The sequence below is a fragment of the Eulemur rufifrons genome, chromosome 5 (genome assembly GCF_041146395.1).
Source record: "Eulemur rufifrons isolate Redbay chromosome 5, OSU_ERuf_1, whole genome shotgun sequence".
In the NCBI taxonomy this organism is placed as follows: domain Eukaryota; kingdom Metazoa; phylum Chordata; class Mammalia; order Primates; family Lemuridae; genus Eulemur; species Eulemur rufifrons.
Genome location: NC_090987.1, coordinates 43252201 through 43324289, shown reverse-complemented (window position 1 = coordinate 43324289; position 72089 = coordinate 43252201).

The following is a 72089-nucleotide window of genomic DNA, read 5'->3' as shown; positions in this document are numbered from 1 at the left end:
GGCACCAGCCAGTCTCCTCAGCATGACATCCCACTGACCAAAGTGCAGAGCAGCTGCCAAGGTCCACATGCCATTTGCTGCAATCAGCACACCCACGTTTTGTCCCTCGATTCACCTGAGGTATTTCAGCTCTTCTGGCACTTCCAACGTTTCCCATGGGGTGGGACCAGAGGGAGCTTCCTGTGAATATTCCCTGACTGGTGGGGAGAGTGAATGCCCAACCCCAATTCCCTCCTCCCCCCTCAGACATCTTGGGTCTAGGGAAATTCTCTGTGAGTGGAATTGTGCTGACTTGGAGGAGGGGGTGGGGCAGTCTAAAATGACTGTTCCTCTTAACAGTTGTGACTTCTCTCAATTCTGTAGGCCCAAGGAATTTCTCAACTTCTCCCCCAAGTTCTGGTGAATTCAGGGTGGTATTCTTGTCTTTGAATGGTTTCTAGCTGTACTCTTGCTGGGGGCAGTGATGCCAGGGGATCTTCTATTCCGCCATTTTACTGACATCACTTTGAAAGGCTTTCAATGAGGCAGAATATGCTTAGTGGGAGCAACTACAGTTGATTATGTTGTAGGGCTCAAACCTACAACACAGTCAACTTTGAGAGGAAAAAAATTCTAAGGGGGTATGAATGAAAAAAGCCAAGCAGCCCAAAGTGCAGTTCTTCTCTGGCAGAGAGCATAGGCTCATCAGAGGAACTAACCTAGAATTAAGCAACTATCTTGGGACCCCACAACATACACCCTAATATTCCTTCATTCCAGAATGTTACCCCCAACCTGTGACCATTCCATATTACAACTCTCCTCCTACAAGGAACTTGTAGGAATGACCTGATTCAGTATTTCACTGCTCTGCAGTGTCCCCTAACCTTTACGAGCCAGTTTGTATCGCACTGAAAATTCACTATACCAGTGTCTTGAAAGCTCTTGCTAGTATCAGCTACACATCCCAGGGCTCTTAATGAAATTCTTCAGATAATTTGTTATCTGAACCATATTGAATGTGGCCTAAAACAGACACATTTTTACCAAACCCAGAGTAATAGTGGAAAGTTTCTGGATGTGTTTTCTGCATGCACTTACTCATAATTGCTGGTCTGTTTCTTCTCAGATGTTTCAATGGTGGTTTGAATTTTTCAGGGGTTGCTCTATGATTTTTCCTATATAGTCCTCTGTAGCATCACTGATTAGCCACTTTCAATAGTATAAATAATAGCAAACATCCTTCTTAAAATAGAGAATACATTAGTCTTCTAGACCTGCCATAACAAAATGCTACAGACTGGGCAACTTAAATAATATAAATTTACTTCCTCACAGTTTTGGAGTCCAAGATCAAAGTGCCAGGAGCATTGGTTTCTGGTGAGGCCTCTCCTTCTGATTTGTAGACACCTGCCTTCTCACTGTGTTATTACATAGCTTCTGTGCGCACAGAGAGAGAGAGAGAGCTCTGGTATCTCTTCCTCTTCTTATAAGGCCACTAGTGACTTCACTTAACCTTAATTACCTCCCTAGAGACCCTATCTCCAAATACAGTCACATGGGGGGGGGGTTAGGTTTTCAACATATGAATTCTGGGAGGACACAATTTCATCCATAACACATAAATTTGACAATATTAAGAAAGGTGTTCTAACAAAAATGTTCACTTAACACAAAATAATCCAATACAGCTGAACTATGAACTTACAATGTTGTCACCAATTGGTACCAGTGGGCCTGAAAGCTGAGCTGAACTATGTAAACAGCATCATAAATCTAGTCAATGCCAGTCAGAACAAAACAAATCACAAATTCGCTTTATTTTTATTCCTTGCAGCACAGAATGTCAAGCAAACAATTTCAGCTTTAAATAAAAGAACATGTCATTTTTTTAACAAAATCAACTCTGATCATAAATTAGGTCTAAATTAAGTTCACAAGGAGACAAAGTTTGGGTTTTGTTTTCCTAGAAAGAAGGGGGCCATTTAATTCACTGCAGGAGTAAGTTACTAAACAGTACTCCAGCATCTGATTAATTAAAGAGTGACTCTAGTGATGTATTTAAGTGCACAGAGCCCCAAATGTCTCATAAGTCAACAGCACTACATAAACAACACTGTTTTGTACTGAATTAGGCATGTTGAACATTGAAAAGTTCAAATTCTCTATAGAACAACTGCTGTGTAATCTACACCTCGTTCCAAGCAAGGCTAGGTGGCTTACATTTTTTCTTTGTTGATTCTGTGTTATAACACAACTGTTTAATCATACAATAATCTTGACAATGTCCAAAACTACCTTATTGAGTTTGTGAAAACACTAGAGATTTTCCAAGCCATGTCTCTTTACGTGGAGTCAAATAGCTATTTCTTTCACAGTAAGAGTTGCCCACCTACATTCTGTAACCTCATTTGTTTAAAGAATGAGAACAGTATATCATAGTAAATGGAATTTATCTGAAAATTAAAGCAGCAAATGTAACTGAATTTTCTTTCCTAGAGAGCATTACTTTGAAATCCATAAGGATTAAAAATTCGTTGATTATAAAGGAGGTAGTTTAGGTTTCATTAGGGCTTCCAGCATGTGTATTTTTGCATATACAAATGATAAGACCAATACACAAAGTTGGTGAGGAGGCTGTTCACTTGTTATGTAACTTCACTTTCACTCTCCAGGTAATGTTATAGCTGAAAACTGACATGTCTAAAAATGGCTACTAAAATAACCCAAGCACTGTCGTCCCAGCTACTCAGAAGGCTGAGGTGGGAGGATTGCTTGAGCCCAGGAGTTTGAAGTTACAGTGAACTATGAAGGCACCATGCACTCCAGCCTGGACGACAGAGACCTTGTCTCTAAAATAAATAAACAAATAAAATAAAATAACCCGAGCATCAGACAAGAATTTTGAGCTGAAGAGGGTGTAGGGTGTTCGTTTATAAAATAGAACACTAAGAATTTCTAAAAACTAGACAGTCATTTTTCAGTCAGCAGTTTGTTGAGGTTCCCTGGGGTATTTTGTAAGTAAAACTAGGCCTTAAGTGTCTGTGAAATTATGAACCTTTCCACACATTAATTTACAAGAGAATAAATAAGTTTCTGAATGTAGAGCAGGCTCTGTTGCTCTCCAGATTATGGTGTCAGCTTTACCTTACAGCAGAGCATTTCAACAGCCGCCAGTACAAACACTGAGGCCTCTTATGTACCCAATACGGCTCTAGGTGTTGGCATTGACAACCTAGTAAAGGAAATAGACAATAAGTCAGTCAAAAGTGGATTAAATCATTTCAGAGGGTGACTCATGCCATGAAAAAAATGAAAGGGAAAAATGAGTTAGCAAGTGATGGAGTAGAAGGAAACAGGATAAATAGGGTAGTCAGGAAAGCCCTCTCACTCCAGGACATTGAAACTGAGAACAGAAGGAACTCTTCATGCGAATACATAGGGGAAGAGTATTCCAGGCTCTTGAAAACAACATGACATTTTTGAGGAACAGCAAGAGGGCCAGTGTGGCTGGAGCTCAGAGAACAAGGTAATATTGATAGGAAAAGTTTTGAGTTTAGGAAGCTACTTCAATCACTTTGAGTGGCCTAACTCTAATGTTTATAGGTAGGAAGGACATTAGGGAAGGATGTAATTTTTAACTCCCTATCTAGCAATAGGAAGGAGCAAAAATAGAGCTTCAAGAAGACCCTCTGGTGTTGCCCTAATACTATGATTATTTTTCTTTCTAGAGCAGGAGTCAGCAAACTTTTTATTTCTAGAGCAGCAACCAATAAAAGGTCAAGTAATAAATATTTTAGGTTTTGCAGACCATAAATTCTCTGTTGCAACTATTTAACTCTGTTGTTTTTAACACAAAAGCAGCCATTCATATGTGAATAAGTGAAAGTGACTGTGTTCCAATAAAATTTTATTTACTAAAAGCAGGCAAAAGGCTGGATTTGGCCTACAGGGCACAGTTTGCTGGCCTGCTATTCTTGGGTCTCTGAAGAATTACACATTTGTGTAGTTCTCCTCTATATCAAAAATATTATCATTCTAATGTAGTGTCTCTTTAAGAATACTTGACTAGGTTATCTTTGTTCTACCTACGTTCTGTGCTAACTGAGAAAGAAATTGTCTTTGAAAGATTTTGTTTGGAAACATTTAATACTTAAGTTAATTTGCACATCCTTAACTGATAAATGATGTTAAGGAGGGTCCCACACTATGCTTTCATTATCTCACTTTCCCCATCATTCATATGGATGGCCCCTTGGTAATTTTACCCTTTATGTCAGAACTCTTGTTACTAGGCAATAGACCATTAATGCAGTACATACATCTTCCTGAAGCCTAGACAAGGAGACAAGGAGCTTAATGAAGCTACAGGACACAAAATAATTACCTGTAGAATACATTTTTCCTAAACCCATTATGACATTATCAACAATTTAATGGTAGAATATTTCCATATATGCTACATGCTGGGGAGGCATTAATAAAATTGTAGTGTTTAAATAATTCATTATATCAGGGAAAGATTATGTGTTTGTTGCAGTCAAAATATATAAAAAGGAATGAAACCTCATTTTTTAAAAATGATTGAGTCTTGAGCTGTGAATATAGAAAAGTGGGCCACTTCATGCATGAAAATTAGGCCACAATAGATCCATCAAGTGCTGATGTTTCTGGTTCCAACATGCCATTTCTATTCACCCTCTTGTTTTCATTTATCCAGCTCCTGACTTAGATAGGGTCCTCATCTCTAAATGCCTGGTCTACAGTTGTCTCTTGGTTTATCTCTAGGTCTCTTATGTCTAATTTAGCCCATATTACTCATAATCCTTAGGACAATCTCTAAGTGATATTTTATTTTTTTAAATAGCATTTATTTTTACTGAAATCATATTGGCTGAGTTATAGTCTATAAAATAATACATAAGAAATGAGAAATAGAAGAGAGCTATGTTTAAGAAATGCAATACCTCAATGGAAAACCTTTGACTGATTCTAATGGTTTAGCTCTGATTTTTTAGGAAAAATTTGTGATTATATTTTCTGTTTGATTCAAAGACCTCCTAAGCTATGTGTGCTCCAAATGGGTACAAAGGTTTTGTATAATTTTTAGTTATTAGAGTGCCCACAAGGGAGTTTGGATCCAGCTACTTGCTCCTTGTGATAATGGAGCATTGTTTTTTCTTCCATAGTTTGTTGGCATGCACTACAGCCAACTCCATATGGCAACTTCTAGGCAAAAATTGATTCCATCACTAGCAACTTTGGTCTCAAAAATTCATGCAATGTGGACAACTCAACTTCTTCCAACTGCCAATAGATTCACCGGCAGAAACCAGGATCTTCCAAAGGGAATCAGTGTTTTTTTATCTAGATCTAACTAAAGGACTAATTCACTGAAAGAATAAGGATCTATTGTACAGCATAGTGACTACAGTCAATAGTAATATATTGTATACCTGAAATTTGCTAAGAGAGTAAATATTACATGTTCCTACAACAAAAAAAAGTATGTGAGGTGATGGATATGTTAATTAGCTTGACTTAATCATTTCAAAGTGTATACATATATCAAAACATTATACATTATAAATATATATAATTTTAATTTGTGAATTATACCTTAATAAAAAATGTAAATATCAATGAGTTTATCAACAAATAATGTTTATAAAATTTTTACAGAGTGACTTAATGGACATTGGAGACTCAGAGTTGAGAGGGTAGCAGGGGTTATGGTATGAAATTACCCATTGAGTATAATGGACACTAATCAGGGGACAGGTATATTAAAAAGCCTAGACTTCTACACTATGCAATTCAACCATATAACAAAAAAACCACTTGTACTCCCTAAATCTATTTAGATAAAAATAAATATATAAATAAAAAATTTTAATAAAGATTATACCCTTTCTTTAAAAGAACAAAAATCAAGATTTTTAAGTATAAAATAAAGTTTCTGAAACATATACCTCATGGATTGATTACACTGGTGCTTCCCAAATATCAAGCTTAACATTTTTACTGGTTCAGAGGAAAATTAGAATAATAAAGCCCAAGAGAGGCAACAATTGCTTCCTATTCACAATATCGCATCTATAACAGAGCAAAACCCTAATCAAAAATCAACTCCCTTCTATCCCTGCAAAAGTCAAGTCTCATAACCACTTCTATAATTCTGCCTTTGCTGCTTATCTTAAGCCACTATAGGAATTGTTCTCCTGAAAATAATTAGCCCTAATTAGATCACAAGTACTCAATGTTGAAGTCTTTGGTCAGCATAGACTTAATTATAAGACCAAGAGTGTAGTTCTAATGCTGACACCTCAAGCTATCTGTCCCCGGGATCTCTGAAGATGTCTTCTTACCTGAGCAGCGCTTTAGGTGTGAGCAGTTCTCTCTGATTCCCGTTCCCAGCTGACTGTTTCAGGATCAGAAATTAACTCATGTCTTACACTGACTGTAGAAAAGACATCCAGAAAGAAAATTGCCTGTGGCATAGAAAATATCCACAGACCAATAGTGGTCTATTCATAAAGGACCAATTTATAGGGAAAATGCACAATTCGATGGTAGAATAAAAAAGAACTGAAAGATATTGTTATTATGATTTCATTATATTCCATCTTATTCCAAACCTGATTTAAAATAACCAGGAACTGACACTTGATGAATGCTTGCACTGGGTCTTGGTAGCTTGTATATTATCTCACTTATCCTAACAACTTATGTTTAATAATAACATCAAGGCTGACTGAGATTACCTTGAGTATTACACAGTAGCAATGTCAGGACTCAAACCCATGTCTCTTAGAACTCAATCCATTACCCAACAATACATTCAGTTTATCAGGAAACTCTGTGTGTGATAAAATCTTGGGTAAAATCTATTTCTGCTGGTCTGGATCTGATTCAGGCACCAGAAACATAAGAGACCAAAATGACTTGTTATGAACCTACTCTGGGCAAGGGGAACCTGCTCTGACAATCGTGCAATCCCTCCATTGAGTTGGAGTTGGAGCAGTTGTTTCCTTTTTTTCTTTTTCTGTATGCAAATACTTTCAAAGGCAGTGAATACACCACAAACTGAAAAGCTAATCTTACTACTTCACAGTCAAACTTAAGTTTTTTCCTTGTTTTAGTGCCAAGCAATCTAATTCAACTTGAACATACATTTTGCCCCCTAAAAGTTGTCTCTAAATGACTTCTAGCTATTTCAACCTATTCAAAAGAAAATTCTACAGGCTATGATGGAACTTACAAGAGAATAGCTCTGAAAATGAATAAAATAATAACTATCAATGGAATAAGTAATTAGCATTTTAATATGACTAATTTGAAGGATAACACTTATTTTAAAATAAAGGTTCTGGTGTATTTGAGTCTTTTAGAAAATATTGTAGTATGTTTAATAATATTGTTCTATTGATTCAATGACTTTAATGCAAACTTAAATTCAAATGCAAACAATATACTATCTCTTAAGTCTGATGAAATAATAGTACAGTTGTAAAGATGACTGGTGGGGCAGAGAGAGAGGGATTGATTTTTTTATTCAGTATAACAAGCATTATCCTGGATTTTACCTTTGAAATATTTTCTTCTATTCCTAACAAATCTTGACTGTTATTTTACTAAAAGCAAGTATCTGCTACTCATAGACCACAAATAATAACTAAGTATGCATTTATGCCATAATACTTGCAACTTTTGATCTTAATAATATAAGAATTTTAGCTAAAATAGTGGTAATGAAAATGGAGAAAAAGAGAAACCTGAGGTGCATATTGTGGTGCAGAGTCTGGACTCCAGAAATACTCGCCCTCTTCTGATTCCAAACAAAGTCATAATTGATCGTAGATTTTTTTTTTCTCACCTAGTCCACAAGTAGCCTCACAATTATTCTCAACATAGCAACCCCAGCTTGTGCTGTTAACAGATTAAAGTTAGCATTAAAGATGAAGGGCATCTTCTATTCCAAGAGATGGCATGTGGTTGTCATTTACCATAGAGAAAAAACAGATATCCCAAGGTAATTCAGTTACCAATTTGTACTCCATCTACCAATACTACATGTGAACCAATTCAGAGAGAAAACCTATTCTTAGAGGAAGGCCCAGGGCAGAGTGCCAGCATTTACTGAATGAGAAGAGCTCTTTGAGCTAGAGATTTTTTCTGCATTTTGGCAATGAGGAAAATGAAGTGCCATAATTTTAAGTAACTTATCTTAAATCACAGAGCTGGTGACTGCTATACTTTCATAAGATTCACCTTAGATCTATTACAAAGATGAAGCATACTGATATATTTTCTAATATAGAACCATCCTCACATTCTATAAATGACCTCTTTTAATTATTGATAACTAGTGAGTTGTCTTTACTAATAATTTATTTCATATTTTTACACCAGTATTGTGTTGCATATTGTGTTCTGTGCTTTTTGTTGGGTGTTGATAACAATGTTATGTGTACTACTTCATAAAATGGATTTAGAACTTTTCTTCATTTAGGCTCTGGAGCAAGTTAAATAGCATTGGATTTTATCCTCTGTGAAACTATCTGGATGGAGTCTGTTATAGAGAATCAGCCCCTTGACAACTTTATTTCTTCTACGTTAACTAGGCTTTCAAATTTTTCTCTCTTTTCTGAATCTGTTTTGATAAATTTTATTCTCCTAGAAAACTATCTTAAAATATTTCAGATATATTTACACGGAGGTTAGAAAACCAGGCTCCTATGATTCATTTAATTTCATCTGCAAGTGTGGTTATTTTCTCTCATTTCTTATTTCATATATGTATTTGTGTTTTTCCCTTTTTTCTTGTACAGTGAGCTGGAATTTATCTCCCACATTATTTATTTTTGGAGCCCCATCTCTTTGAAACACATATAGCTTTACCATTTTTCAGTTTTCTAATTTACTCATTTCTATTTTTACCTTTATTAATTTTTCATTTCTATTTTCCTTTTGGTCTTTTTCTATTTCCTTTAGTCATATATTTAAAATCATACTTTCTTATTCATTAATACAAGTACATAATGCTATGCTTTATCCTCTGACCTTGCTTTCACTGTAAACTCTACCTGCTGTATGTAGTGTTTTCATTAATAGTATGCTCTGTTATTTCATGTTTATGAGTTGTTTAACAAAAATTTTATAAATATCTATGTAGTGAGGCACAATAGGTACAAAGAAAATAAAATACCTACGAATATACTCAATCAAAAAGGTGAAATATCTCCACAAAGAGAACTACAAAAAACTGAGGAAAGAAATCACAGATGACACAAATGGAAAAACACATCATGCTCATGGGTTGGCAGAATCAACATTGTTAAAATGTCCATTCCACCTAAAGTGATTTACAGATTCAACACAATCTCCATCAAAATACCAATGTCATACTTCATAGATCTAGAAAAAATAATTCTATGCTTCATTTGGAACCAGAAAAGATCCCTAATAGCCAAAGAAATCTTAAGCAAAAACAACAAATCTGGAGATGTCACCTTACCAGACTTCAAACTATAGTACAAGGTTATAGTAACCAAAACAGCATGGCACTGGTACAAAAATAAAGACATTGACCAATGAATGGATCAGAGAACCCAGATATAAAATCATCTACCTACAACCAACTGATAGTCAACAAAGCAGGCAACATACACTGGGGAAAAGAGGCCCTATTCAGTAAATGGTGGTGAGAAAATTGGATAGCCACATGCAAAGAATGAAACAGGATCCATATTTCTCACCACTCAGAAAAATTAATTCAATATGAATAAAACACTTAAATGTAAGATATGAAACCATTAAAATTCTAGAAAAAAATGTAGCAAAACTCTTCTAGATATTGGCCTCAGCAAATAATTTATCACTAAGAGCGCAACGGCAATTATAGCAACAATAAAATAAATAAATGGGGCTTGATTAAATTAAAAAGCTTATGCATGCTAAGGAAATAATCAACAGCAAATATACAACCTTCAGAATGGGAGAAAATATTTGCAAGCTATATATCCAATAAAGGGCTAATAACCAGAATCTACAAAGAACTCAAGAAAATCAGCAAGAAAAAAATAAACAACCCAATTAAAAAGTGGGCAAAGGACATGAACAGTAGCTTTTCAAAAGAAGATAGACAAATGGCCAATAAACATATGAAAAAATGCTCAACATCACTAATTATCAGGGAAATGTGAATTAAAACCACAGTGAGATATCACCTTAACCCAGTTAGAATGGTTTTTATTTAAAAGTCCAAAAACAATAGATGCTGGTGTGGATGCACAGAGAAAGGAAACCTTATACACTGTTGGTAGGACTTCAAATTAGTACAGCCTTTATGGAAAACAATATGGAGATTCTTCAAAGAACTAAAAGTAGACCTACCATTTGATCTAGCAATCCCACTTCTGGGTATTTACCCAAAGGAAAATAAGTCATTTTGTCAAAAAGACACCTGCACTTGAATGTTTATTATAGCACAATTCACAACTGCAAATATGTGGAATCAACCCAAGTGCTCATTGATTCATGAATGGATTAACAAAATGTGTTATATATACCAAGGAATACTACTCAGCCATAAAAAGGATGAATTAATGCCCTTTGCAACAATTTGGATGGAACTGGAGACCATTATACTAAGCAAAGCATCTAAAGTATGCAGAAACAAACACCACATATACTCACTATTAAATTGGAACCTATGAGCACACATGTGTACAGAGGGAAGTAAAACTCAGTGGAAATTAAGTGGGGGGGGGGAGAAGGATGGGATGGGGGACAACTTACCTAATGGGTACAATGAACACTATTTGTATGATGGGCACCCTTATAGCCTTGACTCAAACATTATGAAAGTGATCCATGTTACCAAAAACATTTGTACTCTCATACTATTTTGAAATAAAAAAATAAAATAAAATAAACTGGGAGTACCAAAAAAAAAAAAAAAAAAAAGAACAGTATAGACAAATGTCATTATCGGGAACACATAATCAGGTGACAGCAGTAGGTAGAACCAAAGATTGACAGGAACAAATAAGGCCATATGTTCATCTAGAAAGAAAGAAAGAAAAGGAAGGAAGGAAGGAAGGAAGGAAGGAAGGGAGGGAAAGAGTAACACACAGAAGTGATAGCAATAATGAAATGCATTATTGTGAGGTCTTAGCAAGCATTGTGGGCAAGCATTGCAAGGTCTTAGCAAAGTTGGAAGTTTTGCAACTATACCTTGGATCTGCTCTGTATGAGGAATTGTTGTTTTCTGCAGCCTCTCACTCACTCTCCAGAAGATTCTTCCTTGCCCATCTTCATGGCCCTATCTGAAGTGAGCACTGGAAAATATGACATCCTTGGAAGCTGCACAGTGGAACAGATGTGTGTTATTTCCAGGCCCAGGCAATAGTACCTTCTTGATATACTGCTCCATGTTCCTTACCCCTTTCTGTGGGCTAGAATGGCAACTGTGCAGGCCAGGGCAAAGGGTTAATGATAGGGTTGATTGGGCATGTAGGTCAGTAGGCTTTGATGGAACAATACATGGGGAAGAGAGGTCCTCCTGCATCAGCCTGGAACATTTGACCTGGACCATTACCACAGCAAGCAATAAATTCATTTGTCTTTTGAGCTGCTTCATTTTAAATGTGCTTGTTATAGTAATCTAGCCTTCACTAATTAGTGTGGAAATAAGCGACAGAAATGGGATAATGCTATAACTCTGACTTAAAATATGTGGCATTGATTTAGTGACCAGATGGTGGGTGGCAAGGAAGTAGACATTACCAGGTGGAGACCCGAGTTATGCTGTGGCAAACCACTAGGAACGCTAAATTCCATCAGACAGAACTGTCACATAGCCACTCCCTAAGTAAGAGAGAAAGTGTCAGCCAGCTCCGTGCCCAGGAGTAGGTAGATGGGTTTTGGTAGACAGCAGTCTCTGCCATGCCCTTTCTGTATCAACTTGTCCTGAGATTTGGTGTACCCTTTAAGCTATAGTTTTAATGCTTTTGTTTATGAAGTGTTTTCATAAATCATTAACTGTTTGTTCTCTTCCAATATTTCAATTTTCTTCTTTAGGGACTCCATTTACCCTTATGCTTTATTTACTTTGAGTGTGCTCCACACCGACCTCACATTCAGCCCTACTACTCACTGACATCCTCTATGTCCCTTGTTGTATTTTTTTCTATCTTATTTGTCTAATGGAGTTTTGGATTTTAAAAAAACTTTTTCCTATGATCCATCCCTTCATATTTCATCTCCTGTTCTCTCTATGGTCTAGTTTGTCAAGGAAACATTTTATTAAATTTATTTTGTAATTCATTTAGCAGCATTTTTCTAGGCAGGTCCTATATTTTTCTGCTCATTTTCTCTTTTTTTCTGTTTTGTCTTTGTTTTGTTTATTTTTTGATCTCCCACTTTTTAATGAGATGTGTTTTTACTCAACCTGCTACTTCAAAGAGGTTCCTGGAGGAAGAGGGCCAGGACCACGGTGACATTTTGGCCTTTACCTCCTACAAATAGGGCTTACCTCTGTGGTTCTTCATTAGCCTCTGCTCCGCTGCTCCTCAGAACCAAATTAAATCTAACTTGTGAAGTTGGTACCCAATGCTGTGAATGTGGGAGGTTTTTTGGCGATTTAGGGTAACCTGATCATCTTGGATAAATACACTTTCAGGCCTTTTCTTAGATTTGAGAACCTGGGCATACTTTTATCAATTTCTCCTGCAAATTTGCTTCATTTGCATTGTTTTTTGAACTCTTTTTTTTTTTTAGCTGACTCCTAGTTTTGTGGAAAATAGAGTTTGTTTCTTTTCTCATTGTTCTTGCTGCTTTCACATGTTTTCCAGAGGATAAGGGGGAAATGTTGGCTTTACCCCATCATTGTCAAAGAGGCATTCTAATGAAAAGTTTATACTATCGAATGCCATTCTGGTGTCAGTTTTAACAGTTAAACATAAAAAAAAAAGTCATAAAGATAACCAATATTTCTGAATCCTGAAATGAATATTTCTGAAACATTACCTAAAAGAGTGGGGGGAAGATTGTTATTAGAGCCACATTGTAGAACTGTTTTATAAAATTGTTTTGTAACTGCCTGACCTGCAACTAATAGTTATTCCCAGTATGTATACATTTCTATTGCAATTCTGTTTAATATGGGGTAGGAACTCCCTAAGTGACTGAGTCCCATGTGATAAATACCCTTGGTAACACAGATTTTTCCTTTCCTTGCAACACACACACACACACACATATATATGCATGTACATATATGTGTGTGTATATTAATAGTTATTATCACAACCTATTTTGGTCTCCTCATTTGAAAAACCTGCTTAGATCTTGTGAATTTCTCTTTTTTAAAGCAAAGGGAAAGAATTGAAGACAACTTTTGGGAAAATTACTGTTTTTGATCTTTTCAAACTCAAATACAGAATGATACGATGTTAGAACATTAACCTCATTTAACATCCTCCATTTACAAGATAAGGAAGCTGAGGCTCACAACAGTTAAAAGTGCCTCCAAAGGCCAAATCTAGTTAGTAGCAGAGACAGAATTTAAACTCAGACTTCCTGATATAAGATATCTTCTATTATACCAAACTATATCACTAATAAAAAACATTTTAATTTGGCCAAATGGGTTTTAGAAACTTTCCTACAGAATTCTTTATTGTAACTGAATTTAGCCTGTGTGTGCAGTAGAATTTCCCGGAACAAAACACCAACCACTACCTAAGATATAGGAACATAAAGCGCCAGCTACATTCCAGCAGGCATGTCGACATGGAAGTCTTTTTCAATTACTCAGCTTCAGAAAAGCTGTACTTTGCAATTCTCACACTAACCTAGTAACTACATTATAATAACCTCGATGTCAATACATTTGTAAATGCCCTCACCAAAATGCATAGCTACAGTGATCTCTGGTAAATTTAGGTAAGCAGATGAAATCCTGACCCCTAATTAAAATGTCCCTTCTGCCAGTTAGGGAAGAAATTCACATCCATTCTGTTCCCTTCTCAGCACTTGCTTGTTCATACTGAAAGTGCTTAATCACCTCATTCTGTCTCTCTGTTCTATCCATTCTCCTTGGTCACTTTCTATCATTCATCCAATGATCTTAATTTTTTCATTCATTCGGTCACTCAATTTTTCCAATTAATAATTCTTGGGAATCTGATTTTATTATGAAGCTATGCTTGGTGCTGTGGGGAAATACGAAGATACATGACACACAATCCTTGCCCTCCAGTCTTTCACTCTAGTGTAGAAGGTGAGAACTGTTCAGAAGTACCAACGATATGCTGAAAGAAGGCGACTGGTACAGAAGATGAGCCATGAGGCAGATGCTACAACTTCCAAAGTGGATAATGGGATGGGAGGTGGGATTGCAGAAATCCAAGAAGGCTCTAGGAAATCTGCCACTGGGATTTGAGGAGTAGGACACACTGAGACCGTGATGGATGGGCTTGCAGAGAGGCCTTTTTCTTTGTTTAACACATACATGTGTATCTTATACATGTGTATACACACACATACACACACACATACATATACACTCCTTGGCCTTTACTCTCCAAAAGATCCACTCTATTGCAAACCCTGGTTTTTGTCCTGATACGTGCCTGCTATAGCCAAATGCACTATCTGTTTCCTACAACCAGAGACAGGAAGGAACGTAATCATCTGAGAAAAAGGCATGGGGCCATCACAAACAATCTGTGTCTACAAATTTCCCCAGCTGCTGATGGTTCTATACCTCTTGAGATGTGGTTCAACCGGTGGTTATCTGATATGGGTGGCTGAGTTGACCTTTTGGATGTATTTGCTCCTTTTGTCTAAATCCCTCTGAAGTCCTGTCAATAGTTGCCTTCACCTTCCTCTCTGGTTCTTAGTGACCAAAGGAATGCCCCCACACACTCAGGACACCCAGTGAATAAAAGCTCCCCATTCTGCAGGACTACCAAACAAGGAATTTTTCTTATAACCACTCCCCGTTAAGAAATTATCTGTAGGGTGGTCTGAGGTCCACGTTTTGCCTAACCAGATATCTGCCCCCAATCCCTTATCTGCCTGAACAATAGTGTTGCAGACCCAATGGACAGACACTAAGTACAAGGGTACACAAAGAGGAGTGGTCAGCTCCGTCAGGGACAAGAGGTCAGCAACAAAGATTCATAGAACAGAGAAAGAAGTAACACTCCAGGAAAGGGTGAAGATTGACCAAAGAACTTGGCCATGTCAGAAAACTGCCTGAAAGAAGGCTACACATAGTGAGAGACAAAGAAAATTGGAGCCTTGAATATTTTAGATTTTATCCAGTAGGCATTTAGGAGCAAGTAAAGGATTTTAATCAAGAGAGTTAGGTGATCAGATTTACTATTTAGCCATATTGTCCTTTAGCAAAATATTAATAGAATGTGTGTGGAAGGCGCATTAGAATGACAAGAGAAAATAACTTTGAAGGTTTTTGAAATCTTCATGCTTTGAATTTCTCTTCCTCTGAGAGAATGTCCATGGCTGAGCTAGGACAATAGCAGTAGGAAATGGAGAAGAGTGGCCAGAGACTAGAGATGCTAAGACTTACAGGGATGAGGCCTGGGTAACTGAGAACTCGAGAAAGTCGTTCACTGAGACAGGGCATACAGGAAAAGGGCCATGATAGAGTACATTCCAATATAAATGTCCAGGAGATAGCTGGTTATATGGGAGTGGTAGTTTTATTCCGTGTAAATTATATTTCCAGGAAGTCCCTCCCCTGCATGAGTCTGGGTTAGGATTGGCCACAGGAAAACTTTGTGTAAAGGTGATACAGCTAGAGGCAGTAAATGGCAGACACAGCGGTGCCAGTGGGTTCTAGTTTGTCCTTGTTTTCCCTGCTCCATGTTCATCTCTTCCTGACTGTTTGCTGTGCTGAACAACGGCAAGCCCAGACCCAACACACAGAAGCAGAAGCCATGAGAAGCCAGCAATCCTCCACTGACTTCTGCTCCAACCCCTCCATGGTTCCACTATAGAAGCTGGATGTGCCTTGCTTCCGTAGCCACTACATACAGTCAGCGCCAAAATATATAGATTGTCATTGCATCTGTTTATTTTTTCTTTTTTCCTTCTCACAACCTCTATGCTAGCCTATTACATCTCATCAAAAATACTGCAATAACTTCCCTACGTGTCATTTAACTGCTCTTTCTATTAATAATACACAATTGTTATAATGGTCTTTCTACAACATAAATCTGATGACATCCCTTCTGCTCAAAACCCCTCCATTGGATTCCACTGCCCATTAGAGGCATCTTCAATGACATACATGCCCACCATGACTTTTACCTTCCAGCCATCCACCCATGAAGTCTCCTTCATACTTTGCCCTCCAACAAGATTAAATACCCTTTTCTCCCTTCACTGTGCCTCTCACATGCTTGAAATGCCATTCATCTTTCTGGATATCCTCCCATCTTCTTCCCCTGCTGGTCCAACTTACAAATTTCTACACTTCCTTCAAGTCTCTTGTGACATATTTTTTGTTTATGAACTCCAATACAGATATAAGAGCTACTTTTCCTGAGTTTCCACTATACTTAATATATAGCTAAAATTATGCACTTGCTATTTTGCTTAAAATTTGCATGTCAGCCTCTACATAAGACTGTGAGTTTTTCTGAAGACAGGGACGATGTATTTCATTGTATTATTGTTAGAATTTAGCATGGTCTTGAGGCAGGTAGCTCTCAAACATGTGTTTAATTAAAATTATGACAGACATAAAATCACATAAATCACTATTTATCCTCTCAAGGGATTTATAACCTAGTAGAGAACTACTACATACCATGTTTTTTTTGATCAACAAAACATCAAAATTGAACAACACAAAAGGGTCACAGTGGGATAAGGAATTAACACTGGAAGAAGAGCATAGGCACAAATGTTATCAGTGCAGAAAATAAAAGAAGTCACTGTAGGTTTTGTGGATGAAGATAATGAGATTTGAACTTGACTTTGAAGATTAGGTAGACCTCAGGTAGACAGAGAGGGAAGGATGCCAGGGCAGCACGGAATCTCCAGTCATTCTCTCTGAGCAGTCTAGAGAAACCACATGCAGCAAGTGAGGTGTGCAAGTTCCAGGAGGTTCACAGGCAACGTGCAAAAAAAGGTTATTAAAGGAAAATGTAGCATGAGCCTGCAGCTTCCTCCTGTAGGTTAAAGACAGAAAACCAAGAACCTAGGAGATTTTTACACAACAGTGTTCTTTGAAGTGACATTCTTTACCAAAAATAAATATGAATTTTTTTAAAAAATGAGATACAAAAGGGAAAAAAACTTATTAGGTCAGAGCTCAAATGACCATTCTTGTTTTTTACTGTATTGCCATTTATTACTATCACTTGTCAAAGCCCCAGAGACTATATAGGTGGTAAACAGGCTTTGTTGTTCTCACATCTTTTCAAAGAGCACTGAGCGTGCCCAACCGGTGCAACTGTGTGCTGGGTGCTCAATCAGGCAAGTGAAACATGGCCCCTGCTCAGCGTGAGCTGATCTAACATTCTGGTAAGCATGCTCTTTATGTGATCCTTTATGCAAAGGAATAGAAACAAGGTTCAGTGACTAAGAAAAAGCTTTGAAATGCAAGGGTGTAGCTGCAACTTTGGAAATTGTTTCTAAAATCAGAAACTCGAATTTTAGTTGATCTTCACCTAAAGATGGATGTATTTTCTAAAGTGTTTTTTGTCAACTAAATGTCTTAACATAAATCTATATTTTCTTGTACCCCCATAATGGTCTGAAATAATATATATATATATATATATATATAAAATAAATAAATAATCTAGATTTTAGATTTTTCCCAAGCATTGGTAAAGGAGCTATGCTGTTGAGGAGTATTCCATGAAATAGCTATTTTGGAGAATTCATGAAATTTTTCACAGAAGGCATTGTCACAACAATGAATATAGAAAAGGAAGCATCATAGCATCAATGATGATTTGTGGAAAAAGTATTTGATTATCGGGCCCAATGATAATAACATTTTCCCACATACCTCAATGTCACAGACATAACTTTCCTCGTTAATTACACTAGAGTATTCACAACACAGTGCTGCAATAACAAGATGCAGTCACGTTTTCATTAAATTTTAAAATTTACTTATCTATTAATCATGATCAACCAAACTTAAAAATAATGAGTGACTATCTTAAAAATTTAATTGAGTCATAAGTCATCTGTGAATTTTTAAATGCAATGAGTTTGCTAAACTTAACTTGAGAATCATGAGATGACTATTTTAAAATTTTAATTGATTCATAAGTCATCAGTGAATTTTTAAATGCAATGAGTGAGTTTACTTGCACTAAGTGCAGAGAAGCGGCATGCTGCTATGTTTTGAGTGCGTCCCCTAGAATTTATGTGTCGGAAATTTGGTCACTAGTGTTATGGTGTTGGCAGGTGGAGTTTTAAAGAGGTGATTAGGTCATTAGAAGGGATTAAAGCTGTTCTCACCAGACTTGGCTAATCCTTGTGGGGGTGAGTTCCCACTCTCTCAGAGCTGGATTAGTTGCTGGGACAGCAAACTGTTACAAAGGAAGGCCGCCCCTTGTGTTTTCACACTCACCTTCTTCCCCTTCCACGTCTCTACCAGGTTATAATGCAGCACAAGGCCCTTACTAGAAGTCAACCAGATGTGACCACACCCATCCTGAACTTCCCAGACTCCAGAACTGTGAGTCAAAATAAACCTCTTATCTTTATAAATTATCAGATATTCTGTTATAGCAACAGAAAATGGACTAAGACCATGCCACTCTGAATGTGTCCAAATTTACCTGAAAACATATGTTACACCTGCACAAATTATTTGCCAATGCCAATGTCTAATCCCTTGTTTTTCTGGCCCAAAACCTCTGTTGTCTTTTTCTGAGGAACATAGTCTCCACGGCATCACAGATACTAAAATAACTACAATGGAAACATTTATAGCAAGGTGACAAAAGAAAGTTATTTCTCCAGAACACCTCTGCTACTCTTTATTGCTCAAAGGTAACAAATGCAAACATGAATCAGAGAAGTGCCTAGGAAACCAAATTAAACTAAATGAGAAAATAAACATGTATTTGCATCACCACTGGCTATGTTTTAATTTCTCCTCCAATCTGTCACATCTCTATACCCTAAAATATATCTTTTTTAATTTCTATCTAGCATGATTGGGAGCTCCTCTCAGTTCCATCTAACAGAGCAAAACTATCCAGGAAGGATCCAGACCAGAGTATCTGGGGAGCATTTGGGTAGACAGAAAAGAAGCCATAATCACTGGGCAAGAAAGAACTTTTCAGAAGGTAAGTCGCTTCACCCCTCTGGGCCCTAATGTCCTAACCTTTAGAATATACACTTTGATTCAGGCAATCTCTAAGCATTTTGACATTCTACACCTGGGGACTATGATTTTGGGGAAAGAGACAACAAAGATTCTGGGCTATTAAAATAAACCAGTGAATGACCAAGTACAGAATGGAGAAGAAAGATCATGTTTGGAGAATGCGTGTCCAGGAGAGCCAGACATAACAGTCCAGACACACAGATGGTTCCAGCCTCTCTTGTTTACATGGGCAGTGGGGACAGTTAAGAAGAGGAAGGGCACTCCTGAATAGCACCTAAACATCCCTTCCAAGAATATGGAAAATGTTTCTGTTGGCAGAGAGGAAGCCCACTTCAATGGATGTCAGCCTTGGACTACTTCAACACCATCTGCAAACACAACACATCTGCATCACGCTTGGTCTCATTAGAAGTAGCTATTTCCAAACAGGGGCACATGCACCCCTTCTCTACAGAAAGCGTTTCAGAGTACTGGTGAAGCCATTTCCAAAAACAAAATGATGTAAAAAATTTAATTAATGAATTTCATCTTTGAATGGACAAAACATTCATGCGGTACAAAATGTTAACAATACCAAAGGATATGCAATGAAAATCTCTCCTCTATCCCTACGCCCCATTTCCTTCTCCAAGGAAGGTACAACTACCAATTTCTTGTGCATCCTTCCAGAGGTATTCCAATGTAACATGAGCAAGTACAAAAAAGCACACACACAAACATATGCACACAAGGGCACACACACACACAAATAATGGACATATACATATTCTTCTCTTTTCTTCTTTTTGGTACACAAAAATGATAGTATAGGTACAGATAAGGAAATGAAAAAATTGCCTCATTTTGCTTTCATCTGCTTAGGATTTCACTGTATGGCTATACCATAGTATATATATCCAGTTCCTACTGATGGACTTTGGTTGCCAATCTATTGCTATCACAGACAGTGTTGTAATGGATGTCTATGTACATTTATTACTTTGTACATGTGTGAGTAAATCTGCAGGATAAAACTCTGAAAGTGGAATTTCAGGATAAAGAGACTGTGTATTTGTACTTTTTATGCAGACCATGTGGAGAACAATAAGAGCTGAGTATAAGCTACTTGTGTATCTTCTAGCCAGATCTCCTGGGTTTACTTTCTAATCCTGCCACCTGATTTCTTTGTGACTGGGCAAATTACTTACCTTTCTAGATCTCAATTTTGCCATCTAAAAGTAAGAATAATAATTGTACTTGCTTTATAGGATTGTTGTGAAGAATTAGTTAATAAATACATGTAAAACTCTTAGAACAGTGCCTGACACAAAATAAGCACTCAAAAATTGTTAATCATTATCAGTTCTACTATTAACTCATATAACACACAAATTCCAGTTTGCATTATTGAATGTTTTATCTTTGCCAATCTCATAGCATTTTCACCAAACTCACTGTGGTTTTAATTTTTTATTCATCTTCCATTTTGAATATACTAATGTATGTATTCATAAGTTTAAGACTCACTTATAAATTTCTTCCTGTGGACTGTTTATGACTTTTGCTCTTATTTACATTTGATTATTTACTATTTTCTTATTGACGAATAGAACATCTTTTTATGTATTAAAGAATTTAGCTTTTCACCTATGGTACATGTTACAAATATTTTTCTAAATTTCTTGTTAGTATTTTTATTTCATTTATGGTTATTTCTGTCATGCAAATGTTTTACTTTTAGTTAAATTTATGAATCATTTCTTGTATGGCTTTATGGTTTTGTGTGACATTTAGAAATGCTTCCTTTTTCCAAAATTATTTTCTAAATTTTTGCTATGTTTTATTCCAGTACTTTTATGGATTAATTTTTTACTCTAAAATCTTTGCTCCATATGAAATTATGGTAGAAGCCAATTTTATTTTTCTCCAGATGGCTATGTAGTTTTCCCAGAATCATTTATTGAATAATTCATACTTTTTCTACTGATTTTTCAATGCCACATTTAACACATACCAATTTCACAAACATGCTGAGCCTATTTCTGGACATTTTACTCTGTCTTATCGAACTATACATTACTTATGTAAGTGCTAGTATCAATCTTGAAATTACTGTACTATTATAGTATGCTTAATATCCTGTAGGATTAATTACCCATCACCTTGGTGAATCAATTCAAAAAGCAATAACTTTTTACCTATTTTTTTTAGAATTTTTCTAACAATCAATACAAGTTTAACATAAGAAAACTAGAATCAGTGTATGTAGTTCATTCAAAAATCATCTTATTGAGGAGCATGTTAAACATATAGGTTTATTAGAAGAGAATAAACATCAAAATAATATTGAGTTTCCATATCCAAAAACGGGAAATGGGTTCAGGTTCAGGACGGCTGGCTAGAGACATCGGACACCTATCCTCTCTAGGAAGAAGAGCCAAAATCACCAGTAGAAAATCGTATACCTCGAATAGAATACCAAAGAGAGAACACTGGAGTCCAACAAAGTGATCATGGGAAATAGCTGGGGCACAAAGGAGAAGGATGAATGGAGCCAACTCAGCAGAGATTGGCAGGAGCCCAGAGGTACTTGGTATCACAGGAAAACGGTGAGGGAGAGAGGTTTGGTGGTCCACATCCCTGCTGTGGACTGCTACAATCCCAACCATGGAAGAACTCCTCTACCCTCGTGAACCCCGTCACTCATATTGGCAGTGATCTGGACACCTCTGGAAGGCATTGCACTAGGCTGGGAACTCGCACTGGTTTGCTGTCCCCCACCCCAGACTTGGGTAGTGGTGGCAGCACCATTGTGAGCACAAGCCATCTCAGACTCCATCCTCCACCAGGAACCACAGCCCCCATGTCTCCACATCCCAGGAGTTCCCACTGACATCCCCCAGTGTCCACCTGGAAGGCTGCAGCAGCACAGCACTGGCTGGACCTAGGGGTCCTTTAGGGTCCCTAATGCACTAGCTCAAAGGACAGCATAATGCACCAAAAAGGTTGTCTTGGAGACAAAGGAAAACAAAGCTTGCAATTTCCAGAGCCTGAGAGTTCCCTGCCTGGGGCTATGAAAGGTGACTCCACCCTCAGCAAAGACACATACTCTGATCTCTGCCTCACCAGCAGAGAGCGAAATCCCCTCCCACCTGTGGAGCAGCCTCTGTGCTCCAGATCATGGGTAGAGAAGAGGACCCATTCTCCCCATCTGCACACCATTGCAGGCCCAGCTGCTGCTGCTGTTGCCAGGGGATACTGGGGTGGGCAAGCCACAGGGCTGCCTGACTGGAGGTGTGAGTGGCAACTGTGACTCCCCTGGAGGTGTGGCCTCAATGCCTGGGACTCATGGGTGAAGTGTGGGACCCCTCCTGCCCTCTGAGTGGCACTACAACACTGCTACTGCAGAGAACAGGAGAGCCTGAGAGCTGCATGTGTGGGGCTGTGGGTGTCATCCCTGCACTGCAGTCACTGCCAATACTTGCTGGCACTGCCTGGGACCCAGAGGGTCATCTTGCCACTGCCACTGGAATTTGCTCACTCACCTGGCCCACCACTGCCATTACCTAGACCCAAATAAAAACTGCCACCTCCCATGAGGGAGGGTAGGGCTAGCAGTCCTAAACCCAAGCAGTCTGTTGCATCAGGGAGGAACGTACCCTCCCTAGAGGCAAGCCCTTGGCACAAATACACCTCCCCAACCTGAGGATTTCAGCCACAACCCACAGCCAGTGTGACAGCCCTGCACACAGCAGACTGAGCTGCCTCCACCACCTCTGCTGCAACTGAGCCAGGTAGGAGCTGAGAATCTATATGCTTCTATGCCCTGAGAAATAGAGACCTCTGTCACTGCCAAGAGATAGAGGTGTGAATGGCTTGTGTGTCCCACAGCTGCCTGCCTCTGCTGATCTAGACAGGAGGGGCCACCTCTCCTATCACGGGCTCACAGTGCATCTGCCTGAGCATTGTTCTGGAGGAAGAGTTCACCAAACCCCTCACTAACATAGGCAGTGCCTGCACTCAGGAAGGCTTGAGGACAAGTTTGCCAGCCTGGTCTCAGTCAGTCTGGGAACCCCAGGCTTTACTTTTGTTGATTCGAAATCTATGTTATCTGATATGAGAATGGCTATACCGGTTTTCTTCTGGTTTCCATTTGCATGGAATATTGTTTTTCATCCCTTCACCTTGAATCTGAATGAGTCCTTATGGTTTAGATATGTTTCCTGGAGACAGTAGATATTTGACTTGAATTTTTCTATTCGTCAAGGCAGCCTATGTCTCTTGAGTGGGGAGTCCAGGCCATTCACATTTATTGAAAGAATTGATAAGTGGGGTGGATTTCTGTTCTTCCTGTTGAGGAGAACTTTATTTCTCTGTTTTACCTCTTGAGACATTATGGTATCTGGGCTCTGACCTTTATCTTTTGGGTGATTTTACACTGGTGGCTGTCTATTGCGTTGATCCACGTGCAATGCAGTTCTGAGTACTTCTTACAGGGCAGGTCTGGTCTTGGCAAATTCCCTCAGTGTTTGCTTGTCTGAGAAGGTCTTTATTTCTCCATCATAAAAAAAAAAAAAACAAAAAAAAAAAAACTTACTTTTGAATGATACAAAATTGTAGGCTGGCCATTATTCCATTTCAGAAGACTGGGAATGGAGCCCCAATCCCTTCTGGCTGTAAGGTCTCAGTTGAGAAATCTGCAGTTAATCATATAGGCTTTCCTTTGTAAGTTACCTGACTTTTTTGCCTTACTGCTCATAGGAGTGCCTCTTTTGTGTTTTCCTTGGCAAGTCTGATGACAATGTGTCATAATGATTGCCTCTTTGCAATGAATCTCCCATGAACCCTTTGATCTTTTTATATCTGGATATCTAGATTTCTAGCAAGGCCAGAAATATTTTCCTCGATTATTCCTTCAAATAGATTTTTCCAACCCTTTAGTATTTTCTCCCTCACCCTTAAGGATGGCTATGATTCTGATGTTTGCCCTCTTTACATAATCCCACATTTCTTGTAGGCTTTGTTCATTCCTCCTATTTCTCTGTTCTTTCTCTTTGACTGACTTGTTTAGCTCAAAGGTGTTATCTTCAAGTTCTGAGATTCTTCCACCTGATCCAACCTATTCTTAAGACTTTCCACTGTGTTTTGAGAATCCTTGAATGAATTTTTCATTTCCAGAATTTCTTTTTGGTTTTTCTTTAATACTCTGATTTCTTTAGAGAATTTTCCATTCATTTTCTGCATTGTTTTTGTGACTTCTTTGTGTTAGATTTCTATTTTCTCTTGTATTTCAATGAGCTTCCTTAAAATCCATGTTTGAAATTCTTCACCTGTCATTTTAATCTTTTCATTTAGGTTGGTATCCATTGGTCAGGAGCTATTGTTTTCTTTTGAGTGTGTCCTTTTGCTTTGAATTTTCATATTTCTGGAGTTCTTTCACTGTTTCTTTCTCATCAGGCCTCTCAATCAAGAGCTGAGTGTGCTAAGGCTACCTTATGGACCTATCTCCGTGTCCCCAAAGAACAATCCCTGACCATGCCAGAGAGAGGAGTGCTGGTCCTGAGTTGCCTTGGAGGTGCCTTAGCAGGTTTGATGAACCTCTCAGGTTATGCTTCTGTGGCAACTCCACTGTCAGTGGTGGGCTTAGTCACGAACATGCCCCCACCACAGGGAAACAAGCTTCTCAGCACCACGCACTCTTGAGGTTGCTATGGGGGAGAGGGGCCGTGGTCTCCCTGCACCACTCTCCTGATCTGGGGCCACTGGATCCTGCCCGCCTGTCCAAACCACCAGTGAGCGACCCCATAAAGTGCTTCTGCAGCAGCTCCACCCTCAGTGGCAGGCTTGGCAGGGAACATGCTCCCCACCCCAGAGTCACAGCCTTCTCAGCACAGAGCACTCTCGTGGTTGTTATGGGAGGGGAGGGGCTGTGGGCTCCCTGAACTGCTCCTGTGTCCTGAGGGTACCAGGTCCTGTCTGCCTGTCCAAGCCACCAGCAGGCAATCCTGCAAAATGCCACTGCAGTGGCTCCACTCTCAGTGGCAGGCTTGGGCAGGAACATGCCCCTGCGGGAGAGAAATATCCTTCTCAGCACAAAGCACTCTTGCCGTTGCTATGTGGGGGGGAGGGGCCATGGCTATAAGCTGGCTTGAGCCAAAATTACTTTCTGTCATGCCAGGAATGGAGGAAGTGCAAAGGAGGAGGCATCTAGGTGTAAGAATGCTGGCTCTCCTGTCTCTCATGACGCTTTCCTGTCTCTCATGACACTCTGCTGGGGGTGAGTGCTTTGTGTCCCACTGCTCTCCAGAGTCACCCATGTGGGGGAGGGGAGCCCCCCCTTACCCTTTCACGGGGCTCTTGGTCTCTCTGGATTTGGTCCACACCACTGTCCTCTCTTCTCTCTCTTCCTCTTTCTCAGCTTTGCAGCCCTTCTTGGTGGGGTCCTCAGATGTCTTCTGTGTCTCCCTGTGATCCAGACCCGAGCTGCAACTTTTTCCTGCTCTCCTCAGTCCAAACCTTCTACCCTTCAGACAGGACAGCCTGACAAGGTATCTCTGGTCAGACATCTTCAAGTGCTTTTTTGTTAATAGGACACAATAATTATATTTTTATTATGTTCAGGATGTTTTTTAAATACAATTGCATCATACTAAGAGTTATCAAAAACTTGATAAATTTATCAAATGTTTTTAGCTCTAAAGAGACGATCATATATGTGTTTTCTCTTTTTATCTATTAATCTGGTGAGTTATCATATTATAAATTTTAATATTGATCTAGGTACAGATTCCATAACTCAGCAGTAATTCTTACTGGCTCCAGGATTCTATTCACTTTCTTTTGTTCTATTCTTGAGGTTTTATTGTCTTGGGCAAAAGTTCTCCGAATGCTAGAATGTATTAAAATATCAGTGCATGCATGGTACAGTACTTCAAATGGCATAAGCAACATGCCACAACAAGTTAGTCCAGAAGAACAAGGACCATTTCCAGCATATTGTCACAGATCAAGTTAGCACAGTTGACCTAGAACACAGGAAGTGGGGAGGAATGGCATTAAATAGTTGGATATGAGAGAAAGAAGACTAAAGCAGAACAGAAAAGCTTATCAATAAAACAAGTAGTGGATTCACTTTTTCCTAGGCATCATTTAGCTTGAAACTGAAGTCAAAAAACAAAACCAGAAATATGTTAGGACTCTTGGGTTTGGAGAAAGAAACAAAACTATAAGGGTTATGTGGGCTGGTTAACACTAGTAAGTTTACAAAACACTGTTGTAGAAAAAAAAGTTAAATGAAATCATCAGCTCTCTTTAGTATATTAGACTTTTAAAAGGATACCTAGTAGAATTGTGAAAAAGAGTTGTTTCCATGTTTTATAGGACATCATAGTGCTTTGTGACACTAGTCTTCTTGGCCCCTCAGTGGTATTCTGGTTGACTATCTGCAACATAAATCAGATTCATTCTAAAATGAAACTAAAAATTAAAATAAAACCTGGAATGGGATGGGGAGCATATTTTATTTCTTTGTTTACTATTTTTTTCACATTGAGCACATACAAGCAAAAGTTATATCCCTTAATAAAATTAAGCTAGACCCTCTAATGTAGCAATGGAGGACGAACATCTATGGGGAAAGGAATCATTGTGAATCTCCATGTGCTCAAACTTACCTTGTCCTTGGGACTACCTCAACAACCACTTTTATCAGCAGTGCTTAACCTTAGGGGATGCTATTTTTGCTCTTAGAAGCTCTGTACCAGATGATTGGGTAAGACCTCTAATTTTTTTAATTTCCTAAGCATGAATATGCTAAAACAGAAATGTTCAAACAAAATTTTAATAGAAATTCAAGATTAACAAAAGGCAAATAAAGTTAGGGAGTAACATACATCTAGAAATTCTGGCTTATTGGTTATGACATTCTTGGGATTTGTCAGGCAGTATCTCATTTTTTTGGGCCACTAGAGGAGAGAGAGCACCTCAAGGAGTTTCTATGTCTCAATCTCCAATCCTCATACCCAAAATCCTACTCCCACTCGTTTCTGAATTACTTCCATCTTGAATTGTCTCACACCCCAAAGGAGAAGCCCCTCAGTATCACGGTCATTTGGTCACAAGGCCTTTTCCTCATAACAGGGATACTAGGAAGAGCAAGAACATTTAACAAAGGGCATTTTTAAAATGATTTATTTAAAATGTATCTTACAGAAGAATTCTGTTTCATTAATGACCTGAGTTAGTGAAATGATTTTTCTATTTCATTTAAATTGACTTTTCTACTTTCTGGAAATTAAAAACAAAAATTGCACATGGGAAAAACTACAGGGGCTCCATAAGTGTTATAGTAAAGCTGTTTTTACTATACTCTTTGATTCACTCATCAGAATGCAATTCCCACAACCACCTAACTGATGCTACTAACACTGTTGGCAACAATCTCTATCACTCGTAAGTCCCCCATGGAGTGGCACCTTAAGTTTAGTAAGTGTTTCAGTTATTCCTCCTACCAACTCCCCACAGTCATCAGAACAACTCTTTCCACGTTACTACTCTTCTCCATCTGAGAAAAATCTCAGTATGTCAAGGGAAACATTTTCTTTCCCATTCAAAAGTGTGGCTATGAAGAATAAAATGAAATGATGTGAAGTGTCAGTTCTCAAAAGCAAGTAATCTGTTCTAAAGAGCAGTCTAAAAAGAGCAGTGGGACAGAACAAAATAAATCTGGCTTCATTTTTCAAGATTTAGACTGATTTGAGCGAATGAGTAGGAAAGAAGTTACAGAAAGGAAGAATGTGCGTGATTGAAGGGGGCAGGCATATTACACATGTTCACTGCATTATTCAACCTATGCTTAATATATGATATATTTATACTGCATATTATGTGCAATAGGGCACATATAGGAAATATATGCATGCACATAATTATACATAGTAGGAAATTTAAGCAATGACACATAAAATGCCATTAGTGGCAAGCCTCTGGCCTCTAAATATCCAGCTCTGAATATCCAGTAAAAGATCCTCAGCTCTCAGCATACATACAGAAGGAAACAAAAAAATCTATTTCCTTGTTCTGAGCTCAAGAGACAAAATCTGAAAATTCTCACCAGGAACGAGTACTGCTAAAAGTGAAGTATCTATGAGTAAATCAGACCAAGGGAATTACATCTATCAGAGATACGCCTGGTTTAGATATTTAAGCTAAAACTACCTTTCATCTTCATAGCTTAAATATATCTGACACAAATGTTATTTTATTTGTATCCATTAATCCTTATACTCCAGCTACATTATGTATGAGAAAGTTTTATGGGCTGATCTAGCTGCACTGTAGATTAACATGTCCTTTGAGGCCGGGCGTGGTGGCTCACGCCTGTAATCCTAGCACTCTGGGAGGCCGAGGTGGGCGGATCGTTTGAGCTCAGGAGTTCGAGACCAGCCTGAGCAAGAGCGAGACCCCATCTCTACTAAAAATAGAAAGAAATTATATGGACAGCTAAAAATATATATATAGAAAAAATTAGCCGGGCATGGTGGTGCATGCCTGTAGTCCCAACTACTCGGGAGGCTGAGACAGGAGGATCGCTTGAGCTCAGGAGTTTGAGGTTGCTGTGAGCTAGGCTGACGCCACGGCACTCACTCTAGCCTGAGCAACAGAGTGAGACTCTGTCTCAAAAAAAAAAAAAAAAAAAAAAAAAAAAAAAAACATGTCCTTTGGGAAACAATTTGGGACCCTCTTATATGAGTTAGTGCAAAGATAATAACATGCTCTGAACTTTATATTTGTGCTTTGCTTTTGTCAAACATGTAAAATAAGAAAAGGGTGTATTATGCTGATTCCACACGTAAATTCAGAAAAGTTATGTGAGTTTCCCATGTGCTCACAGAGATTGGGTGATGCTGGGATGCACACTTTAGTTCTATGAATCTAAGTCCAATGTTCTTTGGTATCTGTTGGAACAATGATCAGAATGAGGAAAAGAGATCATCAAGGCCTGAAACAATTATGGACAACCCCAAGTAATTTTGGAAGTGAAACGGAAATTTGATATTGTTGAAACGAGTAGACAGAATCAATCCAAAGAAGGAAAAGTGAGGCCTTGGACAAATAGAAAAGAGGTATAATAATCTAAATAATCTAAAAGAAAGACTAAGGAGAATGATGGAGGCTCTAGCAAAATTCAAACATAGGTAGCAAATGATGAAGGACTCAGTTTGCTAGTATTTTCTTGAAGATTTTTGTGTCTATTATGTTCATCAACGATATTGGTCTGTTGCTTTCTTTTTTGTTCTGGCCTTTCTGGGCTTTGGTATCAGGGTGATATCAGCTTTATAGAATGAGTTAGGGAGAATTCTCTCCTTCTTGATCATTTGGAACAGTTTCAGTAGGATTGGTACTAGTTCTTTGTATCTCTGGTAGAATTTGGCTGTGAGTCCATCTAGTCCCGAGCTTTTTTTTCCCCCCTTAGGCAAATTTCTGTTACTGAATCAATCTGACTACTCATTTTTAATCTACTTAGGAGTACTATATCTTCCTGATTCAAGCACAGAAAGTTGTATACTTTCAGTAATTCATCTATTTTCTGTAGGTTTTCTAGTTTCTGAGGGTAAAGATGTTCATAATAGTCTCTGATGATTTTTGTATTTCAACTTTTGTATTACAACTGTGGTATCAGTTGTAATGTGTCCTTTTTCATTTCTGATTGTGTTTATTTGGATCTGCTCTCCTCTTTTCTTGGTTAGTCTGGCCAGTGGTTTATCAATTTTGTTTATCTTTTTGATGAAAAAACTTTTCATTTTATCAATACTTTTATTGTTTTCTTGGTCTCTGTTTCTTTTAGTTCTGCTCTGATCTTTATTTTTTCTTTTCTTCTATTAACTGTGGGTTTAGTTTGCTCTTTTTTCTAGTTCCTTGAGGTGCAATGTGAGGTTGTTAATTTGTGATCTTTCCACTTTTTTGATGTAGCTGTTTCATGTTATAAACTTCCCTTTTAGCACTGCTTCTGTGGTATCAGGTTTTGGTATGTTGTGTTTTCATTTTTCATTTCAAAACATTTTTTAATTTCCATCTTTATTTCTTCAGTGACCCAGTGATCATACAGGAGCATGTTGTTTAATTTCCACATGTTTGCATAGTTTCTGAAGTTGTTCTTCATATTGATTTTGAGCTTTATTCCACTGTGGTCTGAGAAAATCCTTGATATGATATCAATTTCTTTAAATTTTTTAGGATTTGTTTTCTGGCATGTCTTGAAGAATGCTCCATGTGCTGATGACAAGAATGTATATTCTATAGTTGTTGTGTAGAATGTTCCATAAATATCTGTGAGGTCCAATTTAAGTCCAATGTTTCTTTATGGATTTTCTGTCTTGATGACCTGTCTAGTGCTGGAGTAGGTTGTTGAACTCCCCCATTGTTATTATGTTGCTGCCTTATCTCTTTCTTTATGTCTAGTAATATTTGTTTTGTGAATCTGGTTGCTCCCACATTGGGTGCATACACATTTAGGATTGCTATATCCTCTTGCTGAATTGATCCTTTTATCATTATATAATGACCTTCTTTGTCTTTTTTTTTTTTTTTTTTTTTGCTATTTTTGATTTAAAGTCTGTTTTATCTGATACAAATAAGTATAGCTATTCCTGCTTGTTTGGTTTCTATTTGCATGGAATATCTTTTTCTACCCCTTTACTTTCAGTCTGCATGTGTTTTATGGGCAAAGTGAGTTTCTTGTAAGCAGCATGCAATTGGATCCTGTTTTTCTTTATTCATTCTGCCACTCTGTTTCTTTTAAGTGGAGCATTTAATCCATTTATGTTCAAGGTTAATATTGATATATAAGGCTTTGTTCTTGTCATATTCTTAGTTGATTTCTAGTTGTTTTATAAATTCTTTTTTTCTTTCTTTTTGTCTTTGTTGTTTGCTGAACTTCTGTCATGTTGCCATTTAATTCTTTTCTGTTCTTCCTTTGTGTGATTGTATTATAAGACCCATGAGCTTTATATTTTTCTGTGTCTTCATGGTGGTGAATACTGACCTTTCATTTCCATACTGAAGACTCCTTTAAGCATTTCCTCTAGGGCTTATCCAGTGATGATGAATTCTTTCAGCATTTGCTTATCTTGGAAAGACTTTATTCCTCCTTATTTATGAAGCTTATTCTGGCAGAATATAAAATTCTTGACTAGCATTTTTTTCCTTCAAACTTTGAATATGCCATCCCATTCTCTTCTGGCCTATAAGGTTTTTATTGAGAGGTCCACTGTTAGTTTGATGGAGTTATTTTTACAAGTAACTAGATGCTTTTCTCTTGCCAATTTTAAAATTCTCTCTTTTACTTCAACTTTAGTCATTATGATTATAATATGCCATGGTGAAGTGTCCTTTTTGCAATTTATTTGCTTAAGGATCATTGGGCCTTCTGTATCTAAATGTCTAACTCTTTTGGTAGTCCTAGGAAGTTTTCACCAATTATTTCCTTGAATAGGTTTTCTAAACTTTTGATTTATCTTCCCACTTGGGGAAGTCCCAGACATCTCAAATGCTTTGCCCATCCTTCTTTATTCTTTTTTCCTTATTTTTGCCTGATTGGATTATTTTAAAAGACCGGTCTTAAAGTCCTGTGATTCTTTCTTCTGCTTAGTCTGGTCTGTTTTTGAAGCTTTTGAATGTGTTTTGTATTTCTTTTAATGAATTTTTCAGTTCTAGAATTTCTCTTTGGATTTTTATGTTTGTTTGGTTTTTTTTTGTTTGTTTGTTTGTTTGTTTTTATTTCTTCTTGTTATGGGGGATACAGAATTTCAGGTTACATACGTTGCTCCTGTACCGCCTTTCCCCCCAAGCCAGAGCTCCAGACGTGTCTGTTCCCCAGGTCGTGCGCATTGCACCCATCATGTAGGTATATATCCCTCCCTTCCCCACCCCCCCTTCCCGAGTCAGCACCTTCAAGTGTTACCACTCCCCAAACGGTGCGCAATGCACTCATTGTGTAGGCATACCCCCATCCCCTCCCCCGCCCCCCACCTCAGTCTGACCTCCAATTGGTGACGTTCCCAGATGTGTATTTAGGTGATGATCAGGGGAACCAATTTTCTGATGAGTACATGTGATGCTTGTTTTTCCATTCTTGGGGATACTTCACTTAATATAATGGGTTCCAACTCTCTCCAGGAGAACCATAGAGATGTCGTATCTTCATCATTCCTTATAGCTGAGTAATATTCCATGGTATACATATACCACAGCTTACTAATCCAATCATGTATTGATGGGCATTTGGGTTGTTTCCACATCTTTGCTATTGTGAATTGTGCTGCTATAAACATTCGGGTACATGTGTCTTTGTTAAAGAATGACCTTTTTTCCTTTGGGTATATGCCCAGTAATGGGATTGCTGGGTCAAATGGCAGGTCTACTTGAATCTGTTTAAGATACCTCCATAATGCTTTCCACAGGGGTTGCACTAGTTTGCAGTCCCACCAGCAGTGTATGAGTGTTCCTGTCTCTCCACACCCACGCCAACATGTGTTGTTTTGGGTTTTTTTGATAAAGCCATTCTCACTGGGGTTAAGTGATATCTCATTATGGTTTTGATTTGCATTTCTCTGATGATTAGGGATGTTGAGCATTTTTTCATATGTTTGTTAGCCATTCTTATATCTTCTTTCGAGAAGTTTCTATTCATGTAAAGGACTGATAAGAATCTATTTAGAACTCAGGAAAATCAGCAAGAAAAAATCAAGTAACCCTATCAAAAAGTGGGCAAATGACATGAATATGTTTTTAAGATATCTATCTCTTTGGTAAATTTCTCATTCATACCCTGGATTGATTTTCTGAATTCTTTGTATTGGTGTTCTGATTTATTTTGCATCTCATTGAGCTTCTTTAGAATCAATATTTGGAATTCTTTATCTGGCATTACAAGGAATTCTTTTTGATTGGGGTACATTGATGGGCAATTGTTGTGGTCCTTTGGTGGTAACATATTTCCTGGCTTTTTCATGTTTCCGGTATCTTTCCACTGATATTACACATCTGATGTAGCTTGTTCCAAACTTTTAAAATTGCCTTTGAAGGGGAGAAATTTTTCCTGAAGATGTATATATGTTGTTGGTTGAGTAGAACACTTTGGCTTTGATTTTGGGTGCCCACAGTAGTGCGACCTTTGTATGATTTCTTAGGCAGTACACAAGGTCAGTGGTATCTGTGATTTCCTAGGTGGCTTAAGGAACAGTTATTAGTTGAGGCTGTGGTGAAGTTTTGCTGGGGATTCGAATACCACCCAAGCCAGTCTTTGGACCCCAGTGATAGGAACAGTGGGCTGAATATACCTGATTTTAGGCTCCGGAGCAGCTTATATTGGCAGTGGTGTTAGTGTGTCCTGGGATGCGAATGCTTGGGCCTTCAGCTGGCTTGCTCAGAAACTAGTAGTTGGAACAGATGGCTGGGTGTGTGGGCAGGTTCTCAGGCCCCTGAGCAGATGGTGTGATTTAGGAGGTGGCAATAGTGGGGTTGGAGCCACCCACTAGGACCCAAGTGATCCGTGCTTGTGTTGCTGGTAGCTAAAATGGATTGAGCAGGCTAGTCCCCAGTCCCACAGCTGCCTGCGAACAGGGCATTGGGTATTGTCCTCAGTGTGCTTAGGAAAGCGTGGTTTCCCCTGTCCCTGCGCAGCCAGGTGGCAGCTGCAACCACATCACCTTGAGCTCGGCCCAAGTGCAACCCAGCATTAAACTCCCAAAATGGCACCAGCCGTGGACTTGCAATTAAACAGGGAAGAGCCCCATTCAGGCAAGTGGCATAGCTAAGAAACTGGGGAGTGCAGTCTACTCATGCCTCAGTCTCACAGGAGCCCATAGCAGGGCAGTGAGAATTGTTCCAGGTGTGGGTAGGAGAGCTGGGGCTTCACTGTCCCTTCTCAGCTGGGGAGGGCTACAGCTGAGCCAACCCAAACTCAGCCTGAGGGTGGGACACTTCCTAGCATTAAATTTCCAAACTGGTACCTTAGGCCTGTGACCAGAGAGGGTTGGGCTCCTCTCAGGCAGGGTGCATAGGCAGGAAACTGGGGAGTGCAGTTCTCTTGAGATTCGGTCTCACAGCAGCTGCCTGCAGGATGGTGGGCACCATCCCAGATGCATGCTGGAAAGCCTGGTTTCCCTGCTCCTCCCCCAGCCAAGTGAGGGCTGCAGCAGTGTCAGCCCAAGGTGGGGGGAGGGGTGTGCAGCCCAGTGTCAAACTCTCAAAAAGTCACCTTGGAGCTGCAACCTAAAAGGCTGGGGCCCCACCCAGGCAAATAGCATGGGTGAGAAACTGGAAAATTCTGTCTGCTCACATCTCGTTCTCAACAGTAGCCCACAGCAGGGCAGTGGGGACTTTCCCAGGAGTGAATGGGAGTGCCTGGGCTCCTCTATTCCTCCTCAGGGCTGCTCAGTAGCTGCAGGCACACCTGTGTTTCCCCAGCATAGCTGGGCTCTCAGAATGGTGCCCAGCTCAAGCTGTTCTAGGCTCAGATGCCTGTGGGATTCTGCATGGGTTCCCTTTCTTGAGCAATGTCTCTATACAATCTCCAAGCAGCTCCCTATGTTAGGCATGAGACCTGCATGAATCAGAGGGTTCTTTTGTAGCCACAATCGTAAAAGCTCACTTGAAGAGTAGAGCCCTGGGGACTTCCTCTTACTATTTCCCCACATCCAGGAGCTTCTCCCAGCTGTTAGCCAGCCCTCAGTCAGGCAAGATGCCCTGAACCCTCCCCTTGCCCACTTTCAGTGCTTCCCATCACTCCCCTGGTGAGTCCTGGCACCCTCTCCTTGATGATCTGTTCAAAACGCGAGAATCTGCTTACTATTCTGGTTCCTCTCTGAAGAGGACGCACATACTACCTGTGTCTAGTCAGCCGTCTTGATCCTGTCTCTCCAAAAATGAAAGTTTTTAAAATATAATTTATAATATCATCAAAACATGAACTAAGTAGGAATGAATTTAACATATGTGTGAAACTCACACCTTAAAATTGTATAACAATGCTGAGAAAAATGTAAGAAGGGCCAAAGGAATAGGAAATACATAGCATGTTCATAGACTAGAAGACTCAATATTGTTAGATGTCAATTCTCCCCAAAGTGACTTACAAATTTAATGCAATAAAAATGTCTTTGATACATTTGGCAAGCTGATTCTAAAATTAATATAGAAATTCAAAGGACCCTGCATAGCCACAACAATTTTGAAATGGAAGAATAAAATTGGATATTTTACCCTATTTGGATTCAATGTTTAATATAAAACCTGTCTCGTAATTAAGACAGTATGGTGTTAGCACAAAGATAGATAACCAGTCTTGGATTGTAATAGTTACACAGGTGTAGAGGTTTGTCAAAATGCATCAAACTGAACACTGTAAGTGGATGGATTTATTGTACGTAGCTACATTCAATAGAATTTACTTTTAAAAAGATAATTGTCATTAATATGTGGACAAAGAAGGATAGTCACTGAAATATATGGGCAAAAAATCATGATGTGGCATTTTTAATATTGCATGAAAAGTCAATAAACAGAATGCTACTAAAATAGACAAACCTGCACAGCTGATAAGCAGTCAGAATTTTGTTAAAACTATATAATTGGAAGTAATTCAGTCTATGACATTTTTATTCTCTTTTGCCTAGCTGTGGATTACTATGAACATCAATGTGTACAAATTAAAGCATTTGCTTTACCTTTCAAGACACCATGAGTGTCAGCTAATCAAAAATTTCAGAGATATCTTGTTTCTGTATGAGCCTAAGATTGTAGACATAAATTTGTCTTTTGAGTGGGGAAAGAGGACAAAAAAGAGATAAATACATTTTTAAAGATAAATATATTTTTGTGTAAATGAGTTTTAGGAGAAAACTCAGGAACACAGAAGTAAATATAGATAAATCTATAAAAGTAAATATTTTCCATTAAAAAATCCTAACTCTTGTCATAATCATCATTAAGGCTAGAAACAATGAATTTTCCATAAACAATACTTAAGGAGAGCCCATGGCAGCCCAAAATTGCCCCCAAAATGAGAGAGAAAATCTATCACTCTTTTATTGTGTCAAAATATTTTTAAAATAAAATATATGCCTTCTTCTTAAATTCTTTTGTTTCTTTAGGTTCCAGGTATTATTTGGTTATATGAGCAGTGTAATCTTAACAAAGATATACAGCTTGGGGAAATACATTTAAAGTTGCTCTGAAATGAGGGGAAAACTTTTTGCACTAAGTAGAAGTGTTTTAAAGTGAAATTAATATTCCTATTATTATTTCTAATAGGTTCAGATACATACAAAATAAAAGCCTCAAATTGTCAAGTTTATTTGGGATACTATATTAAATAAAGTTTCTGGAAAAGAGAAAATACCAAGGCATGAATCTCCAAGGAGTGGCAGCTTGAGAACTATTACTAATACCAATGTGTGTCCGGTTCAAGAAAACAATTTCTACAACTCTATGTTCTTAGAACTTTTATTGTATGAATGATCTTTTTAAAATATAATTAAGGAGGATGATTGTGGAGCTACAGCAGTGGCCCCAGCCCAGTTTTTGAATCTCTCAAATCTCATGAATAATTATTATAAGAAAAGAAAGAATAAATAATAAAATAATGTCCCCTAGAGACAATGAAATCATACCACAAAGATGTGTTAACAGATAAAAACCGTAACTATCTACTTCAAAACAAACTAAAAGTCACTAAGAAAATGATTTAAGACACAAAGTAAAACATACACCAGAACTAAAAAAATCTTAGAAATGAATTGAATAGCTCAAGAGAAAAGTGAGAACAAATGAAAACTCATTTTATAAACAAAGGCTAACCTATAAAGAACACAAGGGTTATCAAACACAACAGATACCACTTTAAAAGAAATAGGAGATAAACTGTTAAGTCAAAAATAAATGTAACAGTTTCTTCCCCAAGCCATTGCAGATGCTGAGGGTGAGCTCTCAGGGCTGGGCCATCCCAGCCCCAGACCAGCCATCCCAAACCCATTCCTGAGTGCACAGGGTACAAGACCTTCATCCGTGATGTGAACACTTACACTCTGGAAGAACACACCAAGCTGTACTGTGGATGCTGCTACAACTAAACTTTGGTGATATGATCATCAAGCAGATCCTGCCCAACACGCTTCACTCCCACCTGCCTTTTCACAGTCACTCTAGTACCCATTACAACCTTAGCACATGGCAAATATTGCCTTTTAGTTTTCATCAATCCATTTCACAACCTCCTGAGCTGGGACACAAAGCACTTCCACACCACCCACTCCAGGGAGGAGTGTCCACCTTGCCAAGGGTGTTGGTGGTGTGGCTGTGGCCACACATGCTCCAGGTGATCAGGAGAGTGTGGTGTTGCTGAAAAAATTGACAAGTAGATCAATGGAACAGAATAGAAAGCACAGAAATAGATCCACACAAATATAGTCAACTGATACTTGGCAAAAGCGAAAAGCCAATTCAGTGAAGAAAGGACAGCCTTTTCAATGAATGATGCTAAAATAACTGGACATTCACGAGTACCACAAAAAAAAAAAATCTACACACAGAACTTACACCTTTCACAAAAATTAATTCTCCACATGGATTGAAAACCTTCACACAGGTGTTTATACCAGCTTTATGCATTATTGCCAAAATTGGAAGCACCCAAGATGCCCTTCATTCAGTGAGTACATAAACATAAAACAGAGTATTATTACACAATAAAAAGAAATAAACTATGAAGCCATGAAAAGGCATGGAAGGGCCTTAAATGCATATTGCTAAGTAAAAAAAGCCAGTCTGGGAAAGCCACATAGACACTGAAAGGATTGATGACATAGACAATGAAAGGCTAACAAAGGAATGTTAAGAACAATTGTATGCCACAACTCGGACAGCCTAGATGAAATGGACCAATTCCTTGAAAGACACAATCTGCCAAAACTCACATGAGAAGAAACAGATAATCTGAATAGGCCTATATCTATTAAAGAAATTGACTCAATAATTAATGCCCTTCCAAAAAAGAAAGCACCAGGCCAAGATGGGTTCACTGGTGAATTCAACTAACTATTTAAGGAAGAAATTCTACCAATTCTCTATAATCTCTCTCAGAAAATAAAAGTAGAGAAAACACTTCCTAACTCATTCTATGAGGCCAGCATTACCCTATTACCAAAATCAGATAAAGACATTACAAGAAAGGAAAACTACAGACCACTATCTCTCATGATAATAGATGCAAAAATCCTCAAGAAAATATTAGCAAATCAAATCCAGCAATGTCGTTGGTAGACACGCCTTGTTCAACTTTGAAAATCAACTAATGCAATCCATTACATAACAGGCTAAAAAATAAAACTGATATGATCATATCAACAGATGCAGAAAGAGTATTTGACAAAACTCAACACATATTTATGATAAAAACTCTCAGCAAACTATGAATAGAAGGAAACTTTCTCAACTTGATAAAGCACATCTATAAAAAACCTACAACTAACACTCTATTAATGGTGGGAAACTAGATGTTTTCCTGCTAAGATCAGGAACAGAGCAAGGATGTTCTTTCTCACCACTCCTACTCACCATAATATTAGAAGTCCTAGTTAATGTAATAATACAAGAACAGAAAATAAAGGTATACAGACAGTGAAGGAAGAAATAAAACTTTTATTATCCTTGGTATATACTCAAATGGATTGAAAACATTTCCACAAAAAGACCTGGACATGACTATTTATAGAAGCTTTATAGTCACCAAAACTTGAAAACAACTAAGATATACTTCCATAGGTGAATGGATAGACAAACTGTGGTACATCTATGTAGTGAAATGCTATTCACCAATAATAATATATGTGCTATCGTGAGATAAAAAGACATAGAGGAATCTTTAAAGTATATTGCTAAAAGAAAGAAGCCAATCTGAAAATGCCACATACTCTATGACATTCCGGAAAAGACAATACTATGGAAAGAGTAAAAAGATCATTGGTTGACATAGGTTTGGTGGGCAGGAGGCAGGAATGAACAGATGAAGCACAAGGGATTTTAGAGCAATGAAATTATTCTGTATAATACTGTAAAGATAAAGACACAACATTACCCATTTGTTATAACTCATACAGTTGCAACACAAAGAGTGAACTCTAATGTAAACTATAGACTACAGTCAATAATAATATATCAACATTGGTTCATCAATTGTAACAAATGTACCACCTAAAACAAGAAGTTACTTGAAAGAGAAATTTAGGGAGGAGGGGGTATATGGGAGCTCTTTCTTTATACTTTCCACTCAAATTTTTTTGTGAACCTACATTGCTACAAAAAAAATTAAATATATTAATATAAGAAAACATCTGAAGAGGGAACTAGAGAAACAAGAAGACAGAAACCAAAATAGAGGTTAAGGCACAGAGAGGACAGAGTGAAAAGATATAATAATCATCTACTTGAATTTCCAGAAAGAGAAGAGAGAGATAATGGAGGAGAAGCAATATCTGATGGTCCAATGGCTAAGAACTTCCCAGAACTGATGAAAGACACTAGTTCACATATTCAAGCCCTGTAAATCCCAAATAGCAAACTAGAAAGAGATCTACCCATGCACACATCTAGTGAAACCACAGTCCCCCAAAGGCAAAAAAAAAAGTAGTTCTTAAAAATACCCATTAAAAAATACAGATTACCTTCAAAGAAAAAATAATTAGACTGGCTACTGGTTTTTCAACAGAAACAATGGAAGCCTGAAGCCAGGAAAATGATATCTTTAATGCACTGAGAGAAAATAACCATCGACTTAAAATATTATACCTGATGAAAATATCCCTTAAGAACAAGAATGAAATAAAGACATTGTGTTAGTTAGGGTTCTCCAGAGAAACCAAACCAATAGAATGTGTGTATATATACATAGAGACAGAAAGAAGAATATTTTAAGTTACTGGCTCATGTGACTCTGGAGGCTGGCATGTCCAAAATTTGCAGGGTAGGATAGCAGACTCCAGCCCCAGAGAACTGCTACTGTTGTATGTAGTTGCAGTCCTAACACAGCCTGGAGGCAGAATTCCCTCATCTTCAGGGAAAGTCACCCCTTTTTCTTAATGCCTTCAACTAACTGAATGAAGCCCACCCACATTATGGAGCGTCATCTGCTTTACTCAAAGCCTACTGATTTAAATGGTAATGTTGTCTAAAAAAAAAAAAAAAAAATACCTTTACAGAAACATCCAGATGTGTTTAACCAAATACCTGGGTGTTGTGACCTAACAAAGTTGAGACACAAAATTAACCATTACAGACATACTTAGGCAGACAAAAACCAGAGGTTGATCCCAGCAGACTACCCCTAAAAACTGTTTGAAAGGATATACTTCAGGGAAAAGGAAAGTTGTCCCCCAAAAAACAAAAGTTTTGAGATGTAAGAAGCAGTTTTTGAGCCAACCCATTGTTCCTTTGTCTAAGCAATATGGAAGTTAGACACCTTGGATTTTACCAAACCCTGAAAAGATGTTAAATATTTTTCTGGGGGATGGACAGGCTTTAAGCTCTGACTCGGGTGGGGCAAGGGCAATATACGTAACCTAAACATTTGTACCCTCATAATATGCTGAAATAAAAAAGAAAAAAATAAATGGAATGGTAAAGAGTTTCCATAAGTCAAATATGTTTTTCTTTTTTTATTTTTTTTATTTCAGCATATTACGGAGATACAAATGTTTAGGTTACATATATTGCCTTTGCCCTACCCAAGTCAGAGCTTATGTTTTTCTACTTTGGTTTTTGCTCTATTTATTTATACATGTGGCATATTAAAATCCTTTTAAAACATTAAATACTTTTGTATTTTGGTTCTTATTCATCACAAACTCAAGTAAGTACTTTTCTAACAATCATTTATGAGTATGTTAATTTCCACCTGCTCTCTAATTTTTTGTTGAAAGAGTGGGAGCAGCTGGTTTTACTCCTGGGAAATTAACAGGAAATATTCATGGACAAAATTCCTAAAGCAATTATTGCTGGACTGCCTGGCAGACTAATGGTAGCAATCAATAGCTGTCTTTGTGGACTATATCTCCATGGACCAAGGAGACAAGGAGTGAATTCTGGCCTAACTTGTTCAGTTCTTCGCTGATCTCCATTTTTGGCAGCTGACAGCATTAAAATACTTGGTCCAAAGGGAGAATATGACTATTCCATTCACCAACAAATAGTTGTCCATATTGATAATTTTGGTGAGCAGAAGGTAAGAGATTAGAAATTTTTTCTCTTTTTATTTTTAACAAATGTTTATTTAGTATCTGTCTAATGCCAGGCCTTGGCCTGGGTTCTGGAGATATATCATAAAATGAGGCATAATGTCTATGATTCCAAGTTATGTCTTAATAGTGGTGGAGACAAAGAAGTAAAGCAGAAACTATGATACACATGAGCATATGAGTGTTTTGAAAAAGAAAACACAGAGCAGTATGGGCGTGTATGGCAGGGGTTGGAGCCACCTGCCACAACCTGGGGCAGTCTGGAAGGCTCCCTGGAAAAAGTGGCATCTAAGATGAGACCTGGAAGATGAATAGAAAGTATTCAGACAAATGAGAGTGAAGGGTAGGGAGGCAAAAATTCTTCAAGATAGAGAGAACAGTGCACACAAAGACCCAGGAGTAAGAGAAAATAAGGTGTTTTCAGCAAGTTATAAAAATAATAATCCCATACAATAGATCTAAAAAGTACAGGAATTGGTAAATTTTTCATTGGCGAAATCTTATTAGAAAAAAATAATGTAATGGCATTAAATATGTGTTTTAAAAAAGTATGTAAGAAAATTATTAAAAACATATTATTTTGTTAAAATTTTTTATAAGAGTAAAATCCTTTTTTTTATTTCAGAGTATTATGGGGGTACAAACACTTTGGTTACATAAATTGCCTTTGCACCACCTGAATCAGAGCTGCAAGCATGCCCATCCCCCAGACAGTGTGCACCATATCCATTAGGTGCAAACTTACCCATCCACCATTCCCCCTCTCACCTGCCTGACACCCTATGAATGTTACTTCCTATATGTGCACGTTAGTGTTGATCAATTAGTACCAATTTAATGGTGAGTACATGTGGTGTTCATTTTTCCATTCTTGTGATAGTTCACTTAGAAGAATGAGCACCAGCTCCATCCAGGATAATACAAGAGGTAGTTCACCATATTTTTATGGCTGAGTAGTACTTCATGGTATACATATACCACATTTTATTAATCCACTCATGTATTGATGGGCACATGGGTTGTTTCCACATCTTTGCAATTGTGAATTGTGCTGCTATAAACATTTGAGTGCAGATGTCTTTTTTTATAGAGTGTCTTTTTTTTCCCCTCTGGGTAGATACCCAGTAGTAGGATTGCTGGGTCAAACGATAGTTCTACTTTAAGTTCTTTGAGGTATCTCCATATTAATTTCCACAGAGGTTGTACTAGTTTGCAGTCCCATCAGCAGTATATGAGTGTTCCTATCTCTCCACATCCACGCCAACATTTATTGTTTGGGGACTTGTTGATAAAAGCTGATCTGGGTGCAGTTGCCAAAAGTCAGCAGCATTTCAGACAACAGAGAAATGTGACCCCATTTAGAGCCATTAAAAGCACCATCCAAGGAGCACAGTTAATATTTTCTCTGAACTTACAACTCCCTGGAAAATCTCTATTCTCAGAATGTGGTGGCTATTTGACTTGACTCAGAGCTTAGATTAAAAGAACTGTGGGATGAGAGAAGTCAACTTCAAGGGTATCTCCAAACAAGAGGAAACCACTGGTAATATCTCTACTGCCTAAGGTAGTGAGTCCAGTTGAGGAAAATAAGAGTCTGGCCAGAAATTGAAAAGAAAATTTTGGAGAACTAGATAACCATAGGGAATTTTGAAAAGCTCCAACATATTCCTATGGGACTAAAAGGATGCATACATGGTACAAGGTGAAATGCATGCCTGGAAGGACCTGGGAAAGGAGAAGGCACCAGTCACTTACCTTAGGTGGATCTTGATGCTCCTTGAAAACTAAGGGTGCTGTGTATATCTAAAATCTGAAGGCAAGGCTTCTCATAAAGATGCCCTTGGCAAAGTGTGAGATACATACCAGCAAGGCATTTATCAAAAAGACACCTGCACTCAAATGTTTACTGCAGCAAAATTCGCAATTTCAAAGATGTGGAATCAACCCCAGTGCCCATCAATTCACCAGTGGATTAACATAATGTGGTATATGTATTCCATGGAGTACTACTCAGCCATGAAAAATGATAAATTAATGTCTTTTGCAGCAATTTGGATGGAACTGGAGACTATTATCCTAAGTGAAGTATCTCAAGAATGGAAACAAAAACACCACATGTACTCTCTAATAAACCGGAAATACACAGAGGAAAGTAAAAGTCATTGGAAATCAAGCAGGGATAGGGGAAAAGGGGAACAGCAAAAACCCACCTAGCAGGTACAATGAGTACTATTCAGGTGATAGGCACACTTATAGCCCTGACTCAAGCCATGTATCAAAAACATCTGCACCCCCTTAATATTCTGAAATATAAAATTAATTAACTGATTAATTTTTTAAAAGATTATCCAGTCAGGGGATCATAACTAAAAAAGAATGAAGAAAAATAAACTCCATCAAGCACGCAAATTTGTACAAAATTGGAGTCCTAGAAGAAAAGCCAAAACACAGAAAAAAATGTCAAAGAAATAATGGCCACAATCTCTCCAAATTAAATTTAAAATATGAATCTACATATTCAAATAGCTCAAAGCATTTCAGTAGAATAAACTCAAAGAGATCCACATTTAAATAAGTCAAATTGAGGGATGTTAAAGATAGAGAAAGGAGGAAGAGAAAAACAATTTATCACATATAAGGGATCTTCAATAAGATTTATAGCTGAGATCTCATCAGAAACCATGTATGCCAAAATATGTAAAACTATAATTTATCAATTAAAAAAATAAAATTTAAAAAAGACTATCAAGCAAGAATTCTATATCCAGCTAAACTCTCCTCCAAAGATGAAGAAATTAGTGTGGTTCAAGATAAACAAAGCCAGATAAGTTGTTGTTAGCAGACTTGCACTCGAAGAAATACTAAAGGAAGTCCCTTAGGCTACCATGAAAAGACACTAGACAGTAACTCAAATTCAGGCAAAGAAATTCATATAAAGCAACAATAAATGTAAAAATGTAGGCATTCTGAAATATAATATAAATATACTTTTGTATGTAATTCTTCTCTAATCCAATTTAAAAGACAACGGCCTAAAGCAATAATTATAAAACTCTGTGGACAGTCTTATAATGTATAAAGATATAGAAAAAATACTGGTATGCTACTGAAATTAAGTTAGTATTAATCCAAACTAGCTTATTTTAAATTTGGATACTGTTGTCTTGGGGCAACTACTAAGAAAATAACTCCAAAAATATATAGGAAGAAAAACAAGATAATTTAAAATGTCCACTACAAAATATCTATTTCTACAATAGAGGGCAGGAATAGAGAAAGAGAGAATGACAAAAAAATAAGACATGTGTGATACATGACAAAATGACAGACATAAATCTCACCTTACAGTAAATATATTAAATATAAAGAGATTAAATTCTTTAATCAAAATGCAGAGGTTAAAAAATGATCTGCCTATATATTGCCTACAAAATAACACACTTCAGATTCAAAAACACAATTACGTTGAAATTAAACAGTGAAAAAATGTCTAATATGCAAGCAGTAAAAAAAGAGATGGAAGGGTCTCTTTTGTATGACATACAAAAGAGTCATACAAAATAGACTATAAAACAATAACTGTAATTAGAGAAAAAGAAGAATATTTTCAACGATAACAAGGAAAATCCATCAGAACAAATGTAATTATTGTTAGAAAATTATACATCTAATCACATAGACCCAAAATACATGAAGCAAAGACCAACAGAATTTAAATGGAACATAGACAATTCAACAATACTAGTTGAAGACTTCAATACTTTCAACAATGGATAAAACAACTGCAGAAAATCAATGAAGAAATAGAAGACTTAAGAGACTGGATCAAAGAGACATCTACAGAGCATTCCACCAAACAACAGCAGAATACACATTCTTGTCAAACACACGTGGAACATCCCCCAGGATCAACAATATTGAGGGCATAAAACAAGCCTCAGTAAATTGCACAGGATTGAATTATACAAAGTATATTCTCCAACCACAATAGAATAAAACAAAAATTCAGCAGAAAAAAATTGGGGAGGTTCATAAATATGTGAGAGTTAAAAAACATAGTCCTAAACAATTAATGGGTCATAGAAGAAATAACAATGAAAATTTTTAAAACTTTGATAAAATGAAAATGAAAACCCAATATGCCAAAACTTACATGATTCATCAAAAGCAGGTACTTGAAGGAAATTTTACAGCTGTGAATGCCTATTCATAGATCTCAAAGAAATAAAATAATATTACACTTTAACAAATTAGAAAAAGTAGCAAATCATATCTGAAGGAATCAGAATGAAAAATAATAAGGATTAGATCAGAAATAAAAGGAATAGAGAATAGAAAAAACAACAGACAAAAACCAATAAAACCAAAAATTAGATCTTTGAAAATATCAACAATTTGACAAAACTTCAGCAAGACTGACTAAGGAAAAAAGAGAAAAGCCTCTAATTACTAAATCAGGAAGGAAAAGGAAAACATTAACTACAGATCTTACAGAAATAAAAATAAGAGAATTACATTAAAATAAACTGTATGCCAACAAATTAGATAACATTCATGAAATGGACAAATACTTAGAAAGACATATACTATACAAGCTAACTCAAGAAGAAATAAAAAATCTAAATAGACCTATAACAAGGGAAGAATTATATACCCTGATCCAGTGGAATGCAAGGTTGGTTTAAGATCTCAAAATCAATTAATGTAATACATGCCTTCAATAGAATAATGATGAAAAATCATATAATAATTGAAACAGACAAAGCAAACATTTGACAAAAGTCAACACTTTCATAATTTTAAAAAATTAATTGAACTAGGAATAGGGAATACTCTCAACTTAATCAAAGACATCTACAAAACAAAGGCACAACTAACATAATACTTAATGCTGAAAACCTGAATGCTTCCCTTCTAAGATCAGAAAGAAGACGAGCATATCTGCTCTCAACACTTCTATCCAAAATTGCACTGGAGGTTCTAGCCAGGATAATTAGGCAAGAAAATTAAATAAAGATATCTAAATTAAAAAGAAAGAAGTAAAACTATCTCTATTTGCATTTGGTATGCATATATGTATACACACACACACATATGTACATACACACACACACACACACACACACACACAAATATATATAATCCCAAGGAATCTACTAACAATCCATTAGAATTAAGAAAAAAGTTCAATAAATTCTATGGTCTGAATGTCCCCCCAAATTCATGTGTTTAAACTTGTTGATGTGATAGTATTAAGAGGTGGGACCTTTAAGAGGTGACTCAGTCATGAAGGTGGAGCCCTCCTGAATGAGATTAGCAGGCTTATAAAAGAGCTGGAGGAAACTAGCAATTGTGCCTTTATTCTTTTGCGTAGGACCCTCACCAGACACTACACCTGCCAGCACTTTGATCTTGGACTTCTCAGTCTCCAGAACTGTGAGAAATAAATTTCTGGGTTTTTTTTATAAATTACCCAGTCTCAGGTATTTTGTTATAGCAGCATAAACAGACTAATATAGCAAGATTACAGGCAGCAAAATCAATATATAATAACCAACTGTATTTCTATACAGTTTCAATGACAAACAAAACTGAAATTAAGAAACAATTTCTTTTGTAATGGCATCAAAATGAACATCCTTATGAATAAATTTAACAAAGAAGTGTATGACTTATACTATGAAAACTACAAAACACTGTTGAAAGAAATTAAATCTTAAATAAATGGAAAGACATTCCATGTTCAAATATTAGAAGAGTTAATACTAATAAGATGGTATTATTTCCCAAATTAATCTATAAATTCAACACAATATTTATCAAAATCCCAGGAGCTGACTTTGTTGCAGAAACTGACAAGATTATCCAAATAAATAAAATTTATTTGGAAATTCAAGAGGCCCGTAATAGCAAAACAATCTTGAAAAAGAACAAAGTTAGAGTATTCATACTTCCTGATTTCAAAATTTTCTACAAAGCCACAGTAATTGAGATAATGTGGCACTTGAATAGGGACAGCCATATGAATCAATGGAATAGAATTGAGAGTCTAGAAATAAGCCATCATATTCATGACCAATTGATTTTTGGCAACGGTGCCAAGACAATCAAGGGTAAAAAGACAGCTGTTTCAACAAATGGTGCTGTAACAATCGGGTATTCACATGCAGAAGAATGCAGTTGGATCGCTACCTAACAACATATATCTTTTTAAAAAACTCAAACTGGATCAACGTCCTAAATATAAGAGGTAAAAGTATAAAATTCTTAGAAAATAATAGAGGTACAAATCCTCATGGCCTTGGATTAGGCATTGGTTTCTTAGATATGACATCAAAAGCACAAACAACCAACAAGGTGATAAATTGGATTTCATCAAAACTACAAATTGCCATGCTTCAAAGGCACCATCAAGAAAGTGAAAAGACAACCTCTAATATACTGAGAAAAGTTTTGCAAAACATATATTGGATATGGACTTGTATTTAGAATACTTAAATAACTATTATAAAAGACAAATAGCCCAACTAAAAATGGGCAAAAGATCTGAGTAAACATTTCTCAAAAAAGGGCCAATACACACTGGAAAAGATGTTCAACATCCTTAACCAAAAGGGAAAAGCAATCACAATAAGATACCACCGTATGTGCACTAGAGTGGCTATAATAAAAAGATAATGTGTTGTCGATGATGTAAAGAAATTGGAACCTGACTCACACACTGCTGGTGGGAATGTCAAATGGTACAGCCACTTTGGAAAATAGTCTGGCAGTTCCTCAACAGTCTAAAGATAGAGTTAACATACAACCCTGAAATTCCATTCCTAGGTATACACCCAAGAGACATGGAACAAATGTCCACACAATAAAATATATATGAACGTTCACAGCAGCATTATTCATAATATTTTAAAAGTGGAAAAATCTAAATGTCTACCAACTAATGAATAAATAAATAAAATGCATTATATACACAAAATGGAATATTATTTGACAATAAGAAATAATGAAATACTGATACATGCTATAACATGCATGAACCTTGAAAACATTATCCTATTAAATAGCCATAACAGGTAAATCTACAGAGATGGAAAGGAGCATAGTGGTTTCCTAGGGCTGGAAGGGATTGGAGAGAAAGAATGGGGGACTGGAGAATTTAGGGGTGATGAAAATGTTCTAAAATTGATTGTGGTGATGGTTGCAAAACTCTGTGAATATACTAAAAGCCATTGAATTGCACACTATAAATGGGTGATTTGTATGGTTTGTGAATTATATTGCAATAAATATAATTTTTGAGAGTTAATTATATTTTAATATTAACAATGAACAATTGGAAAGTATAATTTTAAAAAACAATACCACCTAAAAGAAGACTGACAATATCAAGCAGTGGTGATGATATGAAGCAGCTAAAACCCTTATATATTGCTGCTAGGGGTATATATTCGTAAAATCACCTTCCAGAACTATTTGGCAAAATCTACTAAAATTTAATAAATGCCTAGTCTATGAGACCACAATTCCACTCCTACATATATACCCCAGGAAGATTAGTGTTATGTCTACCAACAGCCAGGTACAAGACTATTCATAGCAGCTTTTCTCATAATAGCAAAAATTGAAAATAACTCATATGCCCATCAAGAGGAGAATGAATAAGTAATTTGTAACTTATTTAAACCTTGAATACTATTCAGCAATTTTAAAAAATGAACTACATCTAGACGCAACACTTGTATATATCTACTAGATACGATGTTGAGTAAACAAAGCCAAATATAAAAAGAACACAACTGTATGGTTCCATTTACAGGGTATTTGAAAAAGGCTAAACTTAATCTGTGGTGTTAGAAGTCAACACGACTATTAAGCGTAAGACTGTCAAGAAGTGCAAGGGAACCTTCTGGAGTGCTGCACATATTTTATAACGTGATCTAAGTAGTTTTGCATAAATACGTAAAACTTCATCGAACTGGACACTTGAGATCTGTACATTTATACTCCAAGTCTGAAATGTTTAAAGAAAAACTTATAAGTTAGCACTTAACAAATAATTGATCACTTTCATGAAAGGAGTTTTTATAACGGCAGAGGCAAAAGCCAGGTAGTAGTGAACTGGGGAGTGAACACAGGGGTGAAGTGGAGCCCATGGGTGTAGACTAATCTTTCAAGACATTGAATGACAAAAGGAAGGAAAAACATAGGCCTGAGGAGTGGGATCTAGGAAAGAAATTGCTATTATTGGTTTAAGGAAGGAGACACTGGACCATGCCTAGAAGTTGGGAGAAAGAATATAATGGACAGAGATGATGAAAGAACTAGAATTGATTGTTTAGCACCACGAATAGAAGCCCAGGCTGTTAGGTCAGTCTTGGGTTTAAGTCCCAACTCTACCATTTACTCCTTATAAGACTTTCACGTGCTACTTAACCTCTGAAAAAGCAGATCTTTGTCTGTAAAATGAAAGGAGGTTATTTTAACTTTTTATAGTGCTGCTGTAAGTGCTTTGCTGAATCTGAGCTCAATAAGTATCTATTACACCAATTGATGGAGTTTAGAGAAAATAGAATTAAAAACACAGGTAGAGAAATTGAACTGAAATGTCAGGAAAGAAGGAAATAAAAAATTTTTAAAAGAAACTTTAAGTTTTAAATAGTTTTAAATAGATGGCATGTGAATAGAAAACTAAAGTTAACAGCAGCTTCTTCACTTTTTCACATTGAAGGTTGTCTTTGACTAAAATAGAGCCAATATAAGCTTTGTTGCTTACATGAGGGATCCTCAAATTCTTTATAAGACTGAAGGAAACATTGAGATTCTGGCTTTCCAGGAACACAATATTAAAATAGAAAGTTTAGTTTTTGGTAGACCTTATTTTCACTTAGCCCTTTCCCTACATGAAAAGTGAAAGGGCTACAATTTGCATTCTAAAAAAAAAGAAATATATGAATATTAATGTCAGCCTGGAATAAAATTATTCCATAAAATAGCTATTTTAAAATACTGGAAATGGCAGTATACACTGATCTAATGTTTTCAAGCATAGAGAAACTATATTGCTTATCTTTACATGTGGAAACAATAAAAAACACCTCCCTTAAAAAGCAGAGAAAAAGATAAGTGATAAATATACCAAAAATTGCTTGTCCCTAAAACTTGGATGTTTCCATATGTTGCAATCAAGACAGTTTTTATATTTTAAATGAATAAATTCATCTTTCCTTATTTGAGGGAAGATTTACGTCCCTTTACTGGGTGCGAGAAGAAAACAAATCTGGAGTTGTCTTCTTTCAATAAGGCTTTTCTTTCCCCGTTATTTCCAGACTCTGAAGGAGAAGGGGAGTGTGACAAGCTGAGAAATGCAGGTGCAAGTAATTGACTAGGCCAGTGTTCTATTGTCATAGAAGCAAAGCACATCAAATTAATGAGGCCCATGGAGACCTGGAAGGCTGGAACCAATCAGAAGCCTTCCTTGGCATGCTTCAGCATGTGCTTTGGGCGACCTGGCAGCCCTTTTGTTTGTATCCCAGACAACCTAAAATTTCCAAGAAAGAGAAATCATCTTCATATTCTTACTGTTTGCCAAATTAGGTTTTCAAAGAGCAAATGTTTAAAGCCCAAAAGTCACTATTTGAGCTCTTTGCCAATTGTGGAAAGGAAACGATTTAACTAAAAACTTGTTTACATTTTTCTTGATGATGTTTGTCAGTATAAAGTGTGTTGTTAAAAATGCAAGGAAAAGCCAGGCATGGTGGCATGAACCTATAGTCCCAGTTACTCGGGAGCCTGAGGTGGGAGGATTGCTTGAGCACAGGAGTTCAAGGCCAGCCTGGGAAAAATAGTGAGAACTCCATCTCTTAAAATAAAAAAATGTAATGAAGCACCTATCAGTCAGAAAAATTCCCCTAATTCTGCCATTGGCTACTTTTCCCTTTAGGTGAGTCATATAACCTCTCTGAGCTTCTGTTTCCTCTTCTATAATAATAGTTGGATGGATGATCTTTTCCTTCTAGCTCCAAAATTCTGCCAACTACAAAATTAATTTTTTTAAATATTATCTAAACTTTATTGAAAAATGAATTGTTTCTTTTTTTAAAAAGGTGAACAAATTTTTCACATCTCCACCTTTTGCCTGAAAAGCGTATGGATTTAAAAGAAATGGTACGGCACAAAGTTTTTTAAAAATTAAAATTTCAATAATGTAAGGATTATTTGCATATGAACAAGAAAAATACAGTAATACACAAAAGTGTAAATAATTTTTACAGTGATGGAATATGTGTGTGTTATTCTTGCAATTAACATTAGTTACAACAGCCCAATGAAAACACTCTTAAGTCTTTAACTATTAAAAATAAAATGGTGGATCTGGGACCTACATCCCAGTCTTCACTGGGCTTCTGCTTCTGTTGGCACAAATACACTCCTTGGTAAAGGCTAACGATGCAGCATATACTGGAAATATTTTGGCTACAGGTCAGATCCCAGCTTACCTTGAGCTCTCAGCTTCAATAGCCAAGCAACACTGCAGGGATAACCAGACAGGGCAGCCACCATTTCCCAAGGCAAAAAAGAAAATTATACAAAAGCGGAATTTGGAGGGTTATCTTTCTCAGAATGGAAAGGTAAAGTACCCAAGTGAACAAGGACATTACGAATGGAGTTGATTTGCCAAGGACTTAAAGTGCCAGTAGAGTGGCCCAGTAGATGGATTTTGTGCTTTCAGAAACAAAGTAAAATATAACTAGCCATGATCTTGGTGTTTTGAGTAGTGTGATTTAAGCATATTAATAAAGTGGTCCCAAGTAAAAACACTTGGTTTGAGGTTTTTGGAAAACCAGTTTCTTAGTAGAAGTGAAATAAGCTAATTAGTTGGAAATTCGGCTCAGAGGCTTTGCTTCCGGCTCCACCCCAGTCCCGGCTGGGAGGCTCTCACACCGGGGCGCAGCAGGCTCCTACCTGAGAGGCCTTGGGCGATGGCTTCGGTGGGTCCTGGGTGGGCCGTGGAGAGCTGCGACCTCCACACGCCCAACCTGGCACCCGCGGACCCCTGTGCCTGAGGAGCAGCCTGCTGCTTGCTCGGCCTTGAATCTGCACTCCAGGCCCCAGCCGCCTCCGCCTGCTTGGCCCTGGCCCCGCCCTCCAGGTCGGACTGGCCCGCTGTCTGCACAGAGGCCCCGCTCAGAGGCTTTGCTTCTGGCTCCACCCCAGTCCTGGCTTGGAGGCTCTCACGCAGGAGCGCGGTGGGCTCTAAACTGAAAAGCTTGGGGTGGCCACTTCAACAGGCCCCCAGAGGATCGTGGAGAGCCCCGCAGTACCTGGGCTGGGGGTGCCAACCTCAGCCCGCCTAACTTAGCGTTAGTGGGACCCCTATGGTTGCAGAGCAGCCTGTGGCTTGGGTGCCCCGACTCTACACTCTGGGCCTCAATAGCCTCCTGTCTGCTTGGCCCTGACCCTGACCTCCAGGTCAGATTGGCCCGCCATCTACACAGCCCTGCTTTTGGCTCAGAGGCCCTGCTGAGAGGTTCCTCTGATGACTCCTCCCCAGTCCCAGTTCTAGGCTTTCACGTGGGAGCCTGAAGATCTGCCCCTGTGACTCCAGAACTCCTGCCAGGCCCAAGACACCATCCCCAAGTCTCCAGCACTGCACCTGGACCCCAAGACCCCACCCCAGAGCCTCCACCACCAAAGCAGGGCTGGAAGAGCTGCTCCAAAATCCACAGGGACCCCCAGCCTCAAGCCACCAGCACACTGCAACCTGCTGTGAGCAAAAACCCACAACCTGGGAACCCACAAAAACTTTATCCAGCTGCTGTGGTTAACTCTGGACGGAGACCGCGGGTAGAGCAATCTCCAAAATACCAGACTCAGTGAAGAGAGCCTCATCCAGCTCTCAACGTGAACATTCTACAGCTATCTGGAGAGTTCCCAACAAGGAACAGGAGTCCTGCAAACTTACTAACCCACAATTCAGAAAAGAGGGTTCAGATGAGAAGAAACCAGCAAAAGAACCTGGGCAACATGAAAAATCAAAACAGACCAACACTCCAAGGGGTCACAACAGAGCTACAGAAGTGAACTCCAACTGCAAGGAAATTGTTGAAATGACAGAAATGGAATTGAGAATATGGATAGCAAATAAGATGAATGAAATTGAAGAGAAAGTTGAAAACCAATAAAATGAAGCCCAAAAAATATTTTAGGAAATTAATGAAAAAGCCACTAAAGAGCTTGACAAAGGTAGGAAGGATATAATAAAACTTAAAGAAATGAAAGAGTCATTCCGGGATTTTCAAAACGCAGAAGAAAATTTCAGTAACAGATTAAACCAAGGAGAAGAAAGAATCTCAGAGCTTGAAGACAAGGCCCTTGAGCTAACGCAGTCATTTCAAGAGGCAGAGAAGAGGACAAGTGTAGAGCAATCACTTAGAGAGATATGGGACTATGCAAAGCGAATAAACATATGAATTATAAGTATCCCTGAGGGAGAACAAGTGGGTGCTAAAAGGATGGAAAACCCATTTGAGGGAATTGTTGTGGAAAATTTCCCCAGTATCACCAGAGATCTAGATATCCAGATACAAGATGGTCATCCAATTCCAGGAAGATTCATAGGAAATAGAACATCTCCAAGACACATAGTATTCAACCTGGCCAAAATCAGAGCAAAAGAGATAATTCTACACGCAGACAGATGTAAGTAACAACTGACCTACAAGAGAAAGGCCATCAGGATAACAGCAGAATTCTCAGCAAAAACCTTACAAGCCAGAAGGGAGTCGGCACCATCATCTTCAATCTTCTCAAACAGAACAACTTCCAGCCTAGAATTTTGTATCCTGCAAAACTAAGTTTTACATTTAATAGAAAATTAAGTCTTTTCCAGACAAGCAAACGCTGAGGGAATTCGCCAGGTCCAGACCTGTGCTACACGTGGATCAGCACAATAGATGCCCACCAGTGTAAAAAGCCCCAAAAACTAAAGGTCAGAGCTGAGTCACCACAGTGGCTCTAGAGGTAAAAGAGCAATAAAGTTCTATTTCTACTCAATAGGAATTTTTCTTCTGATATATTTCCACACAAGTATACAATTTAAGGAGATAAGTTCTCCAAAGGAGACAATAAACTTTCCTAGTGGAAAATAGAGAATGTTATTAGTACCACCATATGGGTATCCTTCTAAGATCTGGTTTTTGTAACAGTGCACTACTTATTCCCTATCACCAAAATCTGTCACATTGCATCTTGAATAATTTGGGCATTCTTAGCTTTCTCTTAACACTATAGCACAATAATATGACAGTTTATACTACTCATGGTTTAGAAACAACTAAAATATAAACTCTCTAGACTTCCAAAAGTAAGGAAAAATAGCACTGCTTGGCTTAAAATTCCTCACCTCTCATACCAAATCTCATTATTGGTGAGGATTATATAAATACATGTTTGTTAATCCAGCATTTTACACTTCAACTGGCAGGGGAATCCTTATGCACACTTGACTAACTAGGACTTCTTGGTATCATTTAAAATGAGCCCCCATAGAAATTGCCTGACCAGCTAAGATTAACAGGAAATAATATTGAGGAAAGCAGTATAATTGTCATCTATTAATTGTTGTAATCTAGAGACTCACAGTGATCCATACAGTAAAACAAGAGTGAGAAAACATTCAAATGTGGGTTTTAGATGCGTGTCAAACTGGTTTTTGTGAAGCCTAATATGGGCCTAATACCCAAAAGAGAAAATAGCTTTGGTGACATATTAATTCCTTCAGGTGTATATGAGACATCTGTTAAATTATTATCAAGAATACTTAGGAACTTCCTCAAACAGAGTATTAAGGTTTCATACAGCCATATTGCAAATATCTATCACCGAAATTAGCCACAGGGACCTGCCCTTTTGTTACGTTTACCAGACTTTAACCTCACCCTTGCAGTAAAGAGTCATAGAAGAGCCTGTATTTGACAGGCTCTTTATTGGAGTAATAAAATGACACCAGATGGTTGACTGTCTCTTCCAGGGTGCTCCCTCTAAGTTCATCCTAGGACAACCAGAATATTTCTTGCTTCTTTGCACTAGAACTGATTGGCATAAATCACCTTGTGTTTTGTAAATCAAAGTTTGCTCTGTTTAACCTTCTCTTGAATGGAAAGATGTTGATTAAGTCTACCCATTTCCCCCTTTCTCATAATATACATTTTTAAAATCCTACCCAAAAATGTCCTAATCAAAAAGGAAGATAAATACAATAATTCCTGCACTTATACTATATGGTGCTTTTTCTCAAGCCCTTTAAGTGCTTTACTTATGTTGTCTATATTACATGAATCACCTCATTTAATATTCCAAAACAATCATCAGGGATAAGTATTCCTATTTACTTAATTTTTTCTTACATATAAAGAAAGGCCAAGAGACTTATCAAAAGCCACAGATAGTAAGTGGTGGAACCGGGATTCTGAAGCGCAGGCCACCCGTCACCCCAGCCTGCACCCTTCCTTTGCTGCTGTTCGGAACCCCCAGAATATATTACCATCACGCGTTTAATTCACACACGGCATGACTAAAGAAAAAACAAACAAACACAAAGATAAATAAAAGAGAAAGTAAAAGAGAAAACATGAGTATGAGGAATAAATTTTAGAAACGTCTACTATAAGAGTTACCACAATAAGTGTACATATAAAAATTATTATACATAAAAATGAATTATATCTTCATGTTACAAAACAAATGTTCACAGAACAAATGTTCAAAATACTCACCATTAATATCATTTTGTTTCTTAAACTAAATGACTGCATTCACTTCCTTCATCCCTCTATCCATTTAGTACGGTGCAAAGTACAGCGCTAGGAATCAGAGAGCCGTGGCACCCAGTCCTCGTGACACTTACTGCCAGGGTGAAAGTCAGACACCAAACAACTGCAACAAGGCGGAGTGTGGATGACCCAGGAAGGGCGGGAGGCTGATGGAGCACAAAGCGGGGCTCCTAAAATCCATCCCATGTAGTCAGGGAAGACTTCCCAGAGGAAGCAAAGAACAAGCAAGACCTGATGATGAAGATGAGCCGGCCGAGTGTGGAGAAGGGGTTCAGAAACAAGGATGCAGCCTTTGCAGAGGCTCAGAGGCAAGAGTATTGTACATTCAAGGAAATGAAAAAGTTTCAAAATGGCTGGTCACTGATACGCATGTACTTTTCTATCCTCATCTATGTCATTTTCCATCTTCAAGGGAGCATAATGTGGGGAAAGAGCTGCAGATTTGGAGCCAGATAGGTTCAGATTACTATTTTGTTTCTGCCACTTGCAGTCTGATCTCAGACAAATGGTCCCTGCACTCTAAGCTTCAAACTCATTATTGGCAATACAGTAATAGCATCTAAGTTGAGTAGTTCTCATTAAAATGTATGTGATTGCATTTGGGAAAATGGCTGGTATAAAAACATTCAAAAAATGCTAGTTTCCCTTCCTAGTAAAGGAGCATATACACTACCTTTGCTCCAAGCATTTTGTTAAAATTTGAAGCATTTATTTGTGTTTATGATTTTAGATTCATGCAACCTGCATTCTTATTGAATCTACTATTGTTTTTTACCAATTGTGTGATTTGGATATGGAACTGGAAGAGATCCCAGAGAATCATCTTCAACTTCCTCAAAGCAGAGTCCCGATAACTGGCATTCAAGGCAGGACAATTCTTCACTCTGTAAGATGACTGGGGCACTGTAAGATGTTTCCCAACCCAAACTGGCAACCCATGAACGCCAAAAATATCCCAAGTCATTATGACCAATAAAAATGCCCCTACCGTTTTCCAAACACCTCCTTGGGAGTCAGTATCAACTTATTTGAGAACCCAGAGATTATCCCCAGCACACATACACACGCCCCTTTTACCAGTGAAAACCCTGAGGATAAAAGGCTGAAGCGATTTGTCCAAGGTCAAAATTTAGAAGTCTCAAGAAGAGCACTTGATTCTATGTCTCTTGATTTTCATTCTAGGTTTCTTTTGATTCTAATTAGTCCCACATTGTAACATTCCATTAAACTTTTTAAATTCATATATGAAACTGTGTGTATTTATATTTCACGTAACAAATGCTGCATGAAGGGATTTCTGAATTAGGGGGGAAAGGAAAGAAAATGGGCCATTTGGTTACTCCATGAAAAGTTCAACAACTATTCATGCTCAATTTTCCTTTCAGCGCATTCTTTTATAACAAAGAGTTCTATGGAAGGAAATAGAGTGTGAGAACGTTTTGAGTTGCTTTTTCATCAAGAATCAGTGTTATACACAATGTCTGCCCCATCCGGGCCAAGCTATTTTTGGAGGTAAGACTCAATCCAGTGGTGCATCACAGCCTACATGCTAAAATACATAACTACAAATAACATCACTCGTTAGCTACTGTTCAGACAAGCTTTACACACCATAGCTGTATTAACTTTAAGCAATTCTAGTTCCCAAAGATATAACACTTAGATCTTTCTCCACATGACACAAGGTGTGGATTTTGTTTCTGTTTTTTGAGGCTTATTTTTTTATGTGGCTTATATTTTTGGGAAATACATCTTTAGGTCTGTATTGTGGGTGGAAAATCTGCAATTGGTGTCAACAGAGTTTTATAAACACTGAGTATCTGGATATTATGTGCATGCATTTAATGCACTGAGTATTCGAATATTCTGTGCACACATATACTCCACTGTCAAATATTATGTGCATGCATTTACTTCTAATTGGAGGATGGGCAGCAGCTGCCTGTCTCCAAATCCCAAAGTCCTGAGAGGTGTGAGTATTCATGAAGGTCTGCAGAACTGCAGAATCTGTGGAGATTTTAGGAAGACAGAGGTCAGTGATAAGTGATGAATTTAGAAAAGCATATCAAACTGTTCCCATTTCCCCTGAAGATTGTAAAAGAGAGGAAGACCTGAGTAACAATGTTAGACAGAAAGAAAGCTTCCCACAATTTGAGTCATAATACACAGGAAAAGGCTACTAGGAGCCCTGTTAGGAAAGTTCTACCTTTATCATAAGAGAGACCCTGTCTTCTGAAAGAATTTCCAATACAGTATCTCTGGGAGATGTGTTAGGTGAGATACCTTGCTGCTCTCTTCCCCATCTATAACTCCACAAAACTATCTTCAAGAAAAAGGGAAACCACAGATTACATCTGGTTTATGATGTTATCTTGGTAACATCAAGGTGGAATGATCTGCTTTTAATATACATGCAGATAAAAGATAACTTTAAAGTAAATACCTTCAGACTTTACAAGATTTCTGTCTTTCGTTTGGCCTCTGCTCATTCTGTTCTGTACATATCAAGAATGGAGGGTGGGATGAAATTACTCTACAATCACATTAATTGTTTTCCTCGCAAGTGTCATTCTTACTTAATATTTCCAAATCTGAATAATTAATGAGAAAGCATAGCCCATAGCTACTTTCCATTAGTGCAATTAGCAGAAAATGGGATATTTGAGATATATATCTCATTTTTATAGTTATATTTTAAAGAATTTTTAAAAATTTGATTTTAGGCTTTAAAAAATTGTGAAACGTCAAAGGATGATTATGACCACAGCACGTGCCATGCAGGCATATTCGGGGAAAGTACAGTAGGTAGTGAACAAAGTGCTGAGCTTTGGTGGTCCACATAAAATGTTAACAATCTTTCTGAAGATATATAACCAAAATTGCCAGGTATATAATTTTTGAGACACACACACACACATTTTTCACTTGCCTCACTAAAAAGATCCCTGACTGTCAGTAGCAGATAAAAAAAAACTGAATTATGCTGCAGGGGTATAAAAAAGATGTTCCACCTAACAGATATTTTTTCCAATAACTTGTAGCACTTCTGAAAACTATTGAAATCCATATTTCCGTATTTCATGTTCAGGTAAAACTTACTTAAAGTCATCTCTCTGTCTTATTAGAACATTTTACAATAATTAAAACCACATTACCAAAAGCCTATCATAGTTCTTTTCCTTAATATATTAATATCTCATTTAAATGTATAAATTCCTATGGCTTGGCAATATGCAAAATCCCCAATTTTTTTTTAACTTTTTTTTTTTTTTTTTTTTTTTGAGACAGAGTCTCTCTCTGCCTGGGCTAGCGTGCCGTGGCATCAGCCTCACTCATAACAACCTCAAACTCCTAGGCTCAAGCAATCCTTCTGCCTCAGCCTCCCGAGTAGCTGGGACTACAGGCATGTGCAACCATGCCTGGCTAATCCCAAATTTTTGATACGAAAAATTTATCAGTTTTCTTACTCTGGCATATGCAATGCATCACACATCAGAAACAGATCCCTTCCAATAATAAGAAAGTTTAAAATTGTATTTACAGAGTAATTTGATATTAATTAACATTAAAGAATCTATCTAGAAGATATGTCCCAACTAATGTCTTCAACCCAAAAGAGATTACACTCATCTTTTCCTACTTTGTTCTTATTTCCTTCTCTATTCTTACACGTACCTAGATCAAAACACTCAGTTTTGTTTTCCGTATCTAGCCCCAAATCTTCCCCCATGGGCCATTCGAAAATTTTGTTTTTAATTTTGTATAGACCACTGTTGGCACACCACAGATTGGTGCAATCATTATGAAAAACAGTATGGAGGTCTCTAAAGAAATTTAAAATAGAACTTCCATATGACCCAGCAGTCCCTCTTCTAGGTATATTCCCAAAGGAAATGAGACAACCACCTTCATGTTTATTGCAAAATTATTCACAATAACCAAGATATAGAAACAACTTAGATTTCCATCAATGGACGAATGGATAAAGAAACCGTGAGACAGATAGATAGATAGATATACACACACTTGCACATATATACACACACATACAAACAATGGAATATTATTATTTGGCCTTACAAAAAAAGGAAATCCTGCCATTTATCACAACATGGATGGACCTGGAGGAAATTATGCTAAGTGAAATAAGCTTAGCATAGAAAGACACTTATATGTGGAATCTTTAAAAAGCAATAGGTCAAATATATAGAGATAGAGAATAAAACAGGGGTTACCGGGATTGGGGGGGGATGGGAAATAGGGAGATGTGGGTCAAACGATACAAAGTAGCAAATATGTAGGATGAACAAGTGGAAAGATCTAATGTACACCGTGAGGACTATAATTAATTATAATGTATTATATTCAAGATTTTGACTAGATGATTATATTATAGTTGCTCTTACCACAGAGGAGAGAAAATGGGTAACTATGTGAGATGATGGATGTTATTTTTTTCCCTATCATAACCATTTTATTATACATGTGTTTATTTCTCATATGTTTTATTATATATTTACTTTATAACAATTTGTATATAAATTTCAGTATAAATATTTGCACTGCAATACTGCTGAAAATAAAAATAGCTTTGATGTTGGAAAAATATTGCTTCATTCTGGCTCTCAAGGTTTTTGTTTTCTTCCGCCCCAGTTCACTTCAACAGACAATCCCCTGACAGTCAACCAAGAGGTAGGTGCTAGAAGGTCAAAGATGAATACAATGTGATCCATGCCTGAAAAAACGCAGAGTTTAGTAAAGATAACAAACAAACAAACAGATCATTTATGCTACTTTAGAAGCAGACAAAAGAGGAATTTCGAGTTTCAGGAAGAAGGTGTAGTTCCTGAAACATAACCAGTCTACTTTTCAAAAGCTTATATAAGAGGAATTCCTTGTTGCATGTGGATGTGTGAAGGCTCAAATAGAAAAGTGTTTTATCAATTTGCAAGGTTGGTCCTTATTATGCATTTTAACATCCAGTTTGTTCACTCTAGTTTGAATCAGCCCCATCAATGATGTTGGAGGGAGTTCTGGCAGTAATTTCCATGCTGGGTTATATTAATATAACCACATTCCATATGGAAGAACAGAAAGAATAATATAAAAACAATTGAGGGCACAAACACTCTGTTGATTCAGATGATTTCTCCTCCACTTTTTGAATTTTGAAGATGCTTGCATAGCACATCCGTGACATATTATTCGAGAGAAAAAACTTTAAAAGTAGAGTCTATGCATTTTGCTGTATTATTAAGAATTCTAGTAAAAGAAAGAAGATTGAGCTCCTGCTCAGATTAGGGATTTGACTGTCTGTGTCATTCAATTATGCCTTCTGCAATTACCATGAATCGAGGACAAAGACAAGGTCTGGGCATTCTAGTCCTGGATGGGTAGTGGAGTCACCTTAGATGAGCATTGTAAGTTCTCTCAGTCTAAGTTTCGTTATCCAGAAATGAAAGACAAATTGAACCAGATAATTTCTATGGTATCTTCAAGTTCCAAGTTTTCTAAGCATGTATCATGAATAATTAAAAACTTGCCATTATCTCTTCAAATAATTGAAGTACAAACCACTCCTTGTGGCCTGTGAACAGTCCAGTACTTTTCCCTGTGTAAACACCATCAGCAATAACACTTAGTGTGAGTCACTTTGTGTAGAGATACAAAGCTCACAACATAACAGAAAATTTTTAAAAACATAAAAACTTACCTATAAGTACAAGTTGAATCAGACCACTGGCTATCAGAAGACTTGCCCTCACTAGTGGTATATGCCAAACCTGAATGGTAATTTGAATCATCAGGTATTAAAAAGAAAAAAAAAAACATGGAATCACAGTATCTCAGCATGGGATCCAGGATTTTTATTTTAATTTCCTCCTGTGATTCTGATGTGTAGTCAAGTTTGTGAGCCACTGCTATAAACAATAAATGTTATGAGTTCTGAACACTGAGGGACCTCTGCACTCTAAATTAGTTTGGAAAAGCTAATAATAATGTGTATTATTGAAATTGATTCATAATTTTTCCTTGATCTGCCAGTAATTGTTCAAACAAAACTGACAGTAATAATTCCTTAGGGTATGACAATCAGCCAAACTTCTTATACAGCAAGTGAATTGCATTCAAATAGACTCATATATTCTCTCTCAAATCTCCTAACAATAATAATTATTACACCTTATATTTGTATAGTGTTTTATGAATCACAATGTGCTCGAAGTGAATTCTCATTTGGACCTTTTTTAGTTATATTATCCCCTTCTTAAAAATCAGGAAATTGAAGCTTAGAGATAATTATTCCAGGATCACAAAAATAAGCAGCAGCTTGAATATAAACAAAAGTTTTTCTGGCTCCAAATGCTTCTTTTCTAATCTTACAAACAATAGAAGTTGTTCTTGACATAAGATACTATCTAACGTCACTAGTATGTTTGTATAACATAAATTTAACTTTATTTAACTTAGGTAAGAAATTTTTATTTTTATAAGACTTTCAAATAATTTTAATTTAGATGACTTCTGAATCAGAATCACTCTAACGCCAACAGCTGAAATTAATATTTAGAGTGATCTTACTTCTAAGCTCTATCTAAAAACCCGAGGAAACCTCCATGATAGGCATTACTGTAGGTGGAAACTATTTCCCCCACTGGGAAGCAAATAAATCAGAATGTGACAGAAGAAAGGCTAGAAACAAAAACAGAAAATCAAAATGAGAAAATTCAATAGCATCCTTTAATAAAAAGCAGAGGTCCCGAAACAGAGCAGAAAGAACACACACTTTGGATCAGGTGGATTTGGGTCGAAATGCTGGCTGTGCCACTGAATAGTCATAGCAGCTTGGTAAAGTCATCTTACAAATGGAGATATACAGGATATATCCTTTGTATTGGTTTTCTGTTACTGCCATAACAAATTACCACAAACTTAGTGGCTTAAAACAATATAAATTTATCTCACAGTTCTGGAGATCAGAAGTCTAAGGTGGATCTCTCACTAAACTAAAATCAAAGTGTTGTCAGGGCTACATTTCTTCTGGAAGCTCTAGGGGAGAATTCATTTCTTTGATCTTTCTAGCATCTAGAAACTGTGTCTCCTTGTCTTGTGACCCCTTCTGTTAGCATAGGAGATTAAGAGACAGGGCTGAGACCAGATGCAGGGGCATGAAGATTAGGCACAGGTGTTAAAATTAACAACTCTTAAGCAGAAACTGACTAGAGGGACTGATAACTGCAAAAACGGCCTTTGACCAGCTTGTCAGCTATCTCTGCCCCCTTACATGAACTTTGGCTAATTTCAATATCATTTACATTGTATTTTTAAATTTCTCTGCCCTTAAAAGCACCATGACAGTTCCAAGACAGCCATATAAAGTGTGAAAATGGGAGAGAACCCGATTCTAGAAATTGCTACCCAAATTCCTAGGAAAAGCCAACCCCTTGGCCTTGAATATTCCTCCCCTCAATTAGTAAGACTACAAAAAGTCTAAAACCTCTTCCTCCCAGTGCATCTGCTCATTTGGAGCCTGCTCCCTCACCTCCCTGGGAGTTTACTTTTGCTTTCAATAAAAAGCTGTCTCTTGCTTGGCTTACGTGGTGCATCCTGAAATTCTTTTCCCAGCAAACACCAAGAACTTGGAAAAACTCCACTGGGAAGCTAGTGACACTTCCACCTTCAAAGCAAGCAATGATTGGTCAAGTCTTTCGTACATTGCATCACCCTGACACCGACTTTCCTCCTCTTCTCTTCCACTTTTAAAGACCTCTTTGATTACATCAGACCCACCCAGATAATCCAGCATAATCTACCTACTTTAAGGTCAGATGATTAGCAATCTTTATTCTATCTGCTACCTTAACTCCTCTCTGCCATGTAAAGTAATATATTCATGTACAAGTTCCAGGAGATACAATTCAGAGGCACAGGGAAAACAGAGAGAGGGCTGAGACACTTTCTGGCTCCCTAGATTCTTCCTGGCTGCTTTCAACATGTGTTCTCTGGCCCAGAATAATAAGTGAGATCTCTAAGAACACTCTACATAATGGGGAGAATTTAAGTCATGAAACATCGCCATTTTATATCCCAGATAGTTGTGTAGCATGTCCACCAGAGAGCCATACCTCACAAATCCATAGATTGTTGATTTGCTTACCATAAGTGATCCTAAGTCAGGGATATCCTACTCCAGGCATCCATAGAATAGGAATATCTTCCTATAAAATATCAGTCTATTTACCTAGAAGTCCATTTTTTTATGTCTACAAGGAGATTATACTAAGTCACTTGCCTTCTCTTTTTCTCCCCAGAAGGGTTCCCCTAGTAATCGGAAAAGACTGAGTCACAGGCCAACTACTCCAACTCCTTTCACCCTAGAAAGGCTATTATGGAATGAGAAAAGATTTATAAAAAGCGCCTAACATGTGTCTTACACATATAGATTCTCAATATATGGTAGCCATATGTCTATTAATATTACCAATCATCACAATAAGGGAGCATCTGTAACTTGCTTATAATATTCACTGAATCAAATATTTGAGTGGCCACATATAAGGAAAGGTATTTAAGACATGCTCCCTTCTTCCTGATGCATAGACTCTAGCAGAAGTTCTTAAATAATTACAGTTGGCTATAATATGTTTAGCCATATAAGAAATACAAGCTAAAGACATAACAAAAATTGAAAAAATGAAGCAAATGAGGAATGCTTCACAGTACAGTGGTGGAGGCTGTGGTAATGGCTGGTAGTAGTGAGCAAGAGGAAAGAGAAAAGCAGAAAGACAGACCCGTATACAGTGGCTTTCTGGAGAAGCTTCTAGAAGGATAGGACAGGATAGGTCTATATTGAGAATCCAGAGACCACTCAGGCTTAGGGCTTTGAATGCCAGTCTAACCAGTAGAGACTACAAGAGGGGACTCACTGAATGTTTTTGACTGACCCATTGTGAAATCATCTGTTAGGAAGTTTAGTCAGGAAATGATATCTTTGTTTGTTTTTTATTGTTTATTTGTTTTAGGATATATCTAAGAACCCAGTTAGACACTTTTCCATTTATCCAAAAATGAAATACAGATAATCTCTTTCCTGGTCTGGGTTTTACTGGAAAATGTAAGACATCCTCTAGAGTCTGACAAAACAGAGTTCTTTTAGGACTGTCATGGGAATCAAAGGGCCTTGGTTTTCATTCCACTTACTAGCAAATAAAAAGACAATTTCTCTAAGCATTAATTTCCCAGTCTGGAAAATATAAATAATGACACCTATTCTGCATGCTTACTGTAAGGACAGAAATAATCTTAAGTTTCCTAATACCATTTTCAGCACATATTGGCACACAATAAATGGTAGCCATTATCCTCCCCCATAGAATAGATAATTCTTCCCTTTGAGGCTGTCCCACTCGGCTTCAGTTTTATTGCCTCTATTTAATTTAACCACACTTGAGTTCAGACCCTGTAGGAATAAAGTCTTCCTGTTCTTAGGGGAATAGAAGCCTTCCACTCCTCTGGAGTTACCTTCTCCCTGAGGAACAGGACAGCAAGTACCACTGACTTTTTAGATGTCAAATAAAAGTGATGATATACCTATGATGTTCTTCCAAACTGACCTGGTGTTCCTTTTCCAAAGGACTACTTACTCCCTGCTCGTTCAAAGACTCTCAGTGCTTCTTCATTGTCTTGCAGTTTATTTCTCTTGAACAGTAGATTAGCTCAGCAAAATTGCCTTACAATGTCAGGTATAGCCACCATCCCAAGTCCAATTTCATTCTAAACATATTACAAAACTAGCCTACCTTGAGACTTCTTTATAGGTTTTCTAGAAATGAACATGATTCTTGCATCTAGAAAACTCTTGCATCGAGTTACTTATCCCAATAATCTCAGCCTCTTAGACCCACAACTGTTAACAGAGGAAAGAAAAGTCAGTGAGACAGTGAAATAAGTAAATAATATTATATATCAAATTCTCAAATATTAGCAAATGTGAGTAGCTATTTATTATTGTTTTCTGTTCCCCCTTTTCTGGTACAGAAATGATTCTCTTAATGGGCCAATTATAGTACCAGACCCTTTGGGTCACTTAACTATTTGGAGTTGGAATTTGACTAATGATCAAAGTTCCAACATGGCCACTAGCCTGAAGTCTTTGTGGTCATGTACAGAGCCATCAGTCAGTGACAAATAACTGCTCTGGATCTCGAATTCCCAGAAAGAGAATCTGACTATCCATTAGCCAGTGAATGCATTTAGTGACTTTGAGTCAGATGTCCATCTTGGTCCAATATTGAGTTCAATAATAAAATTGCAGAGGGATCTAGAAGCCACAAAAAAGGGGAAGCTTTTAGAACTGTAACCCAAAAATTGAATGAATAAACAAGATTGAATAAAATACATCTTAATAGAAAGTGTAACTCATACATTAAGTAGCATATTGCTTAAAATATAGAGATAGTCAAAGGCCCTTTAATCCTAGTAGACTATGAATGCTTGAAAGAAAAAAAAAAAAAAAAACCTGTGACTCTCTGTTCCTAGGCACCGGGCTAAGTCAGAAGTATTTTCTGAAGGAGTTAGTCTTCCATATAATATATCCAGCAAATCTTTCCCTGCCAAAAATTACTGGTTTCCCATAAGAATTAAATATTACCCCTCCCATTCCACTGGGCGCATAGACAGAGAACACACCAGACATCAGAGGATAGAGTGCCAAAGACTCTGGCAATGACAAGGACAGCCCCTACCATAAACCTAGAAGGGTGGGTCTAGCAAAGCTCTAGCAGTAAGGACTTGACCCAAAAGAACCCACAGTGAGAATATTAAAGTTCCTACAATTTGCCTAGCAACATGAACCACAATTCCATAGGGGCCAACAGTCAGAGCTCCAGAAGAAAGAGATCAAGACATTGTGGAATGGATCCAGAAATCAAGATAAAGTAGGACCCCAGAGAACTGAGCCAACAAAACATGTGCTCCATTAAGGATGACTGGCTGCTTCTAGGCAGTGGAGAGATGCCAAATTTCTAAATGTGGTCTAAAAATCTCACAATGTAAGCAAAAGTCATGTAGATACCTATATCTGCTTCATAAACATTAGTTATTACCCTCCACAAAGTGTGTGAATAAAGCCATTCTCATAAAAACCCTTTTGCTAAACTGTACTGTCTTAAGTATCTCATTAGGTATTGTACATAATGTAGCTAAATCTAAGTGGACCTAACCAACAATACCCTTTCTGTATGGGTGTGCATATAAAACCTGGATAACCCTAATTGGCTCTACCTCAGCTTCCACCTCCTGGGTTCAAAAAGATAGAAGAGTCATCCAAGAAAATGTTTTGTCTCTCTTCCGTGTAACTAAAATCAGTTACTTATAATTTTTCCTGGTGTTTTTTTTTCAGCTGGAATTATTTTAGTTAACAGGAAATCATTGCTTATTGCTTTACATAATATATTTCTATGAAATAAAATATCATTTATGACCTTGAATAGAATTATTTTTTTTACTGCATAGTGTGTTACCTTCCTAAGAAGCATAACACCACCAAAAACTAGCCCTGGCTGGTGTAATAAAGCAACCATCTCATGAATATATCATGTTTCCATCTCAGCTGTTGCTATTGAGAAACCGTTGATTGTCTATTATATAATCTGTGTATACTTTTGAAGCAGAACATTTACATGAATTGTTTAAATATTTTCAAATTAATAACTCCCTAACACCTGTATCCTAGTGCATTTTTCCTCTTGCTTGTTTTATTAACAAACATACTTTACAGAATGCCTTTCTATAATATAAATGCAGGCTGAAGGATGAGAGACATGGGGCAGGAAGATGGCAGGGAGAATATTGCTAATACCAGCTGAATACATAAATACATTAATCACACAGCCCATGCTCAATTATTCAGGAGCTGACATTATACTGTGAGATCAGCTCTCCTGCTCCTGTCAACAGAATACATATTTATTAAGGCCTTACTCTCTACCTAGCACTCTGGCGAGATGCTCAGTGGGCAGGAAGAAGAGAGATACCACTGCCTCAGATGAGATCAGATGTACATAGGAAAAACAACTGAAGAACATGAATCAAGTATTGTGTTCTTCCTTCTTTTGACCAGTAATTTTTTAGAAGGGGGTCCGCTGTCTCTCATTACTGCTGCCACAAAACTTTTAAGAGAATTGTTACTCAAGTCAGTTGTTTTTCTCCTATAGATCTGGAAAAAGATTTAATAGGAGAGGAGGGGAAAAGGGTATAAAACTATTGGTAAAAAAGGAAGTCTGAGGTTATCTACATATGTCATTTTCTATGTCGCAGCATGTTAACATTAGTGTGGAAAATCAAGTAACAACTATTGGACGCTGTAATGTATTGAAACATTATATGTGAAATATGGTGCAGATATATAGATGTTCTGCATATACAAACGTCACTTTTCAAGGTCCTAGTTTTCTTTAAGAATTCAACCTCTATAGAAATTAATATGGAGATACCTCAAAGAACTAAAACTAGAACTACGATTTGATCCAGCAATCCCACTACTGGGTATTTACTCATAGGGAAAAAAGACATTCTATAATAAAGACATCTGCACTCAAATGTTCACAGCAGCACAATCCACAATTACAAAGATGTGGAGACAACCCACGTACCCATCAATCCATGAGTGGATTAATAAAATGTGTCATATGTATATCGTGAAGTACTACTCGGCCATAAAAAAAATTATGAACTAATACTGCTTGTACTATCCTAGATGGAGCTGGAGTCCATTCTTCTAAGTGAAATATCACAAGAATGGAAAAACAGGCACCACGTGTACTCACCATAAAATTGGCAGTAACTGATCAACACTTCTGTGCATATATGGAAGTAACATTCATCAGGTGTGGGGCAGGTGGGAGTGGGGAGGAGGGGATGGGTAAATTCACACTTCATGGGTGTGGTACGCACTTTCTGGGGGATGGGCAAGCTTGTATCCCTGATTGGGGTGGTGCAAAGGCAATATATGTAACCGAAGTGTTTGTACCCCCATAATATTCCAAAAAAACAAAATAAAATAAAATAAACCTGAAGCAGACATTTAGCTTTAGCAAAAAATTGTAGGGTGTTCCCTCAGTGTAGGCTCATAGGGCTTAGCATGAACCTCTTATAGAATGCTTTTTGTTCTCTTTTTATATTAATTGTGTGCATGTCTGCCTCCTTCACCCTCTGATGGGCTCCAAGAGGCAGATGTTTGAATCTTATGTATAACTCCACATTGTTGAATGACTGTGTGCACATATAAATGAACAAGCGTGTAAGGACAAGGTAACAGTAATTCTGAAACCATCTCTGTGTGAATAAAATGCATTGCCATATAGCAAATGAATGCCTACAAAGTTATTACTTAACCTACAAAAAATGAAATAAAACCTAAATTAAAAATAAAGACATTTTAATATTGAGAAAAATGCTCAGGTTAAAATACTAAGTGGGAAAAAAATACATTTCGTATATCTGGAATCATAGCTATGCTGAATTTTTTAAACTATATATCAAAAATAAAAAGGCAGAAGGAAATACAATAAATATCAATGGTCAAAAATCAACCATTGCCTCTTAAAAGACACTTTAAACTATTATCTTATTTGTTCTCCCTCCCAATTTGGCACTAAGTGTTTTTTCTTTCATGGCACTCATTTTCCCTGAACAATCTTCTTCATTCATTCATTCAGCCAATCAATCAACATATATTACTTAGTGCCTCCCACGTGGCGAGCGTTCTGACAGACACTGGAAACAAAGAGGGGGTCGTCCCTGCCCTCACTGTGCTGGGAAGATAAACATTTACAGAGAGGGCTAAGGACCAACAACGCCCAGCTCAGGGCACAAGGAGACTGTCTGACCTACTCAGGGATGAGGGAAAGCCTCCTGGAAGAAGGAACTTTTAAGCTGAAACACAAAGTACAAGAAGGATTTAACACTGAGAAGAGGAGATGAGGAGGAAATTCAGGAAGAAAAAAACAGTTTATTGGCTTCAACTGCCATCCATGTACTAATATGTATCTCTCAGATTTGTACTTCCAGCCCAGAAAATTCTTATTATCTCCAAGTTCACATATAGCCTTCAATCACCTGATAGCCAACGTGTCCAAACTGAGATCTTTTGTCTCTATTTCGTCTCACTACTCTCAAAGGGCAAAAAACGAGGAAAAAAGGACACACTAATTTCATATTTCCAACCCTTCCAATCACCAAAACAGAAAGCCTATATTATCCTATATTTCTCTTCTTCTTCCATCACGTCCCATGAGTCACTAAATGTTACTGTAACTCTCAGTCTCTCTGAAAGCTCCCTGTTGCTCAACCCCACAATCACGGCTCTAACTCAGGTCCCCATCATTTCCTGAAAGGACTATCAAAATAATTGCCCTATCCACCTAATTGGTTTCCCTGCTTCCAATATCACTTCAACTCCCAATCCATTTCTCACATTTACTGCAGAGTGAAGTTTCAAAAATGCAAACCTGATCATATCCCTCCATGATTCCTTCAAATAGTTTCTTTCCCTTTGCTCACAGATAAAAGTCTAAGTTCTGCATGGCTTCGGCATCTCTCATCATCTGGCACCTGCCTACTTCTCCGCTGTAACCTGCCACTGCTACACTCTTTATATCCGAGGCTCCCCCCACCGGCACCAAATAATAAGCATAGCTCTAAAGAGCGTGAAGAAAGCTTCTCAAGTGCTCCTCTGCCTGGAGTGTACTGTCCGCTTCCTCACATTTCCTCAAATCTCCCTTGTTCCTTCCTCAAAAACTAACTCAATGTCTCCTCTTCTATAAATAATTTTCTGACTCTCCAACATTGAATTTAGTGTTACTCCTTGTATATTCCCATTGTATTGTCTATTTTCTTCCATTATAAAACAACTGTTCCCTCTGTCTACAATACCCCCCCACAAAAACCCTTACCCCAATATTTTATCCAGTTTCCTCAATCTTCAGATCCCTGCAACCATCACTTCCTTAGGAAGGCTTCTGAGACCCCTAAGTCAGGCCTTTTTTAATTCTACAACTGTGTTTTTATTTCCTTCTAGAACTTTTCTTAGTTTGCAATTATATATTCATTACAATGATTTCTTTATTCATGTCTCTTTGCCTATGAGACTGTTACACAGAGGTAGTCCTCGGCTCTGCGTCTGCTCACCATTGCATAATGAATATCTCATCCCCACAACTTTATGTTATTGTTATTATTCCCAACTTTATAGGTAGATAAACTGAGGTTTTTAAGAAGTCACATACCTTTCCCAAAGTCAAACATATGTTAACTTGAGTAAGGATTTAACTACAGACTGGCTGGTTTTGGAGACCAAGCTTTAAAAATCATCATCATATAAATTTTTGTTGAATAAATTACTAAATAAATTATATTTGCCATCAATTGTGTTTAATTCATAAGACTATAAGTGAATTTTTTCTGCTTATACATTTTTGTATTTTCCAAATTCTCTAAAATTATAATGTATCAATTTATGACAGAAAAGGTAAATTTTGTCCTAAAAGAACATTTTAGCTCAACTAAATTTTATATAAATATTTTAAGGCATGCTTGGCTATGAAACAA